The 70,885-nt window shown below is 39.0% G+C and overlaps 6 protein-coding genes across 22 annotated transcripts in view; 4 read left to right on the top strand and 2 right to left on the bottom strand.

Annotated features, from left to right (window-relative positions):
• higd1a (HIG1 hypoxia inducible domain family, member 1A) overlaps nt 1–2,158 on the bottom strand; it is a 2,365-nt gene extending 207 nt beyond the window's left edge. Inside the window, exons 1-4 of one of the 3 annotated variants that reach the window (XM_068341479.1) lie at nt 2,082–2,158; nt 1,447–1,516; nt 1,046–1,180; nt 1–847 (exon numbers count right to left, since the gene is read on the bottom strand). The exon at nt 1–847 is cut by the window's left edge and continues 207 nt beyond it. In XM_068341479.1, the coding sequence (XP_068197580.1) occupies nt 789–847; nt 1,046–1,180; nt 1,447–1,516 (264 nt within the window). In that variant the 5' untranslated portion in view covers nt 2,082–2,158 and the 3' untranslated portion in view covers nt 1–788. The other 2 variants (XM_068341478.1, XM_068341480.1) reach the window with 2 other exon arrangements.
• A 5,117-nt stretch (nt 2,159–7,275) lies between these two features.
• LOC137612211 (5-beta-cholestane-3-alpha,7-alpha-diol 12-alpha-hydroxylase-like) lies at nt 7,276–9,504 on the top strand. The gene has a single exon (XM_068340623.1). The coding sequence runs from the start codon at nt 7,291–7,293 to the stop codon at nt 8,833–8,835; it is 1,545 nt and encodes a 514-aa protein (XP_068196724.1). The 5' UTR covers nt 7,276–7,290; the 3' UTR covers nt 8,836–9,504.
• A 4,615-nt stretch (nt 9,505–14,119) lies between these two features.
• On the top strand, nt 14,120–25,010 carry gjc2 (gap junction protein gamma 2). 3 transcript variants are annotated; one of them, XM_068340388.1, is made up of 2 exons: nt 14,120–14,258; nt 22,715–25,010. In XM_068340388.1, exon 2 carries the CDS (start codon nt 22,744–22,746, stop codon nt 23,998–24,000), a length of 1,257 nt encoding a protein of 418 aa, XP_068196489.1. In that variant the 5' UTR covers nt 14,120–14,258; nt 22,715–22,743; the 3' UTR covers nt 24,001–25,010. The 3 variants fall into 3 exon arrangements, 2 of the variants coding, with proteins under 2 accessions (XP_068196489.1, XP_068196488.1); XR_011038819.1 differs by lacking the exon at nt 22,715–25,010 and adding an exon at nt 18,118–18,904 and having other exon boundaries at nt 14,132–14,258; XM_068340387.1 differs by lacking the exon at nt 14,120–14,258 and adding an exon at nt 20,376–20,732.
• A 6,823-nt stretch (nt 25,011–31,833) lies between these two features.
• iba57 (iron-sulfur cluster assembly factor IBA57) lies at nt 31,834–35,882 on the top strand. 6 transcript variants are annotated; one of them, XM_068340246.1, is made up of 4 exons: nt 31,834–31,909; nt 32,073–32,322; nt 34,770–35,116; nt 35,210–35,882. In XM_068340246.1, exons 2-4 carry the CDS (start codon nt 32,231–32,233, stop codon nt 35,599–35,601), a joined length of 831 nt encoding a protein of 276 aa, XP_068196347.1. In that variant the 5' UTR covers nt 31,834–31,909; nt 32,073–32,230; the 3' UTR covers nt 35,602–35,882. The 6 variants fall into 6 exon arrangements, with proteins under 6 accessions (XP_068196347.1, XP_068196342.1, XP_068196343.1 ...); XM_068340243.1 differs by lacking the exon at nt 31,834–31,909 and adding an exon at nt 32,732–33,488 and having other exon boundaries at nt 32,188–32,322; XM_068340245.1 differs by lacking the exons at nt 31,834–31,909; nt 32,073–32,322 and adding exons at nt 32,341–33,158; nt 33,359–33,488.
• A 21-nt stretch (nt 35,883–35,903) lies between these two features.
• Nucleotides 35,904–38,319, bottom strand: jmjd4 (jumonji domain containing 4). Its single transcript, XM_068340240.1, has 6 exons — nt 37,660–38,319; nt 37,394–37,559; nt 37,160–37,285; nt 36,759–37,026; nt 36,512–36,658; nt 35,904–36,414 (listed from the first exon to the last, which is right to left on the bottom strand). The coding sequence occupies exons 1-6, from the start codon at nt 37,910–37,912 to the stop codon at nt 36,079–36,081; spliced, it is 1,296 nt and encodes a 431-aa protein (XP_068196341.1). The 5' UTR covers nt 37,913–38,319; the 3' UTR covers nt 35,904–36,078.
• Nucleotides 37,898–48,577, top strand: snap47 (synaptosome associated protein 47). 8 transcript variants are annotated; one of them, XR_011038813.1, is made up of 6 exons: nt 38,382–38,580; nt 38,751–39,272; nt 41,216–41,724; nt 41,959–42,104; nt 45,009–45,201; nt 45,807–47,375. XR_011038813.1 is itself a non-coding variant. In XM_068340236.1 (5 exons), the coding sequence occupies exons 2-5, from the start codon at nt 38,776–38,778 to the stop codon at nt 47,378–47,380; spliced, it is 1,299 nt and encodes a 432-aa protein (XP_068196337.1). In that variant the 5' UTR covers nt 37,898–37,980; nt 38,751–38,775; the 3' UTR covers nt 47,381–48,577. The 8 variants fall into 8 exon arrangements, 5 of the variants coding, with proteins under 5 accessions (XP_068196337.1, XP_068196338.1, XP_068196336.1 ...); XR_011038812.1 differs by having other exon boundaries at nt 45,009–45,205; XR_011038814.1 differs by having other exon boundaries at nt 45,009–45,205; nt 47,234–47,359.
• The last annotated feature ends 22,308 nt before the right edge of the window (nt 48,578–70,885 follow it).

The raw sequence follows: 70,885 nt of genomic DNA, 5'->3' as shown, positions 1-70,885 counted from the left end.
GCTGCAATGAAACTTTGGACCTCTTTGTATCACAAAATAATGAGAAAAAAATACTGACTGCAGTCAGTTTGTATGCAGGCTGTTGAACAAGATTTCTCATTGTAGCCTTTAGAAGACACACTTAGATTTTGTTGTTTTTCCATTGTTGTGCTCTTCATTTCTTTTCGGAGGTTATCTCATAATCATAATCTAGATGGAAATCCATTCATGTCCTCATTGCTAAAATACTGTAAAAGCATAGGCATGTCTGTTGACCTCATCTCATACTTTCCATTCCTATGATGCTGTTTTCCCTTTGGCAAATTAGTTAGAAAAAATATTGAAATGAAAATAAAAGTCTATTCTTGGTACAAGAAATCAAAACTGACAATCAGGCAAAGTTTTTAATGATAACTCTAGATGTAACCTGGTTATGTTTTCAGCTAACTTGCTAGTCTTCCAAGTGTATGACATTTCATTCAGCTATCATAAATATATGTAAGAAAACTATCTGCGATGCCACCTATTCATATATGTCAAACCAGCTGTTTACAACTACACACGGTACAAACTGCTGCATTAAGCAATAAGAATAATCCTTCTCAATTCAGAAGGGAGCTGACTATTTGTTAAACTCTTTCAAGGATGCAATCAATAAGTTACTATTTACAGTGTATGTGGGCTGCTGAAGTAATATGTGCTAAAAATATGATATCTTTAAAAATAAATGTTCTCCAAACTTTACTATGAACTAATATTAAGGAATATAAAAAATATCAGTGTCAAAGGCCATGTTCACAGACGCTGTATTACTTCTTTTCTTCTGCGGATTTTGAGAAGTAGTCCTTGTACATCGAATATAGAACACCTAAAAAAAAAAGGAAACAGAAGAATAACCTTTATGACAGCTCTTATTTTTAGATTTACTTAAAAAGATTAACTGAAAAATAAAAGCCATTTACTTCTGTCATGTAAAAAATATTTTAAATGCAACTATCAAGATATCTTTTCTCACAAGAGAAGATTTTGTCAACTAAAATGTGACATTCCATGTTACAGCACGTACCCACAGTCATGGCTCCAACTACAAAGCCTTGGGCAGCTACACGCATGTGAATCAAGTGAACTGACATTTTGGTGTCACCCCGACTTTTCATTTTATATAGGCCATATCCCACAATGGCACAGAATCCAGCCATTCCTACAAGGAGCAAAAAGAGAACAAAAAAAGAATATGAGATGAATATAGCTGTAGTTGGCATAGCAGTGAGGTACACTTAAACAAGTATTATATAGCTGGACATGGTTAAAAAAAAAGGTAGCGCAGGACTAAATACAACCAAAGAAATGTTTTCTAAGTAAGAAGGAATGTTAAGTGTAAAATAAAAACCCCAACACACCATTTAATAAAAGTTAATTTAATAACTTTTTACATTATAAAAGCAGTCGCGCTCAAGATGTACTCACCCACTGGCACAAATGGATTCTCTTTAGCTTTTCGCAGGAACTTCGACTCATTCTCTTCGTACGTAGACATCTTCAATAAGGAGATAAGTAAACTTAGATGTTACGACGTTCATTCATTCACTCATTCATTCATTTATCTTCGTGAAGGTATTAGGGCGTTTGTCGTAATCCTAAAAACACACTCAGTTATGTCATCAATTATCCATGTTAATTTCACCTTGATAAGCTACATGTACAGTTTTTGCTAACTAAAACTTGATTGGGGAGGTTAACATTAACACCCAAGCTAATCTGAATCCTTTCTCACTATTAAAGCTAATGGGTCGTTCGAGGTTAAAGCTGAAGGACAGCAGGAAGACAAATCTTTACTGGACGGAATAACACTGACTAACTTACATATTGTGAGATATACAGTATTAACTATTATGTGACGCAGCAGTATTTTGACTTGTCTTTCATTTCGATCAAAGGCTGGATAACAAAGTACAGTACCGTAAACTAAATGTGGAAAAAAAACAATCGGGAGCGATCATTACGTTTTAAATACAGAAAAAAAAACACAATCAATTTTACCTGTCTTAAGGGTGTGTGACTTCCTCAATAACCTGCAACAAAATGATCACTTGAGGTTTTACCTTTATGGATTCCACCCTCACGCGCTGTATCAAGGAAGTGATGTAACGAGCCGGCTACGTGAGGTACTCAGTGTTCCATGGGTGGTGACGTAAGAGGAGCGTTGTGATTGTGTGCAGTTCATGAGCGTAGGAAAAATCCAATTACAGGGTGTGCCTTCAGATTGAACTGATAACGCTCTCAAGAAAATAGAAGTTAAGAAGGAGTCATTTGAATACAAAGATAGTAGTTCAATGGTAGACTGAATAAGCTTATTAACAATAAAACTAAGGAAGTGGGTTACATCAGTAAGATCCTTCGCCTCTTAAGAAGAATGTGTATGTCCTTGAACATAAAATCAATAACTTTTTGATGTTCTTAGTGACTATGCTTTATGCATGCTACCTAAAATAAAACATTTAAAGTTTGAACTTCACACTGTACCAATAAATATATAACGTATAAATCACTGCTGCATAATTTCTTTATGTGGTTTCAACTATTTACAGACATGTAACTTGCAAAAGATTTTAGAACGTCACCTTCTTTATGTATGTGCAATATTATGTTTGTTGGTTTTTTGCTTGTACAGCATGTTACCAACGCTTAGAGTCACTTTAAAAACTTTTTAAAAAAATATTCATGAAATAATATAATATTTGTAACAAAATATAAGTACCCAGAGGCTTGGATTCTTATCATGGTTTACGTAATAACTAGAAGTGATAGTTTTTAATATATAAACTGGATAACATAATCAATGAATACACATACTGTAATATTTTGATGGGGTATATCAGTGTTCTTTTTAATATTTACATACACCAATAATTTTATTCATTTATGTACACATGTAACTATTTTTTGTTTTACATACTTTCACATCTTAACGTTTAAACCCAAATTTGTCACTTTTTGTGATTGAAATGTGTAATCACGCAGTGGCACCACTTAATTCTTACACTGTACAATAAAGCTCTAAAACACATATGTAGTTTCCATCTCTGTACCATTATATTACGTCAACAGATACTGTATTTATATGCTAGAACATTTCCTTCTCAACCTAGGCGTACTTGTCCTTGTTTGCTTTGTCCTTATTGCATTAGTCTTTCATTGACACTGTAATAATTTGTTGGTGGCTGTGATAAATCCAACGTATTTGAATGCATCAGTTGTTGCGCAAACCTCTCGCACGATCAGATACTGTATAAGAAACGAGAAACGAGATGTGAAATTGTTTCCGGTACAACAGGCTCGTAATATGTTTTGCAAATAAAATAAAAAAAGCTATTTCCATGGTAGTAGTTTTAACAAATAGCCAATTATTCTTTAGAATTTCAAACGCATACAGGATGTTTATCCTCGAGCTGTGAATACTTCATTTACATTCCTGTTGGAGAAACAACAAAAACTAACACCACTCTAACTGCGCCTTTTTCATGGACGTCTGGGATACACGTTCTCTGATTCAACGTTATGAAATGGTTTACGTTTTTCTAACCTTCCCCCAACATTGCTCTTTGCCCTTATGTTTGCTTTTCATGTTATAGTACAATGCCACAGTATAAACGACCCTGACTGAAACGAACGTAGTAGACGGTAGAAGTGAATCATCTTGCTTCCGTGATCATATTTGGAATGACGTAACATTTCAGGCACGTCATTAAGGTGGCATGTTTTGGAAACGTGCAGCATCTGGCTGAGAACAATTTCAGTTCTTGGTTGTAAGTAGGCTCTCTGACCTTCCGAATGTATAAGTTTATGACCATTTTTAAAATCACTTAGAGCTATTACAAATAAGTGACGTCCTCGATTTTACTTACTTAGTTACATACAAAATGTAGGTCATATGGCACAGAAATATACGGCAGCATCAGTTTCAGTGACAATAAACTTACAAGCATTGCAAGTGAGGGAAAACTATGAAAATGATTCTTTCATGTAACTAATAAACCTGAAAATCTAATGAAATACACGTTTAGTTGGTTTATTCGTATTAAGAAATATTATATGTGGATAAAATATGCGTATGCTTTAAACATAGGATGTTTTGCAAATAAGATTAAGCTGCTGAGGGATCTGGTGCATTGCGTATCATCCCTCTGGAGAATGGAAATCAGAAACAGCTTTCAAACACTAATGTGCCTGTGTCTTTTTCCATTAAACAATTATGTCCATGATGATCACTCACCAGACCCTGAGGTGTGCTGCAGACTAAAGGACAGTGAGAGAGGAAAGAGTGTTGCAAACCATCTTACGTTCCAGACAATTCCGTAATTCAATGTAAACATTTTGATATTTAATCTTTTTTTTGTATTTCCTCAAGAAGTAAAATTTTAAAAAAACAACAACTAACATCGAAGAGAATAACCAAAAGTATTGAGGTGGTTTTTGTTTAATAGTTTGTTTGGGGTTTTTTTTTTAAACTAATATGAGACACTTTTCTTATTTAAAATTTGCTGTTTTTCTGAGCTGTTAGAAACATTATGTAGGAAACATATGAACAGAGTCAGGGAGCTCTACCTAACATTGGTTTGCCCATGTCAGAATTTCACTGTCTATTTTTTTTGTGTTCATTTGTGTGCAATGCATTTTACTGCTGTAGATATTTAAGGCTGAGCTGAACCTCTATAATTGACATTAAAAAATGTATTTGTCTCCACAAGTCAGCTATTATTACATAAATAGGATCAAAACTCAAATTATGCTGCATGAGCAGCAACAGTAAAAAATCCATTAGATGTATTACTTGGAAAAATGAAAAAAAATAAAATAACTGAATGTAACTATCATTAGCAAATGGAAATATTCTGTCAATTTATGGTTTCCCTGTAGTAAACTAACACCTACTTACTGTCCTGTTTGGTGTATGGCCTCCATCATCAAGTTGATTGATTGATAATGCCATACTGAGTGTAATAAACTGTTTTATGTACCACATTATTTATAATTTAATTATATGTTCCATATTTTTTATAATTTATGTTTTTCTTTACAGTCATTCGCTATTCTTTAATGAAGTTGAAAAGGGTATGTGATGTGGATGAAACAGGTTTTGTATTTCGAACCAACAATCAAAAAGAAATGTAAGAAATAAAATTTTATATGAATTGTGTGTATAAATTTTCAAATGAGATAGATCTTACAGTAAAGCTGGGATGGGAAGATTTGTTTTCATGTGGAAATCTCCCACCATCCACTGCAGGGTAGGGGTCATCAGAACACTTAACTACCAAGCACAAACATCCCTACTGCAACAGCAGGAAACGTTAAGGAACACAAACACCAGTTCGGAGAGCTGGGACTTTGTCAAGACCAACAAAACCAACAACAAATAGCCATTTTCCCACGCATTTCAAACAGGGTAACACACTGAGACAGAAGCTGGTCAACCCTAAGGACAAACACCAAAACAGAGCACTGTGGTGTTTGCTGTCCAGTGCAGTAAGTAGTTTAGTGACTTGTACATTAGAGATTTCAAACAATGGCTCCACTAGAGTATGGCTCAATACAGGAGTTCCAACTCCTCAGGACTAGACTCAGCAGTCCACTTGCATCTGAAAGACACAGGCAACTCCTCTGAGGTCAGTTGTGTCCAAGTTTTAGCCAGAGAAGACAGATGGCTTGAGAAAGGAGTTAAAGGAGCCATTTTTGTCAAATTAGAAAAAAACATCTTTGAGAGGAGGAGGATTAAGACACCATCTATCATCCCCAAACAATGCAGTACTGGCCTCCATCCCCAGGAACCACAACCATTGACACCTGGATGCACCTAAAAAAAAGTTCTCATGAGGGACAATTACTCCCTTATGAATGGTAACGGTCCTAACTAAACCTATTGTCTTGGTGGTTTCGGTCCTTCGGTTGTTTTCTACTCTGACAGTGAGTCTCTAGATTCTCTACCAGTCTGTTAGAACTGAAGAAGTCTCTTGGATGAGAGGACAAATGTCTTAAGTCAATCTAAAGAAAGTTCAGTTGACTTTTTACAGCCTGCTTCAAAGCAGTGATATATTGTGATTGTCAGTGTCCGTGTGTTCATTTGTTTGTTCGTCAGTCCGTACGTCTATGAAATATCTTCACAACAGTTGGGCAGCAAAGAGGATAAAAATGAGATGATAACCTTGACCTTGACAGACATAGGTCAAGGCCAGTGTAAGACCATAGATCAAAGCTAGTGCTTTGATCAATGATAGCAGGTCAGAGCACTAGCTTTGATCTTTGACCTATGCAAGTAGGCCAGGGTAAAATTTTGAATTCAGAGGTGTGTCAGGATGTTGCAGTCTGTGACTGAATTGTTTCTAATTTTTTGTTGTTGTTGCTTTTGATTTACTTCCCCCATAATTTTCCCAGTAAGATATAAAAACCAGTAGGTGGTGCTACATTCACACTAACAGTCAAGGGAGTGCCACAGATTTTACTGCATTGTGCATACTTCTGAATTCAAATTTCTTCTTTACATTTATCGGCACTTAAATACATTGTATATCTGTCTGGTTTCTGGCAGAAGTGAACACAGGATGATCTGTAGATTGGTGCTATTTCTGTGTTTGTATAGTTTTCAATCCTTCTGGCAATATTAGATATTAATAAGATATTAATACAAGGTTTTCTACTGTATAATATAGTGAACACAATTCAAGACTGCACTTTGTCTGAGCATAAACTGCAATGCTTCAGAAATAACAGGCAATGTCACATGGGCCATATGACTTTTCCTTTCAGAAATGTTCACATGATGCTAATCTTGACTCAGATAGCTATCTTCATGTTGTCTACTTAAACTAAGCCGTAAAAATTGGAGGTTTGTGAGTTATATACAAGATATATTGTTGATTCATGATCTAGTCTGTGTGTGTGTGTGTGTGTGTGTGTGTGTGTGTGTGTGTGTGTGTGTGTGTGTGTGTGTGCGTGCGTGCGTACGTGCGTGTGCAACAAAACAACCTCTCAAGGATTAAAGAGTCTCAAGTAAGCAAAATCTAAGGTATTACTAATTAAACCACATATGCAAAAATGTATGTTTTGTATTCTTTAGCTTATAGCATAAATAAGCTGAGAGAAAGATGCTTTTTCTGGTTCACTCCTCTCTGTTTACACGGAAACTACCAGCCATTGATTTCCTGGTATACGTAAACCCCTGCTTAAAAAAAAAAGGAGGAGCAAATGCTAGTTTATCTTTCAGGATGTAAACGTAGACTCCAAATCACCGTGTGACCATCAGAGGAATCTGTCATGGGACTGCTGATGCCGATCTTACTGGCTTTTTTAGCCGCTTTGATTGGAGGGCTATACCTACTTGGGTTGTTTCGACAGAGGCGACCAGGAGAACCCCCTTTAGATAAGGGACTCATTCCTTGGCTGGGTCATGTCTTAGAATTTCGCAGAAACACTTTAAAGTTCATTGAGAAGATGAAGCAAAAACATGGAGCTGTGTTCACTATTCAGTTGGGAGGATTTTATGTTACATTCCTTCAAGACCCCCTATCATTTGGGACTTTTGTTAAGGAGAGCAGAGATAAACTGGACTTTACTAAGTTTGCAGCCCAGCTGGTCCGCAGAGTATTTGGCTATGAACCCATTGAGAATGACCATAATATTCTTCAGACAGCCAACAACAAGAATCTGAAAGGGGATGGTCTAGAAGTAATGACGCAAGCCATGATGACAAATTTGCAGAACCTGATGTTGCACAACGTGGACTCAGCTGCAGAGCAAAGGACCTGGACAGAAGGCAATCTGTTTTCACACAGCTACAATGTTGTTTTTAGGGCTGGGTTCTTGTCTCTGTATGGCAATGAGCCAAACAACCCAAAAGCAAAAGAGGTAGACGCAAAAGAGAAAGACAGAGTTGACTCAGAAGCCTTATTTTATGAGTTTCGTAAGTATGACCAGCTATTCCCAAACCTGGCTTATGGGGTCCTGACGCCAAGGAAGCGGCTGGAAGCAGAAAGGCTGTTGGAACAGTTCTGGAGCACTCTTTCAGTGCAGAAGATAAGGTTCAGGGACAACATCAGCCGCTGGGTGTGGGATGTCCAGCAGGCCAAACAGGAGGCAGGTATGACAGAGTCAATGATAGACAGATATATGTTTGTTCTTCTTTGGGCTTCTCAGGGCAACACTGGGCCTTCTGCTTTTTGGTTGCTCCTCTTCCTCATGAAACACAAAGAAGCTTTAACAGCAGTGACAGAGGAAGTAGATAAAGTCCTGAAGGAATCTGGACAAGGAATCAAACGTGGTGGTCCTTTAATCAACCTGACCCGTGACATGCTGATGAAGACACCTATCCTAGATAGCACTATAGAAGAGACCCTGCGTCTCACTGCTGCACCCCTTCTCACTAGAGCAGTGCTCCAAGATATAACTCTCAAGATGGCTGATGGGCGTGAATACTTAATTCGCCAGGGTGACAGAGTGGCAATGTTTCCGTACAGTGCCGTTCAGATTGACCCAGAGATCCACCCTGACCCATATTCATTTAAATATGACCGCTTTCTGAATCCAGACGGGACTAAGAAAACTAACTTTTACAAAGGAGGGAAGAAGGTGAAGTATTACAACATGCCCTGGGGGGCTGGAGTCTCCATGTGTCCTGGACGTTTCTTTGCCACCAATGAGCTGAAACAATTTGTTTTTCTCATGTTGGTCTATTTTGAGTTTGAATTGAAGAATCCTGATGAGGAGATACCTGAGTTTGACTTCAATCGATGGGGCTTTGGAACTATGCAACCCCAAAAAGATGTACAGTTTCAATACAGATTCAGACATCAAAACAATTAATCACTGTATTTGTTTGGTAACCCATTACATTTTAATTTTGATTATCTCTGCATCCTTTCATTTGTATGTATTTCCCAGGAAACATGACATTTCACATAACTTTGTCCATTTAGAAAACATTTAGAAGAGCATACAAAATATATTTTATGTTGAGGAAATAAAGGGAGATACTCCAACAATGAAAAAAATCAACAATGTTGAAAGTTGCAAACAAAGCAGGGGAAAGATAATCTGAATGCTGACGTTGATGAATACATCAACATGTATTTTAAATTTAATCTACAAAGTTCACTCATGCCATAAGATATTATTCAAACAGATGCAGCTGATTTCTTTTTCTGTCATTTCCCAAATTACATACAGCATCTTGGGAAAATTATGTAATGAATTATTTTATTTGCGCCTATTCTGTTTAACACGTGGTGACACAGAAAACCTGTTTCAAATCACTGTAGATAAATATTTATGAAGAAAGTTCTGAACTTCATAAAAGTTGGAGATTAAACATAATGAAGTTGTAATGAAAGATTGAAGTGTGCCTGAAAGCAGGACGCTCACAGAAATTAAGCAGATATACATAGTCAAATTATGCATTTCTGATTGTATAATTAAAAATATTAGATAGCCTCTGTCCTGCTTTGAGAAATGTTTTAAAATAAAGCTCAAATGAAACTATGGGTTGGCTGTGATTTTGTGTTCTTTCTTGCTGCAGTTGATCACGTATGCCAGATTAAACTAAAACTATTAAACTAAAATCCGTCAGTGCGGATCAGATATGAATCAGATATGAATTTTATTTGAAAAAAGATTATTTTTGTTAAAACACACAAATATTTCAGTACAGTCCGCCCTCACCCGACACATCCGCGCATTCTATGACGGCATCCATGAGTCCATGAGACACAGAAGTGCTTTAAATAGTCGATAAGAGTGTGGGAAAAGGCAATACAGATAGAAGCTGGTTTAATATCAGTATGGAGAGGGTTCATAAACATTTAAATTACTGTAAATGATTAGTTTGTCGCTCTATCCCAGAATTTGTTAATCGTATGTGGTTCCTGGAACGCATTAACCACAAGGAACGAGGGCACAATGTATACCTATTTCCATATTTTAAAAAACAAATACATTGCTTGCTTGTACAATCCACCTTAATTCAAAAATGCTTAAGCTGTTGACTGAAATGGAGTCACTTGGGATAAAACAAACATCTGGCATTAATAAATGCTACATTTCCCTCCATGTAATCATCATTACCTTAAATAACTTAAGAGTAGACTTGAGAAAAACAGTTGGTTGTAGTATTTGGCTTTTATGTCTGATATTATACTTAAAACCATCATCAAGATTCTGACGTGTCTAATTTTTTTCATTTAAATTATGGCCAATAAAACTGTTACCTTGTGAACATACACACAATGCATCCTGCATTACGTCCTACCATTATTAAGATACAACCTCAGATAAATTTCTAATGTTCAATTGTTATGAGAATGTATAAGAGAAGTGAACTTTCAGTCCTACATTTATGTTTGTTTTATGCAAACATGTTTTTGTTTTTTTTAGGTTTTTGGGAAGGTCACAGGTTCAAACAGACAAGCAATTCTGGCAGACAAAATTTAACATGACCTTTAACATCCCAACCCACTCCACCCACGTATACACACACACAAACACACACAAACACACACACACACACACACACACACACACACACACACACACACACACACACACACACACACACACACACACACACACACACACACACACACACACACACACACACACACACACACACACACACACACACACACAAAATTAGAGGAGAGCAAAGTCTCTGCTAATAATTATACCAACCCACACTTCTTGATCATTTGAACCCATTTGAACCCATATAAAAGCTCAGACTTGTGCCACACTGATAAGATAAGCAGATATGGGTAACATTCCTGGTAAACTTCCTTAGACACCTTCAAGTTTCAAAGTACTTTCTCTTTGTCTAACCAACCTTTCTGTGGCACAATCATTTCTTTTTCAATCACAAGTGACATAACAAAATTATCGTTCTTTTGACAAATATCAGTCCTATTTTTTTTCTCATTCAGCTCATAATATTCATGCAGTAATAATAATTGTAATAGTGGCGGCATGGTGGCGCAATGGGTAGCGCTGTTGCTGCACAACAAGGCGGGTCCGGGTTCGACTCCCGCTCTGTGTAGAGTTTGCATGCTCTCCCCGTGTCTGCGTGGGTTCTCTCCAGGTTCTCCAGCTTCCTCCCACCTCCAAAAACATGCGCTTCAGGACATCTTATGTCAACTGAACTCCTCTTCTTGCTGTTTGGACATCCTGCTCACTAGTTTTCTCAAAAAGGTCTTGCCTTGCCTTGTCTATACTTAATAGTACACAGCTTCCTAGGTAGAAGTCTGAAGGTGATTTCAAAAGAAAGACCTTTTAAAATCTATTGAAGTACGATCTTTTGCATTATATTTTAATGTAGATACAACAGTACAGATAATAAGAGATCTTAATTTAAATTTGACAGCTACATACGTAGTTTACCATCACCAAGTATGAAGTAGGAGTGAAGTGAATGAGGAGGGAAGGAATAATGGATCCAATGTAAAAGCGACTTTGAACGTCCAGAAAAGCGCTAAATAAATCTAACCCATTATTATTAATAATATTATTAATAAGATGTAAGTGATATGTACTATATACAAACACACACACAAACACATGTAAGAAATACATTTCATATATACGTATATACATATAGGTGTGTGTTCCAGAACTGCCTATAAAATGCTAATGTACAGAATTATGTTCCAGACGCCTTGTGGCACATAGAGACAAGCACTCCCAAAAAATATAAAATCTTTCACAACAATGAAGACTTTGGCAGGAAAAATCAGTCCCCCTTATCCAATGAGGAAAATTAATTCACCCTCTTCCAACGTGGTGTCAAACAACGTAATATAAACTAAAACCAAGGCAGTCAGCTTTGAGCCCCGTCTTGTTCGCTATGGTGATGGACAGGCTGACAGACGAGGTTAGACAGGAATCTCCATGGAATAGGGAGATTCCTGTTTAACCAGGAACAGGTGGAGGAGAAGCTAGAGAGGTGGATGTTTGTCCTGGAGAGGAGAGGAATGAAGGTTAGCCGCAGTAAGACAGAGTACATGTGTGTGAATGAGAGGGACCCAAGTGAAGAGTGAGGTTACAGGGAGAAGAGATCCAAGAAGGTGGAGGATTTTAAGTACTTAGGGTCAACAGTCCAGAGCAATGGAGAATGTGGAAAAGAGGTGAAGAAGCGTGTACAGGCAGGATGGAACGGATGGAGAAAAGTGTCAGGTGTGATTTGTGATAGAAGAGTTTCAGCTAAAATGAAAGGAAGGATGTAAAAAACTGGTGAGACCAGCGATGTTGTTTGGTCTAGAGACAGTGTCACTGAGGAAAAGACAGGAGACAGAGCGGGAGGTAGCAGAGATGAAGATGCTGAGGTTCTCTTTCGGAGTGACCAGGATGGATAGGATCAGGAATGAGTACATCAGACGGACAGCACATGTTAGAGATTTTGGAGACAAAGTCAGAGAGGCCAGACTGAGAGGGTTTGAACATGTCCAGAGGAGATGCTAGGGCTGCCTGGAGACTGTTGTGGACCCAAATTGCAGGAGACAGGCGGGTAAAAGTACAGAGAGTTTATCATAAAAGAAATGTGAAAGAACACAAAATCAGTTGCAAATAGCCTGGTGGTGGCAGGAGGCTGGTGCTCCAGGAACAGGAGGCAATGAGGCACTGAACTGCAGTTAACAAGAAAATAAGAATTGGTTCAGCTGCTCACTGTGAACAAGGAAAGGTACTGACGAGCATTCAAATTCTCTGGATTGCACTACCAAACTAGACGGAATTATCTGGCACAGTAGTGAGAGTCAGGACCAGCTTTATAGTATGGTTGATGACGGTTGAGTGGAACCTGGTGTGCCTCAGTATCACGCCTCCTCCACTCACAAGCCCTGCAGGTCCTGGAAGGAAACGAAAAAGCAAAAAGGAAAACAAAAAAAGCCACACAGCATGCCTACACAAACCCAAACCACAACAGGAGAGAGTGACTATATTGGTAGAAAAATGCTGAGTTTTGAACTGCAATGCAGGAGGCCTAGAGGAAGACCAAAGAGGAGGTTTATGGATGTAGTGAAAGAGGACATGAAGGTAGTTCATGTGAGAGAAGAGGATGCAGAAGACAGGGTTAGATGGAGGAAACTGATTCTCTGTGGCGACCTCTGAAGGGAAAAGCTGAAAGGAGAAGAAGAAGAAGAACCGAGGCAGTCACAGACTGCAACATCCCGTGACAGCCCTGAAGTCAAAATTTTACCCTGACCTACTTGCATACAGGTAGTTCAAAGACCAAAGCTAGTGTTCTGAACTACTTTCATAGATCAAAGCAGCGGCTTTGATCTACAGTCTTACTCACACTGGCCTTCTCCCTCGTCTTCTTGTCTTATCCAGTTCCTGAGTGTACAAAAGTTGATATTTGACCTTTGCTTAGTTTCTCAAGGTCAAGGTCGTTATCACATTTTCATCCCCTTTGCTGCTCGAGTAATGCGCTTTTTGTTTCATCGTTCTATCTACAATGGTTGCGAAGATATTTGGTGGACATAAGAACGGACAGACGAATGAACACACAAACACTGACAATCACAATACATCACCACTTTGAAGCGGGATGTAATAAGATGGATGGATGGATGGATGGATGGATGGATGGATGGATGGGTGGGTGGGTAGGTAGGTAGGTAGGTAGGTAGGTAGGTAGGTAGGTAGGTAGGTAGATAGATAGATAGATAGATAGATAGATAGATAGATAGATAGATAGATAGATAGATAGATAGATAGATAGATAGATAGATAGATAGATAGATAGATAGATAGATAGATAGATAGATAGATAGATAGATAGATACTTTATTAATCCCGGAGGAATTTGTACTTGACTGTAATTGTACTCGATTGTACATGACTACAATATCTATTGTTGTATAATAATTGACTGTCCGTGGTAAAGTTAATAATAATATTAACCTCACATGTCATGAATAGACAAATATGCAAAATCCCAAAGTTCAAGGTTGTGTTGGTTTTGATCTTAGCTACTGTTCATGAGTGAGGAGTTAGAAAGAGTCATCCTGAATTTATCAAATAAACAATCCATGGTCATGGAAAATCCGGCAGAAGGGGGAACAATGGGGCCTTTGGCAGGATGCAGGTCCCCTGAGTGTCCTGCCTGGTGGTGAGGGGTTTCAAGAAAAATGGCCCATTGTCTTTCTCATCCTGCGTTGAGTCTGAGCAGTGAAACGATGCCTCTCGATGTTTGCCCGGATGACCAACCACAGAATAAACTTCTGTTTCAACCATATGGAAAGGTAGGTCTTTTCATTGTTGTGGTTTATGGTGAAAATTCTCATGGATGGAAGATGTTTCATTATTATCTAAAAATGAAGGCTGTATTTGATATATAAATATGGCAGAAATTAAATTAAATTAAAGAAACTATGAATGAGCCACGGTCTTGGTGTTTAGCAGTTAGAAATAGAACAGCACTTGTTTTATTATGACTTGTTTTAATCAAAACAAAAGACAAGCTACAACTCGACTTGAGGGACATGTGAGTCTTTGTTTTACAATCTACTACCAGTGGCCTAAAACAAGTTAAACAGTGGAGTTTATAGTGGCCTCTGAACATTGTGACACCAAAAAAATATCTTTGCTATCAGTGAGTTGTTAGAAAGATAATGTACTGTAATGAAAATTACGATTTGAAATTCATTCATTTTCTACCACGAGTTCGGATCTTGTTGCCATGGTATATTTTCACTTAAAAATGGAAATTATTTTATTTCTGTCTCTGTTATAAAGCATCATAAAACACAATGAAAAAATTATATTTTCTAAAATTGGCACAATACAGTTTCAGAAATATAGAGTGTCGGAATAGCAAAATAGTATGTAACCTGAAAAAATAATTCTGTAATCTGGTACCAGAACACTTCCTGTTTTACTGCAGTCATGTGAACTATTGTGATTTGTAGTTATTGTCATAAAAGTGTGCATCATTTAGCAGAACTATGATTTTTCAGGCGGAAATTGCACAGCGCTTTATCCTTTGTATGCAGCCCTAAATAATCATTAGATTAGATTAAATTAGATTAGTTTACCTGAGATTTATGTGTAAAAGGAAAATATCACACAAGAGTGAAAAAATAATTACTAAAAATGAAATATAGGCACAGTTAGAAAGAGACAAACTGAGATTACCACGTGCAGGTGCGCGTGGTATGAATGGACGTAGGGCAATAAGAGCATGTGTAATTATAGGTAGATGTATTACGTTTGTTAACCTTGAGAAGACTACACTCTGATGCGATGCTCTTCTTTAGGATAATACTCTAGTAGGTCAACTGTTATTTGGTCGCACTACCAGTAGAATTATCTTACATTTCAGTAATGTGAGAGCAAGGGGTTTGTGATTCTGATTCTGATTCTGGTTACATGGCTGCCATCTGGTGGATAAAAATAAATATCACCGATCACACAGAATATAAGATAATGCCAGCCATGCACAAACGTAATTATTCTCAATAAGATGAGTATAGGCAGGAGTGTTCTTGTATTTAAATTATTATTTAAACACTCAAATACATTTAATTTTGATGATTTCTTTTAATATTTTTTATCTTTTTTTTCTTCAGAAATTGCCTTTGATTAGTAGACTTAATCCTATTAGCATGTGCGCTTGTGCAGTTTATATCTGCACATTTATTGTGTAAGTGAGCACCTGGGGCATACAGCTCTTATCAGTGATCCTGAAGCGTAGCTAGAAGTGTCTGGAGTTCACTGAGTCGGACAAGGGCAACAGCAGAAAGGCATCTGGAAGAAAGGAGCTACATCAGACATATCTCCAGCAGTCTAAATGACCCTGACGAGGTCTGCTGCTGCTTTGGGCTTCCCCCGGATCAACTAATGACATAGCCAGTTAAGACAAGATAATGTCAACCATTAAGGTCCTGTGGAGCTGCAAGCAAAGCACTGCTATATTGTTTAATTTGGATGTGTAGTTGTTATGTTTTGCTGCCCTATCAGTAAAGAAAAATTGTCGGCCGATTGAATTTAGTGAACTGATTGCTATTATATTCATTCACTAATTCCTATATCTACTTCACAGAGCCAAACATGAAACAGGCGGGGAAACACACACAAAAAAGTCCAATAAATTCAATGTATCTGTGTGATCTATTTAGGGACTTTGTAAAAGAAAACACAAAAATGTAATGACAGAATCATATGTGTTTCTGAAAACAATCTACATAATATAAAATTTTTATTTATTATATCCTACGTCAAAGCGGTGTTGTATTGTAGGTGATGTATTGTAATTGTCAGCGTTTGTGTGTTAGTCCACACACTAACGTCTGTTAGTCCACCAAATACCTTCGCAACCGTTGCAGATAGAAAGGTGAAACAAGAAACACTTTATTCGGGCAGCAAAGGGGATAAAATGAGAAAATGACCTTGACCTTAAGAAAACCAGGTCTAGGTGAAATTTTAACTTTTGTACACTCAGGAAATGGACAAGATAAAAAGACGAGGGAGATGGCCAGTGTGAGTAAGACCGTAGATCAAAGATACTGCTTTGATCAATGGAAGTCGGTCAGAGCACTAACTCAGGGGTGTCGCCGGATGTTGCAGTCTCTGAGTGCATTGGTTCTTGTTCAGTTTATTTCTTTCTTTCCAGACATGTTATTACAGCAGACTTCACCTTCATCTCTTTTGCAACATCAACAACATCAGAAAAAGAAAAAAAAGGTTGACAGGTAGAAGCCATTTGGCTTGTAATATTACTGTCCCTAGAATCCACAACATCTTGTTATAATATTTATATTTTTCATCTGAGGTATTCTTTGTGATATTAGGGTTTAGGGGTCAACTTAAACAGATGTGGGTGTCTGGAGATTTTTTAGAACTGAATAAGGAATGCTAGTCTCTATTTTCTGTGAGAGCTAGAACAGGGTAATTTACACTAAGTACAGCTAGCTTTACTCATATGTGGGAGATGTAGAGCCACGGCTGAGGGAAGTTGTTGGCATCCACCTCAGGGCTTTTCAACTCAGTTGCTTCAGTGTCCAGAGTCCAGTCTTAGTCAAACTGGCAGTGATGCATTACCCTAAAGGGAGGATAGGCTTTGCCGAGGAACTGGGAGAAAAGTGAACAAATGAGTTGGGACTGCCACCACTCTCAGTCAGCCGATGGGATAGCCCCTCACAGCCTGCTGAGAACAGCTTAATGATAGCAGCGGAAGAGAGAGAGAGAGAGGAGTCAAGGCACTCAGTTGCATGTTTTTGCTCTGGTGTCTTGTGTCACTCCTTCCTCTGAGGGTGGGAGCGCATCCAACTCACATGGTGGAGCTTGATCTGTTACATAAACACAAACCTTCACAGCCCCCAGTTTGCTCGCATCAAGTTTTTTCAGGAAATGCATGTGGTTAAAACTCTTGTAATGACATTGGCGGCAGCCAAAGATAGTTGTGGAGATGTTTGCTCCTCTATGTTGCATCACTTCAGTGCTGCAAACGCTCAGAGCTCCCAGTGACCTCGAAAGGTGAAGCTGTCTGGGACTGCAGAAAAAGGAATGCTGTCAGGATACAATGCATAAAAAACCTCTCCCAATAAAAGAACAGTTCACTCATGGTTAAGCAAGTACATCACAACAATTCAGCTTATTGCTGTTGAATTATATTGAAGTATAATTTAATTACATTAATTAATGTTCACTGTGTTTATTTGTCAGCAGTCATTGTCTGTCAGATACCACCACCAAATTACATCCATTTTACATTTTACACTAAATATAACCTAAACCCTAATGAATATGAAACATCCATTTGGGTGTCACATGATGCCAGTCTTTGTGACAACAGCAATGTCAAACAGTGTCTTACAGGGGAACACTGGAACATGTTCCTGGCTCTGGGCAGTCCAATCAATATTTATCAACATAAACCACAGTTTCCCAAAGCTAGAATAGCCTGGATTGTTCGAGGACACAGGGACATCACATTCAGGACTGTAGTTGTAGTCACTCTATGAACTTGTGCTTTTGTTTGAGTAATTTAAATATTTTAATGCAGTTGTAATTTGTAGCAGGAACTTAATAGCTGAACAAATTGTATAAGAATTATATAAGAAAATCCATCCATCTTCTGAACCGCTTTATCTGCTGTCGCAGGTCACGGGGAGAACATGCAAGCTTCGCGCAGAGTGGGACACGAACCCGGAACTGCCTTGCTGTGCGGCGACAGCGCTACCCACTGCCCCTGTATATGAAAACAAATGCCAAAAATGTCTGGGAGTCATAAAGACCAACTGATTCCTGACTAAAAAATTTGAAAAAGAATTTCAGTAACAGAAGTAAAATACAAGACAATCAGTACTTGTCTTTTGTTCCAATAGAAATAAATATATTGTATATATTGTAATAGAAAAAAAATTACAAACACACATACACAGTTGCAGGAACAAAAGTGTGTAAAAGACATGATCTATAAATAACATGTGGATCATTCATGAAATTTCAGCGAGCATTAATTTTAGATCCTAACCACGGGCAGTGAGTTCTCACTGTCTAGGAACATAAAATCTCGTTGACTATTTTTTGAATGTTCACTTCTCAACTGTCTCTATAGACCATCTGTGTCTTTTGGATGAAGTGAAGATTTTGGATGGAGAGGAATGCATCTCAAAATGAAAGCACGTGCTCATTCATCCCTTAGGGACAGCACATGTCCAAAACCCCAAATGTTCTAGACACTCCAGCAGCATCCCCTGTCTCCTTTTCCTCTGTGCTGCACCAGGGGTGGTTGCTATGCCACAACTCCTCAGTCAAATGGAGAGGGGAACCTTGAAGGCGATGCCTCTGGAGGATGGGTCCAACAGGCCCAGATGGCTGGGCTCTGATAGGGCTTTTGCCTCCTGAGGACTGAAACAGAATCACTGAATAACTTAATAATAAATGCTAGGACTCTTTTATGCTTGTTTTTATGTCATGTCTCCTTTTCTGCCTTGGCTTTCCTGACAAATTAAAGTCATTCTAATATATTGTTTTTAAAAAACATCAAGATATCTAAAAAAATCTAGCTACAATCTGATTGATGGGAGGCTCTCTGGTGTCTCTGGTACTGCTGAACGTTATTCTTCCCTTAATAGCTGTTTACGGGTCATAACTAAGGGCTATTGAGGCCCTTGTGAAAGTAATATTATAATAATATGGTCACTGGGACAATGAGCAGACACATTTTACTGATGCAAGCCAGACCTTAACCCATTTGTCTGCCCTCCATTAAAAGTTTGTACTGTTTCCGAAACTTGACAGCAAGGTCTGGCACAAAGAAACGCAAATGCAGAAATTCCTTTCCAAGTTTAATCTTGAATGAATCACCTCTTGTACATATGGTGTGTTGTTTCAGACTGACAGTTATGGTCTAGGTTACAAATAAATATAGTGACGTGTGTGAGAGTTTGTGCGTGTGAAAGACACTCAGTGGATGAGAAAGACATTTCTGTCCACATATAGCCACTGTTGCTCTCATGTGGAAAAAAATCCATCATGTGCCTCAAGTAACATCTTGTGCTTCAGCACTCCGCTGGCCGGGGCGAGAGGTTGAAGAATAAACATCAAGTTGGAACAGGCAAGGAGTGGGAAAGCAGAGTATGACCCATCCAATTCTGCGTTTTCTGGCCATCTGCCTAAATGGGCAATCTAAATATTATGACATTGGATATGACTGAGCATACCTGCTGGTTACATTCTAGCGGATCTGCACCAAGGAAGGTGCTTTATGTCTTGATGTCCTCAAACTCCCCAAGTCTTTCTCACCAAAATGTGTTTCTTCATAATTGTCGCCTGCTATAAACTGTTATGTAATTGACGGATAATGTAGATTTCTATGTGCCTTTACCTCATTTAATCACTGATGGTGGTGTGTAATTACTTTGGGTTAGTGTTAGATGTGGATATTTGTGAATGTGTGTGTGTGTGTGTGTGTGTGTGTGTGTGTGTGTGTGTGTGTGTGTGTGTGTGTTTGAGAGAGAGAGAGAGAGAGAGAGAGAGAGAGAGAGAGAGAGAGAGAGAGAGAGAGATAGAGATAAAGTGGTGTGGGTTAGTTTGATGGCCTCTTGCATTTTTTTAAAAATGGGTAATACATGCTATCTGTATGTATGTCCAATTCTGCATAAATAGTTGTGATTAAAAGTTTACACATGTAGAGATAGAGAAGAGAGTGAGAAAGAGAGAGAGAGAGAGAGACAGAGAGAGAGAGAAAGAGAGAGAGATGAAAAGAGAGAGACAGAGAGGGGAGAGAGAGAAAGAGAGAGACCTTCATCATCTGTGTTACAAATGTTTCAAATGAATGTTGGGGGGAGTTTGACTGTGTTGCGATCAACACACTCCCTTAGCTGGGTGTTAGTTTAAATCTGCACTATGATATTCTGAAGTCTGAACCCTTGGATGAGGGTCACTTGCCAGAGGAGTTTTTTCAGCCTTTCTGTTTTTTATACTTCATTCTTGGGCAAAAGGCTGGTGTAGTAGAAACCAGACACAAGCCAGAATGGGAGGCATTCACGGCAGTGAGACCTCACTTCTTCACTGGGAGGAAAAACAGGATAAATAGGAAGACCACTTTTGCCGTTGTTTTTTGAATTTGCCATTCTAGACGCTGTCAATGATACAGAGAAGGCTGGAACATGGTAATGGAATTGGTAAATCATGGATCAGAGTGTGCAGGGGATAACTAATGAGAGCAGAGGACACCGTCAGGATGGGAAATGCATGTGCTACTTTTCCAGGTGGGTAGCTTCAGTTAATGGTTCTACCATAAAGAATCAATATGATAGAGGTATTATGTCAAACATGCTACATAAAGTTTGGGCTGATGGAATTCTGTGTTGTTTATGAGGTCCTGAGTCTTGATGGAATTTTCATTCCATTGCAGTAGTCCTTCAAACATGAATATTCTGCAATGTTGAAAGAAGATATTATATTTATATCTTATTTCCCCATATATTTCCCCATTGTGTGGACTATTAAAAGGTGGTGGATTCTATTTATATGTTATTATGTTATATTCATATTTACTAACAGTACAATGCATATTTTGTAAATAGAAGAGATCTCTGCCTTTGTTGACTATGAAATACTTGGTTTACAACTATTGAAAATCTCAGTCTTCCCTAAGTTCTTAAGCTCTTAAAACATAAATATTTCTCTATTGGTGCCAACTAAAATTACAGATGATCATTTAAAAAAAGGTCTGTATTTTGTAAAAAATTTAAAATAATTAAGTGTTCTTATAATTAAATTTTTGCTGTCATTGCAAAACCTCTGTAGCTGATATCATGATATGATTAGATGTGTTCTTGGAACATTTAAAGCCTAAGGGCTTTAAATGCCTAAGGGCCTAAATTTATGTCTTTATAAGAAAAAAACAGGATCCCATTTTTTTATTTTTATATTTTGTAAGCTAAACTTCATGTACTTTGCTTTTCCACATCTGAATGTATCATTCTTAATAATTAGTAAAATTTAATTATTATTTTTTAAACAAGATTAAAAATCTCTTTTTAAAGGACTCCAGTTTAAAATTTCAACGTGATTTCAAATGATCAATATATGAAGCTGTAACTCACACAGTTATTAGTCACTTCAGGGTGTGCTGACACATACAGTAGAATATTTAAAACGATAAACGATTTCGGTTTAATATATACAACTTTGGAGTAAATCCTCACTCTGACCGGCCGGTCATGCTGTCTCGGGGCAGACAGGAGATGCCCACCATAGTTGCCATCTGTCTCCATGTGGCTGTACCCCTCCCCAGTGTCAGCAGTGCTGGATCTAGAGGGAAGGCCTCCTGGCATTCCAACAAGCGGCTCCTGTTCACTCAGATGGCAGGAGAGATGGCACATCCTACACTAGGGAACACAGTGCCGCAGTCATGAGATCAACATAAGCTCTGCAACTACTTCCCATCAACAAAGGGACAGACGCGCTGTACTATCTCCTCATCGCATCGCAGCTTCATTTACCTCATAGTGATTCTGACTGTGAGGAGAGTATGACAGCATATCATCTCTTTATGTGTGTGTATGCGTGTGTGTGTGTGTGTGTGTGTGTGTGTGTGTGTGTGTGTGTGTGTGTGTGTGTGTGTGTGTTTGTGTGTGCAACGTTTTCACCGTTGTGATAATGGCATGGGGGGATTTTTGTAGCGACATTTTCCCCTGTTTTTGAAACCAATCTTTGCCAGTGTTACTGTTTTACGAAGTGTTTCAATCAGCTGAAACAATATATTAGAAATAGTGCGTGCTGTGTGCAATAGAATAACGTCACTCTGCTCATCAAGGACATGATTCAATAAAGGTCATTGTTCTGTGTTTGATATTGCAAACGAATGCCTCCTTTTGGATCAAGTACCCCTGCGCAGATAAATACAGTTGCTTGAGACATGTGTTAAATACATTTCATTGCTAATAAATTGTGTGACATGCAGTTGCAAATGATACAGCAGCATCTTCTCAAGATTACATGTGAGTCATTTCATTGATTCCAAACTGGCCATAACTATAATCAGTTTTAGTCTGGACCAGCTTTGTACTGACATAAAAACACAGACATTTATGTCATAAAACTAAAGAGAATATATCGTGTGGTTGAAATGAGAGGTTACGAAGGAATTAAATTCCTAGTGCTACTCATCTAAAATTAATCTGCATCTCACACCTTTAATTCAATGCCTTCCTGGATCTTAATTAATTTTTTATTCTTTCTACAGGTTCTAATTGAAACATTTGCTAGAGAAACATGAGCTGGAGCTTTCTTACTCGTCTTTTGGAAGAGATCCACAACCACTCCACATTTGTGGGGAAAGTGTGGCTGACCGTGCTCATCATCTTCCGCATTGTTCTCACGGCAGTCGGAGGCGAGTCCATCTACTCAGACGAGCAGTCCAAGTTCACCTGCAACACCAAGCAGCCAGGTTGTGACAATGTCTGCTATGATGCCTTTGCCCCTCTCTCGCATGTACGATTCTGGGTCTTCCAGATCATCATGATTTCTACCCCTTCCATAATGTACATGGGATATGCCATCCACAAGATAGCCCGAAGTTCAGACATGGAGAAAAATAAACTCAAGAGGCTCCACAAGAAGCCTCTTCCTCACTCCAGATGGAGAGAAGCTCACCAACTGGAAGATGTTTTAGAAGAGGATGAAGATGATGATGCAGAGCCCATGATCTATAGCAATACACTGGAGGTGGAGGAGGCAAAGCCTGAAGCTGTGAGCAGCACCAGTAAAGGCCAACCAAAGCATGATGGTCGCCGTAAAATTATGCAGGAAGGCCTGATGAGAATCTATGTTTTTCAGCTGATGTCTCGAGCTATTTTTGAAATTGCTTTCCTTGTAGGACAGTATCTCCTTTATGGTTTTCGAGTTAGCCCATCATATGTATGCAACAGGGTCCCTTGTCCACACAGAGTGGACTGCTTCATCTCCAGGCCCACGGAAAAAACAATCTTCCTCCTTATCATGTATGTGGTAAGCTGTCTTTGTCTTGTGCTAAATGTTTGTGAGATGCTTCACTTGGGAATTGGCACTTTTCGAGATACCCTTCGCTTAAAGAGGAAGAGGGGCCATCGTACACCTTATGGCTATCCATTCTCTCGCAACATCCCAGCCTCCCCTCAAGGGTACAACCTCGTAATGAAAACAGAAAAACCTGCCAGGATCCCCAACAGCCTCGTCACCCACGAACAGAACGTAGCTAATAAGGATCACGAGCAGCAGTGCACCAGCCCAGATGAGAACATACCATCTGATCTGGCCAGCCTACATCGGCACCTACGGGTTGCCCAGGAACAGCTCGATATGGCCTTTCAAACATATCAAACCAAAAACAACCAGCAAACCTCCAGAGCCAGTAGTCCTGTGTCTGGAGCTTCCATGGCAGAGCAAAATCGAGTTAATACAGTACAGGAGAAACAAGGCGCACGGCCAAAATCTTCCACAGAGAAGAGTGCAACCATTGTGAAAAATGGAAAGACCTCTGTCTGGATCTAGGGATGAATCTAATTAAGTATATTAATAATAACAGCTGGGACAGGCTCCAGCTCCTGCAAGCCGCGACAGCGGATAAAGCGGTTTGAACTTGAATAATAAAAACAAAGTTGTAGGACTCTTGGAATGCACTGTGACAGAGCTGGACGATGTGTAATAGCAACTTAAAAAATCTGTGCCACCACTTGAAGGACAACAATAAAGTTTTTGGGAGTAAAAAAAAAAAGCACTTCACAAAATTATCAATTCTACTATTATGAGGGGGGTTTTTTCTTCCTTTTTTTGTTGCTGTAATGTTTCACTTTGTGCTTGCCATAGCTTTTGGACATGATTAACATAGATCGTTAAACATCTCTAATTCCAATTTAAATACAGACTGCTTGGAGCTATTCATCTGATCTACCCTTGACTGCAGCTGAACTTATTTATTTGAAGAATTTCAACTATGCAAGAGTGATTTAATTTTGAATCTAAATCTACAAAGTCAGTGAAAATACTGAGAAAGATGAATGGTGATCAGTTTCTGAAGAATGCTGTTTTTCTTTGAATGCTGTTTGTCTTTGGAAAACTGGGTGTTCTGTTTTTGGCATTTCAGATTATGTGTGGATGATTACTGCTGGAAGCAGATTCAAAGTAAAATAAGTCAATGAAGATAATGAAGAAGAGCTGTGTCACTGAAGGCTAAACATCTGCTCAGTGTGGTGTTCTTCATTGCATGAAATGCCTTTATCAATTCTAGAATCTGATTTTCCCTGGTAAATACTGATTTTCTCCACTGTGAAGGAGTTGCATGCTTACCAACTGGTGACATACAGTATGCACAGGCTTCAGTAGAAACCCCATCCTTGGCTACACAATTAGTTCTACATGTATCTTATGTTAGGTTTTTCTGTCATTGAAGCAGTATGTAATATTTAATCCTGCCTTCACTTTTGCCATACAACAAAGTGCCTCAAACTTTTTAAGACTGTTTTAGTATTTTATTCATGAAAAATTAAAAATAAAAAAAATTGAACCACTGAGTTTATGTTTTATAAGTGATACTTGTTGCTCTGTTTTATAATGCTGATAGCATATGAGTGTTTCTGGAACTATGAAACGTTCTCTCAATTTTGAGAGAAAGTTTAAAGAGATGAGTGTTTTTACAATATAAATGTTTCATTTTTTGTGACAATAAAAAAAAATCGCACCAAAGCCTGAGCAAAATACAGATATGTAGAATACTTCACTGGACCCTCATTACTTAAACTGATTAACCATTTGATGCTGGGTAGGAGACACATTGCTCCCCTAGACCCTAAAGTATGTGGAATTCTTCTTCAAAGAAGAATGGAGCCGTAAATTCATAAAAAGATGCTTAAAGCAGGAAAAAAAAAAGTATTGATGCAGGATATATACTGTAGTTTTGATAACCTGAAGAAGCACAATTTTGCAAAAATTTGGGAAAATTTCATGAAACAGGAAAAGCGGCACATTTCTTGAACAGCTGAGCATGTGTGTATTTTAAACATTTTGACATTATTCATGGAGCCAAAGCCTGCTTTCATGGTTATTAATTACTGAAAGGGTAAAACCAGTTGTCACTAAGAATAACCTACAGCACAAGGGAATGGATCTGCAACAGGAAAACACAACACTAATCCACAAATCATGACATGAAAAATTATCACGAAATTCAAAGTAATAAAAACATAAAATGGGTATGAAATGAAAGACATCATGTCAATTTGTAATGAACTAAAAAAGAAATTTAAGAAGTGCTGGATCAGGAGAACTCTTTATACTATTTTTTGCCAATCATTCCAATCCCAAAATGTCATCAGTGAGCTTTCATAAAACTCTAGCATTTTATTGTCCAAGTTCTTGCAGTTTTGTTATAAACAGGCTTGCATCTTTTAAATAATATACCTGGTAATGAGTTACACGTTTTGATTTTTAACACATTAAATGTGTGTTTCCCCATCTGCTGAGGAGTTTTACTGAGCAGTTAATGTTTATAGACCTTGCATACAATGCTTGTTCAGCACTTTAACATTTTAATTAGTTGAAAAACAAATTTTACTGTTGAGTGAAGTCAGTCTTATTGCTAATAATAATACAGCAGTTACAGAGATTTATAATTTTCAGTACAAAAAAAAGCTAGCAATATACATTATATAGGATCTGTTTTGTTGCGATAGGCCTGACTCTGAAAATAGAAATAATGCTACCTCCAAGGAGGGAAAATGGTTCTTCATTTCATTGCATATACACAAAACACAATATAACATGCTATGTCAAATTAAACCTAGTCTAAATAGCCCTATGTTAAGTTTTAACATGGCATTGCAGAGTCTAATTCAACAATCAAGTAATTATTTATAGTCACAAAAGCATATTGTTGTTGTTGTAGTTACCAGGATGACATCACGTTACTATAAACTGCCTCATGTCACTTTAAATAATACCTTCTAATTCCTTTGAAGTGAAAACCCACACCTGACATTCATGCGTTTGTCTTCATCAGAGTTAGAATATATGATTTTGCATTATATGGATCTATTTTTGTTTACAAATGACGTTTTGCCTTTCACGTCAAACCCACTTGAATCTGAATATGCACTGCGCCACTATTTTCCTATTTAAACTTCAAATTTGAACTGTCTATGCTGTAACCTCAGGAATATAACAACAAGTTAGAATTCTGTTATTACTAGCAGTTTTTTTTTTTGTTTCCAGCATTTTTTTGAGTTTATTCCACTGATTGTAATGAGGTAAAGTTTTGGCGCTAACTGAGACACAGCTCCAGGTCATGTGACTGACAGTGACATGGAGAAGTTAAAGGGTAATACAGGCATGTGTTATTTTGTCTGTTTAGAAGCAGAGGCGCAGAAAAGAGACATGGGGAGATTAATTAACTTTTGTCTTCCACAGGACATCAAAATAAAAGGAAAAAATAAATAAATTGTGATTTATCTTTTTTGCCTCCCCATCCCCATCCACATCCACATTACATTGGTGCTGTGACCTTCTGGATCGTCAGATCAGCTTGATGCTCATCGCCGTGGATACTGTGCTGTTACTCTGACCTATATTTCAAGTTTACTGTATGGTTATTTTTATGGAAGACTGTGGTTGGGCATGAGGGCTTTGATTGTTATTAGCAGTGATTTGGTTGTTTCATGTTTATTTTTTTACTATAACATTCCCGTTCTGTTATATATGTTCATTCATTCATCTTCCAACCCGCTTAATCCGCTAACGCAGGTCGCGGGGTAGCCAGCGCCTGTCCTGGCAGTCTCAGGGCGTGAGGCGGGGGACACTCCGGGCACGACGCGAGTGTACCGCGGAGCCACATACAAACAAACAATCATTCACACACACCCCTATGGTCAATTTGGGACCGGCCAATCAACCTGAAGCGCATGCTTTTGGAGGTGGGAGGAAGCCGGAGAACCCAGAGAGAACCCATGCAGACACGGGGAGAGCATGCGAACTCCGCACAGAGCGGGACTCGAACCCGGGTCCGCCGTGTTGTGAGGCAGCAGCGCTAACCACTGCGCCACCGTGCCGCCCGGTATATGTTTTATTTGTTTTTACGAATACACAATGCAGGTATTTTTGAGGGCTATCAACTATGATAATTAAGGATAACTTTGCTAGCCCTAAGTTGCCAAAAGGTAGAGGTGCTTGGCTCAACAGTTTGGTCAATAGTGGAGCTGTGGGATACTCAAGGCCTTATCTGATGACTGTCATGAAGACTCAGGTTTAGGTCAGAGCCCGGGTCATACTCCCGCTAGTGGGTTTGTGTGGGTGGATCCGTCCACATCTGGGTGCGGCTTAGAAGCCATTCACTAACTCACAGATATGGTGGGTCAGTTAAATGCCCAGGTTGGTGAATCCATTGTTGCAAAGCTGATGTCAATTGGTGTTGTTAACAGTAATAGTGACCCCCAGAATGCTTCTATCACCCTACACATGCGCAGTGGCTCTGAAAGATATGACTTACCTTGTGTGACAGTCTTGTTAAATCTGATAAGGGACTGCTGACATTCAGGGGTGACAAGAAGGATAATAATAATAATAATAATAATAATAATAATAATAATAAAATAATAATAATAATAATAATAATAATAATAATAATAATAATAATAATAATAATAATAATAATAATAATAATAATAACAATCACAATCATAATCATAATCATAATCATAAAGGATTATATTTATATAGCGCTTTTCTGGACACTCAAAGACGCTTTACATTGGATCCATTATTCATTCATTCCTCATTCATACTTGGTGATGGTAGACTACGTATGTAGCCACAGGTGCCCAGGGGGCAGACTGACAGAGGCGTGGCTGCCAATCTTAGCCTACGGCCCCTTCGACCACCACAGGAATAATCATGCACATTCACACACCAGCGAGTGCCCCACTGGAGGCAAGGAGGGTAAAGTGTCTTGCCCAAGGAAACAACGACAAATGACTCGGCGGGAGCGGGAATCGAACCGGCAATCTTGAATCACTGGACAACCCGCTCTACCACTGAGCCACGACCGCCCCTATAAATAAATAAATACTCAGTCCAGGAATGGATTGACATGGCTAAGACTCACCTCTGAAAAAAGAGGTTCCTGTGTATTACCATGCATACACATAACCCTAACCCCTAACCCTAACCTCTTACCCTAGCCCTAACCCTACCCTGACCCTATTTCTACACCCTAACCCCTAAACTTAATCCTAACCCTTAACCCCCTCACCCTAACCGTAACACCGAACCCTTACCCCTAACCGCTAACCCCAATACTAACCCTAACCCCTTATCCTAACCCTAACCCCTCCTAAGCCTAACCCTACACCCTTACCCCCAACCCCTCACCCTAATCCCTAACCTTAAACCCTAACCCCTAACCCTACCCTAACCCCTAACCCTAACCTCGCCCTAACTCTAACCCTAACCTCTAACCCTAACCCCTAAACCTAACCCTATCCTCTAACCCTAACTGTATCCCCTAACCCTAACCCCTAACCATAAGCCTAACCCCTAACCTTAACCTGAAACCCTAACCCTAAGCCATAACCCAAACCCTAACCACTAACCCTAACCCCCTAACACCTAACCCTAACCCCTAACCGTAACCCTAACCCCTTAACCCTGAACAAACCCTAACCCTAACCCCTAAACCTTGCCCTTACCTCTAACCTGAACCCCTAACCCTTACCCTAACCCCTAACCCTAAGCCTAACCCTTAAACCTAACCCCTAACCCTAACCCTCACCTTACCCTAACTGTCAGGTTCAAGCAACCTAGAACATTTAAAACACACTCACAAAAAGGAGAAGACAACAGCTATATTTTTACTCGCGAGGAGAACGGACAGAGATGTGCTCAATTACAGATCTCCAACCCGTTCTCAACATGTCTCTGCCGAATCCTCTTCTTTATTGTCTTGGGGCGTTCCCTGTTTACATTATTTTTATAAGGGATGGGGGGCAGAAAAACAACAGTAATACAACACTTGTGGCATGATGCCATAAAAGAGTTAATAATTCTTCTTTTTACGGCATCCTGCCCTTAAAAGACAACAACCAGGCACATTCCTGACTAGCAGTTCAGAGGTCATGCCCTGCTCAAGGGACCTCTACTATCACTCCGGTGATCCCCCTGCTGATGTTGTCTCCCTAAAAAATAACTCAATACATAGCAAGACACTTACACACAGATATAAACATTTATATGGTAATGCTATGTAGTACAAAGAATAAAGGAATATAAAAGTAAATATGAGATAACTTATATACATTATTCTAGCACTAACCTTAACCCTAACCCCTAACCCTAACACTAAACCCTAACCCTGACCCTAACCCCTAGCCCTTTCCCCAAAATCCTAACCCTACCCCTAACCCTAACCCTGAGTATTTACAATCATTCCTGAGATTGATAGAAAATGTTCAGCCTTCACCACTCCCATGGGCCTGTTTGAGTACAATCGTTTGCCGCAGGGCCTGCAACAGTCTTGGGAGTTTCATGGGCATGATGACCAGCATTTTTGGGGACCAGAAGTACATGAGTTTGGTATGCGATTTGGATGATCTGTTGGTGTTTTCACCCAAGGAGGAGACTGCTTTACAGTGGTTGTAGGTGGTCTGGACAGACTGTGTGCTCATAACCTGAAATTGGCCCCCAAGAAAATTTTTTTCTTCTGTCAGTCTGTTAGATTTCTTGGCCATATTGTGACTGAACGTAGTGTTTTGACAGACCCCAGTAAGGTTGAGAGTATAACAAGCATGAGAAGTACTGACCTCATGGAATTTGATGGTGTAACCCTATCCCAGAGATGGGTTAGGTCGTTTTTAGGGATGGTAAATTATTATCAACACTTTGTTTCTAGGTACTCTGGCATTGCAAAACCTCTGTTTGATCTGCTAAAAGTGGGTCAGAAGGTGGCAAGAAGAAAAAAAGAAGCTGTTGAGCAGGAAGTTGTGTGCGGCTGATTGGACTCCGAATCAGGAACAGGCTTTTGAAGATCTTAAGTCTTCTTTGGTTCATAGTGTTGTCCTTGTCCTTGTTGTCTCGACTTCTCATGTGCTTTCTTACTATGGACTGATACGTTTTTAGATGGCATAGCTGCGTTTTTGTCTCAGGTGTGGTTTTGTCTCAGGTCCTTGTGTCAGTCACAAAGGAACTACCCAGCGCACCTTGAGTTTCTGGCTCTGAAATGGTCAGTTTGTCACAAGTTCAGTCACTGGCTTAAAGGTCATAAATTCACAGTCAGGACTGCCAATCCATTGACTCACATCCTCACGAAACCACGGTTGGACTGTTGTGAAAAACGTTGGGTGGCCAGATTGGCAAGTTATGACTTTGATATCAGGTATATACCAGGCCCACAGAATGTGGTCACTGATGCCTTGAGTTGTGTATTTAACAGGGTTAAAAACGTTGTTTATTTTTGAGTATTTCATTTTTCATTTATGTTGGGATTGTGTGAAGTTTATCTTATTATTGTTCTTATTCGCTCATGTTTACCGTGGAGATTGGCTTGTGCACACTTTGTGGCTCCTGTACTTTTCGTGTTTCCGTAGCCCCTCCCGTCTATCCCCCAGAATGATGTGCTGTATTGCTGGGGGTAGGTTGCATGTGGGAGCCCTGCTCTGCTATTTTCCTATTTAAACTTCAAATTTGAACTGTCTACGTCACATGTCAAACTCAAGGCCCGGGGGCCAAATATGGCCCACCCCATCATTTTATGTGGCCCGCGAGAGCATAAACGGTTAGAGTGTCGAAAAATAAACAGGTCAAAAGCGTGCTTTTACCTGAAACAGAGGTGCAGAAAGGAGACATGGGGAGATTAAAAATCAAAATAAAAGGAAAAAAACTAATTTGTGATTCATCTCTTTGCCAAAGTGAATTATATACACCGTAAGTGGTAAGTTTACGTGTAATGACAGATGGAAAATTAACAAGATATTGGGAAATCACAGCAAAACAACTGAAAACACGGGAAAAAAGAAAAGAGAAAGCTAAAATAATCAGCAAATTAGCTTAGTTACTCGATACAACTTCAACTACAAAACTGATGCACTTTCATTTCATAATGATGAGAAATATTAACTATGAATTTAATGATGTATTCTAACCATTGGAAAAGAGCATGCAATCATTTGTCTGCTTACGTTCATTTTTTCCTATCAAAATATTTTACGTTGATCAAGGGATACTTAACATAATTAAATAATTTAAGGAAAGTACATTACTGTACTGAAAAAGTTTGAGAACCTTTGGTTCAGTAAACTGCGGTCGGCGGTCCCGAGCGGCGCCGTGAGAGTCGCGCAAGGCATTGTGGGAATTAAAGATGGAGAACTCGTAGGGGGTTCGCCCAGCCTTGCGTATCCGACCTCCGCTGATAACAGGCAGAGTAAGCGCTAAACATACAAACTTTGATTCTCCTTTGACAACATACAAAATGGGACTATTTGTTGTCGCTAGAGGTGCGTTCACGACCTCAAGCTGTCTTCGTGTTCACGCCAGAAGTTTCGTCGCTCGATATTTAGGCGTAACGTTTCTTTCCGGTGCCTCAGCTCCAGCCTGGATCCGTGTCAGGAGCTACAGCCGTGACACGACTGACGACGGAGACGTCAACAGACAGTTCGTCTGTTATCACCTGACTCACAGAACCTTGCTGAAGATCCAAGGACAAGACACCGGCCCGTTTCTTCAGGGGATTATAACCAACGACATGGAGCTGCTGCAGGAGTCAGGGCAGACAGCCATGTACTCACACATGCTAAATGTACAAGGAAGAACCCTGTATGACATCATATTATACAGGTACAGCACTTAATTATATTGAGTGTGATGCCCATGGTTGTGTAAGGGCGTGACTCCTTATCTTGACGAGCACTTACCACTCAGATGGCTCAGACACTGGACTATGAACGACCGGTGCCGGTCATATAAAGATAATATGAAAATGTTTATTTCAGTAATTCCATTCAAAAGGTGAAACTTGTTATATTCATTATACACAGACTGATATATTTCAAAAGATAATTTCTCTTAATTTTGATGATTTTACCTGAATACTAATGAAAATCCCAAAATAAGTATCTCAGGAAATTAGAATATTGTGGAAAGGTTTAATATCAAAAAAAACAAACACTTGTTGCCACACTCTAATCAACTAATGAACCCAAAACATCTGCAACGGCCTTTAAATTTTAGACTGCTACATCTGTAGGTGAGACAATCATGGGGAAGACTGCTGACCTGACAGTTGGCCAAGAAACAACCACTGACACCTGGTACAAGGAGGGCAAGACACGATTGTGCTTAAGAGGCTGGCTGTTCACAGAACTCTGTGTCCGAGCACATTAGTAGAGAAGCAAGGGACGGAAAAGATGTAGTAGAAAAAAAGTGTTCAAGCAACAGGGATAACCGCACCCTAGAGAGGATTGTGAAAAGAAATCCATTCAAAAATGTGAAGATGCACAAAGAGTGGACTGCAGCTGGAGTCACTGCTTCAAGAACCACCTCACACAGATGTATGCGAGACATGGGTTTTAGCTGTCACATTCCTTGTTTCCAAGCCACTCTTGAACAAGAAACAGCGTCGGAAGCATCTCGTCTGGGCTAAAGACAAAAAAGACTCATGTTCTCTGATGAAAGTAAGTTTTGCATATCCTTTGGAAATCAAGGACCCAGAGTCTGGGGAAGAGAGGAGAGGCACAGAATCCATGTTGCTTAAGGTCGAGTGTAACGTTTTCACAATCAGTGACGGTTTGGGGTGCCATGTCATCTGCTGGTTTTGGTCTACTGTCTTTTCCTAGGGTCATGATCAACTCAGCCATCTTCCAAAATGTTTCAGAGTACTTCATGCTGCCTGCTGCTGACCAACTTCATGGAGACTTCATGAAGTCTCAACTTCAACGCCTGTGCACAGGCGGCGAGTCCTTTTGGAAAAGCTACCAGTACCTGGCTTAAGGAAAATATACGGGGTAATTGAAGATGCAATATGCCAGACTGAACAAAGTAGAAGAGCCACTAACAGACACCTCCGCTGTCATAACACCTGAGCCGGGCAACAGACTGACTCCGTGCCACGCCACATTGCTGCAGTGATTCAGGCAAAAGGAGTCCCAATGAAGCACTGAGTGCCATACGTGCTCATACTTTTCATGTTCATACTTTTCAGTTGGCCAACATTTCAAGAAATCCGTTTTTGTGTATTATAATTTTCTGAGATACTGAATTTGGGATTTTCAATAGCATTCTGGTTTGATCAAAATTAAGAGAAATACACATTTGTTATTAGAGAAAAATTACATTTCATTAGTGGTAGTTTTCTTCTGAAAACAAGTCCAAAATTTGATTCTATAACACCATGCTTTCACTTTCCAGTTCCACAATGATCAATCCTGTTGTTTTTGTGGGACTGAAAAAACATGTTTTTGAAATTATCTGTAATTAGATTTTTTTTTAAAAAGGGATAAAAAATCTTCTTTAATTCAATGAAACCTCTTGATGGCCTGTTGACAATACACCAAGTGTGAAATACTGTATTGTATTGCACACTTTCAGAAAATGTCGGAAACACATCTGAATGACATGTTTACCCATTTGAATTACATACAACTGATGTCAGTGTTTGGTGTGACGCTGCGCATCTAATCCAGCCACAATCATTTTTTGAAGTAGTTATCAAGATAGATTCTTAATCCCGGAGGAATTCTCACAAATTGTAGCATATCAGATTGTAGCATATTATTATAATTTATAATAGATTTTATTTTTCTTCAATTTTATTTTATTAATTTCAAAGTTTGTCTTTTTTTTGTGAACTTGTGATAAAAATAGGATCAGGGTACTCATAATAAACTGGAAAAATATTTGTAGTTCGTGGTAACTCTGTGTTATCTTTGACATTTAATTCTATCGTTGGTTTTTGCTGCAGCTGTTAAAATGGGATAATTTTATTCCTTGTTTATGTTTATGGCCTTCGGTGACATGTCTTTTATCATAGCTCTGCTCAAGGTCACCTAATCAGCCAATAAAAGTAGGAAAACTTGTGTCGGTGCTGTGATTAAAAACTTGGATCATGAGTAAGACCATTAACCTAGATAAACCCTAGAGTTACTGGAAAACTGATTCTGCATCATAAAAATTTCTTGTCACACAATCTATAAATTATGCTTGTAATGAAATCATCGTGAACTTTTTAATGTGGATTTTCTCTTTTCTGGGATGCTAACATTCTATTTTAAAAAAATTTTTTTTAGTCTGAAAACCATTGATTCGGGACATGGAGTTCTCCTGGAGTGTGACCACACGATGAAGGACTCAGTTTTGAAACATTTAAAGATGTACAAGATTCGGAGAAAGGTCACCATCAGCCCATGTCCAGAGCTCTCTGTATGGGCGGTGCATCCCAAAAACAGTCCAGATCAAGAGGCCAGAAAACTGGAGATCTCATCACCTAACAAAGTTCTGGTGTGGGAGAATGATCCTCGGATTCAGGAGATGGGCTGGAGATTGGTGTTGGATAGTCAGATGAACCCCTTGGATGTCATTACATCATGTCAGAAAGGTGACATAGAGGAGTATCACAGACATCGCTATGCAATAGGTAAGGTGAGAATTCATGAGGTTTTTAAAACCGAGATGCACATGTATTGTTGACATTGATAAGTCTGTTTCCTCTACTGTCACTGTTATCTAGGACTTCCAGAGGGTGTGAAGGACCTTCCTCCCGGAGTGGCACTACCTCTAGAGTCAAATCTTGTCTACTTGCAGGGTATCAGCTTCAGCAAGGGCTGCTACATTGGCCAGGAGCTCACAGCCAGGACTCATCACACTGGGGTGGTTCGCAAACGCCTAATGCCAGTACGCTTGTCAGTTCCAGTTGAAGATGTAGAGGAAGGAGCTGCACTTCAAACCCATTCAGGCCAGCCAGCTGGGAAGTACCGAGCAGGAGTTGGAGAACTGGGTTTGAGCCTAGTCCGCATGACTTATGCCAAAGAATTGTTGACAGTCAAATCTTCCGACAATTCCATAGTGACACTTGAGGCCTCTGTGCCAGACTGGTGGCCTGAAGACATGAAAGTCGACTGAAGAGGACGTTGAACAGTTCTCCTCAAATGTCATGTACGTCTTAGCCGACAGACTTCTCATTGACAGAACCCTGAAGTACAATATGTTATTGCTTTACAGCTGTGTGTCACTAATCCATTTTTGAAGGCATTTCTTTTATTCAAAAGTCAGATGTTTTTTCCTGTAAAATCTCAGGCACTATTCACCACCATTATTCTTCCAACAGATCTTTCGCAGAACTATTCAAGAGGGTATTTACACTGTGTTGTGGTATTTGAATTCTTTAAATAAAAATGCAATATAGAAACTCAACTTTGGTGACTTTTTTATTTATCCATTCAAAGCTTCAGTGCATATTTGAAACATAAACTAAAGACAACAATTCATTTTGAATCAACAGGGCATAGCACTGCCCTCTCGTTTTACTCCATATAAATTGGCACTTCGAATTCAAGCTATTTCCAGGTTAGTACTAAATTACTGGGATGAGACTACATCCTATTCCTGGTAAAGGAGATGCTGCCCTCTAGTGGATTGTATGGTATCACGTATTTGCTGTAATATAGTTTCTGGCTGCAGAGTCAAAGTTGAGTGATCAAGCCGCTTAAAGTCTTCATTGCAAAGTAGACACTCAATTATGTGTGCCACCCTTTGCAGGTCAAAGGCAGCATGGTAAGGTCCAAGTGTAGTGAGGGTCTCCGAGAGTTGTCGTGGGTAATCGGAGGAATCCCCAGATGAACAAGAATTGAGGAAAGCCATTCGGTTGCTGGCAACAATCTTCAGGAATGCAGCAAATTCCCCAAAGTTGATACCAGAGCAAGCCTTCATGATAACCTAAAAAGTAACAATTACAACTCGACATGTAGTACCACAAAAGTTCCTGAATGTTTCTTGAAAATATGCATGCTGAACAAAGTTATCCCTAAAGTACCTGGCAGTGTTGATGCCACGAATCCATTGTGTTCCTCCATTCGTTTATCTCTTTTTGGACAGATGACAGCTCATTCTGAAGGAACTGCCACATGATGTCTATATTACAACCATTCAACCAGTTATGATTAATGGAGATGGTGTCTTCCTGTGAAATATTAAAGACAGGGAATCCATATGTTACAAATAACAGATCAGAATATATGTTGTTTTGTAAATTATTTAACACGGATTTTTAAAGTTCTTACCAAATTATAAACTTGATGATGCCAGCCGCTGGGAACAAATATAATTTCACCTGCCTCTTGAATGATTTCAAGTGGTTGACAGGCTTCTTCAGAATGTGGAAATAGCCCTCTGTCTCTAAGTTCGGTTGACGTTACATCATAAGGAAGGTTTCCATGAGTGTCTCGTAAAAACTCCTCTTGACCTGGAGGATACAGAAGCCATTTTTTCCTTCCACAGATGTTTGCAGACCAACTGTAGGAACGGAACACATCTGCATGGAATGGGGTCCTAGTGACAGAGAAGTGCCTCGTGTTTTATGAAAAATCATAGAGAAAATTGAACAAAAATATTATGACTTTCTCAGTTGCAGATAATCAAAAACTTTAAAGTAAGAAAAAAATGGGCAACATTATCTTCACACCATGATCCTTTAGGTCCCATGTAGACAAAGCGGTAGTCATCCACTTCAAGTGTATCCCAATATTCATTAAGCCAGTCAGAGGAGAAGAAGACTGGTGTGGTGTAAAAGCTGTGGGCAGGAAAGTCCCTACAGAACAATACATACATTGTGTCATGATTTCTTACATGGTGATAATTGTGCACCATGAAAAGAACTAGTAGTAGTAGTACTAGTACTACTAGTATAAAGCCATACCTTGCCATGTGCCAGTCTTTTAGATAGAGACACCCTTTAGGTGATGAGTGTCCATTTTGGATGTGTTCCTTCCAGTAGTTAACGAATTCTTTGAAAGGCATAACTTGCTTGGGGTTCGCGTTGTACTCTTTTGCATTGCAGTTCGCAACAGGAACAGGAGTCTCATCTGCAAGAGAAAAAAATACAGAAAATGAAACAGATGATTTAATTAGCTGTATAACAATGTATGATTGTTGCTTTTCAATAGTGAGGATGTGATAAATTACCAAACTCTTGCAGCAATTTCTGAAAGATGGGCTTCCCTTCCTCAGATACCCACTGTTTTCTACACTTCCAATCCTCCGTGAATCGTTTTGAAAACATGCATGGGTGGTTGGGTAGCAAGTACTTCTTAAAAAACTTAGAATAGCTCAGATCTTTATCGATGTAATCCACAAAGTGTGACGACCAAACCTGTTCATACGGCTCTCTTGGTATTTTGACTAAACTGCAGCAGTTACGATACGCCTCCCTGTCCATGATGATCAACAATACCGCACCTCGATTAGCCAGTTAGCACGCTTAGCTGTCTGGGTGAGGAATTCACGGTGAGGAATTAGCGAGTGGATTGATTTCACATTTTGTAGTTCTAATTTACTCAGTAATGTTGGCAAACGGGAAATACACAAGGCTACAAATATTTTTAATCTAAAATATATGTTGACAAAGGTTGTTGCCCTATTCCATCCCGAAGAAGACAGGTTACGGTCCTCGAACAGCGCAATAAATACTGCAGCTGTTTATTTATGATAAATGCTACATATATTAGGATCTAGTTGTTTTAGTAATATTGCTTGATATCTGTTTATTAGAATGTAAGAAACGAACTACCCTGCTAATAATTCATATTTTCCAAAACCGTGTCGTGGAGCCTTCGCTGACAGCAACATTTTCGAGTCGGACAGTAAATACGAATATTGTCCTTCTGACGTCACTTCCGAAATAAACTGCGGTACTGGCAGCTGTGTGATACCACGATTCTGTTGACGTTTGATGTGGTTTAGTGTGGATATCATTCTACTCCGAAGAGGTGCTACATATTGAAAATAGTTTGAGTTTGATTAAGATGACGCAGTTAAGATGACGTCGTTGGATATAAAGGTCTCTGCTCCACAAGAGAAGCTTCCTGTGTGAACGCCTCGGATGAGGTCATTTGATGCATGGATCTCTTATTACAGTCTGACGGTTATGTTTACAGTATGGATAGAGAGATTGTTGAGTGCAATGCAGTATACTTAAAATGTAACTATGTTACCACGCTGTTCTGCTCACATTTGTATTCTACGCAGGTAATATCAAAGTTGTTTTGTCCTTCTAGATAAATCCGTCTGTCACCTTCCAAAATGAGCCGGGACGTCCCGATCTACAGCTGGCCAGGCTCCTATTATATCAACAGCGAAAAGCGGTGGGAAAATGGCACCCTGTCCATCACCAAGGTCGTGGTGCGTTTTGTCTCTAACCAGAGCAAGGAGAGCCTTGTCAGCTTCTGCCTCTCAAGAATCATGGAGATCAAGATGGAGTCATCCAGTTTCATTTTCAGCACACTTACAGTTCTTGAAGAGGGCAACGTGAAACATTGGTTTGGCTCCCTTAAGCCCAACAGGGTGGTGGTCTATAATGTATTAGAACATTTTTGGAGAGAACGCCTTCTGTGCCTTGGCCCAGAGGCCCAGGGAGCTGAATCTCAACCTTCGAAAGGAAGACAACTGATAAACTTGGTGGCGGGGGCCCAGAGAAGACTGGAAGACACCGGCAGAGTCCTCAACCACCAAGGAGAGCAGTTTGATGAAATGTTGCAGGGACTGGAGAAAATTGACTCTGATCTGGGTGTGGCTGATAAGTATGTAATAATCCAGAGTCTTGATAATATTATATATTACACATATATACACACACATACTGTACGTATCCATTGCAGTCTTGCTACAGGAGGAGTCCCCTTTTAAAGAAGAAGTTGTGGAACCCCTGATAAAATTGACATTTTGGTTTTAATCAAAATATAGACCTTTTTCAAAACTTCTATTCATGTGGAAAATTTTAGAAAAAAACATAATTTTACAATTACAGTGTGTTTTCTTGATACATGTTATTTTTGAGAAAGAGCATTTAGTGGGAACCAATTCCATTTTAAACCTTATTTAAAATAGTAAAATATTTGAGAAGTAGTTCTCATTAACAAATATCACCTGACATATGTATGCATACACATACATGTGAATTAAGTGTGTATGTGCATGGATGTACAGTATATGCGCAAGTCTGATCTGGCATAAGCAGCAATAGCAACAGTCAATAATTTGTTGGATTTTAAGTATGAAAGTGGTAAGAGATGTCAAGGATGCAAGCTTCAGGGTGTTTTGGAGAAAAGATACCACATAATGTGTCTTGCCCAGGATTTTTGTATTGATGAAATATGGATGTGATATAGCCACCTGGTATGGAGAGAAGGCCAGCCCACTGTTTTCAAGAGATTGTAGTGATGAGTGTGGTCTGGTGTGTTAGTGGCAAATCAGATGGCTGAAAGATGGCCAGTCTGGCCTTTTAGGTAACTTTTTTGGGTTTTTTGGCGCAAATTTTAACGCCATTTCATGGATTATGTCAGTAAAGTTTAGAATTGGGAGTATTGTCATTTTGATGAGGGTATGCATGGTAGCATGAATGAAGTAAGCTTTTTTGCGGAGGAGGAAAACTAGTCTGGTTAGCATACCATTCATAGTATTCATAGGAATTGACTTGATCAAAAGATGAGCCTTCAGTCCAGGTGGTGTTGAAGGGACTGGAGGCCCGATTTTTCATATCATTATCAAGATGTTGCTTTTGCTCTTATCAGTGTTACAGAGTTCTACAGTGGTAAGGCTGAGTTGAAGAAAAGACGCTGCTGGTTTTGACAGAATTGACCACACAGTTCCCATTGCTTGACTGGCGGTCGATGTCAGTATCAGTCACACTGGTACTGACACAGGTCACTGATATTAGGACACTGAAATCAGGACAGTGACTTGGATGGGTTCAGGTTGTATTGTATAGAGATTAATTATGTGTTAACATGCATTTCTTGTCATTTGAGGCTTAAAAATTAAATCTGTTCAACCTTTTAACAAATGTGAATGAAGGATTCATGCTTTAATCTTAACCTGTTTGGACAATTGTAATACACTTTACACTGGCTTTACCTGGCACACTCACTGTTTGTCCAAAACAAGGCTTCTCATCTTTTAACAGGAACGAATAAGCATGAACACATCAGCCCCATTCTGGCTTCCTTTCATTGGCTGCCCGTCTACTTTAGAGTTCAATTTAACATTCTAATGATTATTTACAAGTCACTGAGTGGATTAACTTTGCAGACCTCTTGCATGTTTACATCCCTTTTGGTTCTCTGAGGGCCAGTGATAAGCCAGTGATGAGCTCATTGTTCTTTAGCTTTTAAACCAGCATGAGAATTGTGTGAACGCTGCTTATTTATAATTGCGTTTCTTTATTCTTTCTGAATCAGTTTTTTTTAAATTTGTGTCATGTGTTTTATGATTAATGTTTCTTCTCTATTTTAAAGTGTTCATTTCGTTGTTTGTTTGTTTTTTGCTGTTCTTTATTTAGAGTGGATTGGATATATTTCATTATAAAAAGTTTTCATGTTTTATTTCCTGGTGTTGACTCCAAAAACAGACTACAATAATAATAATGATAATTATTATTATTATAATTCTGTTAGATTTACTATCATAGTAAATATCATATCTTTTCCTCTTTTCCTCCTTACCATGCTGCCTTTGCTCTTTGCAGGATTTTGTCAGAGCTGGATTCTCCTTCCTGGTGGCCCTTTGGTAAACTTCCCTGGAAGACTCATCAGGAAGTTAAGGCTGAGGATGCTGCAAGAGCTGCAGCTACAGCTGCTGCTGTAGCTAGCAAAGGTTCCACTAGAAATAAGGTGATAACCAGCATTCCAGCTGTAGTGACCAAGGGAAGGGACTCAGACTTAAAACCTGGATGCTTGTTGGTGCTGGTGTCCTCACTGGAGTTGCGAGACACAAACTGCCAACTGCTTCACCGCTTTGAGAGAAATGAAATTGATGAAGTCAGGGTTCTGAGTCCTTATGAGATCACTGTCAAACAGCGATTTATTGGGAAGCCAGATATATGTTATAGAGTCCTTTCAGCCAAGATGCCAGAGGTTTTGTTAGTGTTAGAGATGCAATACAAAAAGAAGGTGGAGTTCACCACTGAGTACATGGCTTTCATGGCAACTCCAGCTTCTTCTCCATGTGACAAAGAAAGACAAAACTGGAATGAAGGTAAGATATAAATTAGATCAGAAAGTCCTCCTTTTTCTTGCACGAAAAGTGACCACTAAGTGGCAGTAAAGGTCTTGCTTTAACCTTAGTATATTTGGGCAGCAGACCTGTAGCCATATGTAAAAACATTTCTTCCACACAGATGAGTCACTTTATCCTGATTGCCTCCGTTGCCATACTCAGAGTTCACTGTGTGGTTTCTGGATATACAACATATGTACTGCACTTTTTCAGCATCTCCACCCATGGGGTCAGGTTTGCAGCAGAGGTGCCAAGACATAGAACTCCCACTGGAGGTCCCGGCAGGAGATTTGTCCCAGTTGCAGGTGCATGCCCTCCAGCCATCTGTTAGCCAGGCTGAAGCACATGAACTTAAACAGGTGAGACCAGTGTGAATGTATAACTTACATTGTGGCATTTGTGTATATCATAATAGTGTTTTATTCTGTGATTGTGAAATAAGCATTTGGTTTTAATAATATGTATTTAGATGGTTCCATGCAAACCGCAATTCACATAGTTTATGTTTTTCATCATGTGTGCTATTTAATGAGACCACAAAGCAAAGCCCATCCTGGTATTAAGAGAGGGAAAGAAACCTGTGCAGTAATTTGGGCAGAGTTAACAACATCTTTCCATTCAGAAGCTTGTAGCACTGACATGGTCTGTGGTGGCAAGACCTACACAGTGACGCAAATCCAAACCTATGATTCAAACATTTTTTGGTGTGTGACACACTGTTCAAGGTAGCTTGCAGTAAGACATTTCATGTAAAACATTTTTAGTAAAATACTGGTTCTATTTTAAGCTCTTTAATATAATGAGTAGGTAAAATAAAATTTACATTGTAATGCAATAAACTTGCTAGTTGTTTGGCAAGTTGTCTGATAATTTCAGAGCACTGGCAAGTGAATTATAGCAAACACGTCCTACCTTAATAGTAATGGATTAGATTTATACATTGGATTGGCAGACCGGGGCGGTGGTCCCCCTTTTCAAAAAGGGGCACCGGAGGGTGTGTTCCAACTATAGGGGGATGACACTCCTCAGCCTCCCAGGGAAAGTCTATGCCAGGGTACTGTAAAGGACAATTAGACCTATAGTCGAACCACGGATTCAGGAGGAACAATACAGTTTCCGTCCCAGTCGCGGAACACAGGACCAGCTCTACACTATCCATCGAGTGCTCGAGGGTTTGTGGGAGTTTGACCAACAATTCCACATGTGTTTTGTGGATGTGGAGAAGGCATTTGATCGTGTCCCTTGTGGTATCTTGTGGGACACAGGAGTATGGGGTTCGGGGCCTTTGCTGAGGGCTGTCCGGGCCGTGTATGACCGTGTATGATTTTTGAATACTTTGGGTGTGCTTGGTTTATAATACCAATACATTTGTTTTCATATGTTTGGTATGAAGTCTGATATTATTGTTTTATCGTGGAATTTCCACGGGTACCTGATAGTAAATATATAATAATTTACATTTAGTGTGTCTGACAGAGTTGACAAAAATCAATACTTTGTTGTTGTTTTTTTTACAAATCTACGATAGCAGTAAGAGCATTGGGGCAGACATATAGGTTAGCAGTTAATTGTGTTTATGAATGGCAAATTGTCTACAGCTGATAACGGTTCAAACTTCTAAGGCTATCAGTTGGGAGTTAATGTGCTTCTGCACACACCCTATTCTTAATGTAACTCGTGTCCAGATTACAATCTACAGCCAGGTAACTTACTCATAGGATCACTTACTTTCATGTCCTGGCCTAAGTGCTTCAGCAAATATTCCCCTTTGTCACACTAGTTTAATACAAGTATTATTGTTTGAGGTTCCAACCATTTTATGAATGATTCAGCATTTTCTTTAGGTTTTATGGAAAGTATTTCACAAATTACTCAATCATGTGAAGGCATTTTAGCATTTTTTTTGCCATTTCCTGAATTTTCTATTAGTTCTAGCCTAAATTTTTAATTTGGGTTTCTGCATGACTTAAGTCCTCTAACCCCTGTGTAAGAAGTAGATGAAAATATTCCCATGTTTTCTATGGAACGCCGAATCGACTATGTATGTTCAGTACAAATTGTGATTCAATCATATTTGTAAAAACACGGAACTGAGTGAGTGAATGTAGTTTTTCAACAGTGTTTTTTGACGTGCTGTTTCTGTAACTGCTTGTTGAAACTATTTTCTGTGTTCTGTTGTTTATAGGCCAATGAAAACTGATATGATTTTCATGTGTGAGTGTGGAGTAAGAAATACATTATTTAAGAAACCATGGTGGTGGGGTTTGGAAGCATTTTTCATCTATTTAAAGGGGTCCTATTATGAAAAACACATTTTTTCAAGTCTCTACATATACATAGTGGTCCTCCCTAACCCTACCAAATCCTAGAATCGGGAAAACAAATGCCTCCTGGATCAATAGACATTTGGAATCGTTAGGAATTATGGCTGGACAGAATCAAAAACGATCAAATTGACCCCAGAGATGACCTTAAGTCATCTCCGGAATGGTTGGTATGCGTAATCATCCCCAAGGGGGGGTTCTTTGTCTCAGAGCAGAGGTGGCAGTCTTGAAATGGCATCTGTCAGAGGTAGACATGAAGGTAGTTGGTGTGAGAGGAGAGGATGCAGAAGACAGGGTTAGATGGAGGAAATTAATTTGCTGTGGAGACTCCTAAAGGGAAACACAGAAAGGAAAAGAAGAAGTAGCAAGTACCAGGATGTATTTTTAACACAATTTTCCTTAACAAAGAAATCAAACAACATTAATGAAAGTAAAGATGTAACTTAGTGTTTTATTAAACAGGTTCTGTAGCTGACGTGATGGACCTCATATTTGACAAAGTTTTGGTGGACCTCATGCCATACACAAATGAGATGTTGGCCATTCCTATCCTAGAGAATCTGTCTTCCCAGTATGAGCGTCCAGACAAGGAGGAGATCATTGCCAGCTATGTGACCAGGTTCAACCGAGGCTCACTCTAAATCCAGCGTAGTAGCTTTTGTCATCAGGAAACTCCCGACGAATGCTAAGGCTGGAATGACGACCCGTATTGTGCATCCTAAGTAGCCCCAGCATCAGCCAACAAAGTAGCGATAGGCCAGATGTCTGTATTGTCGACAGAGAAGGGACACAAAATTATTTATTTCACAAAGTTTTGAATCCTGAGTATTATAATTGTTGATTTCCTGATAGGATGACCCTGTGTTTTCATTACTGTTATTGTCTTATTATTGTTTTTGGGTTTATTGTTTTATCTAAATAAATGCTTGTATATATCAGCGGAAATGGCCCCAATTGGAAGATTCACCATGACGACGGACGAGATGGGCACCGCAGCTCTTTACAGCAGTCAAAGTACCAATTTTAATTTATGCAAATGAAGACTTTGAGGACATTTTCCGAAGAAAGAGGAAAAGCATTGCAGCTGCAAAGAAGAGGGAGATGCCGAGGGACGAAATCGCTGCTTGAGTCAGTGCGTAAGTTTAAATGTAGTCCGTTGCAATCATGGTAAATTACGTAGGTAAACTGCTTGGATAATAGTTGACATTTGAAGTGGACGTTTGAGTTTTCAGTTGTTTTATTGTCAACATAATGTTCTTTACACGCACATAAATGTGCTCCCATCTATATCAAGTTCGGTTAAATAATGAAACCTGTTTAAACATTTGAATGTTATCTAAATAAAACAGTAAGTGAGCATATGCACTTTACATAAACAGTAGAGAAAAAGAATATTCATACCATATTATCTAAGAACTGAAATCAAGGGGTGGCATCTAGTTCCTTTGCATGGTTACCTTGATACAGTAATAGCCAAAACTACTTTAGTTTTTACATCAGTATCTGACGTCGTACTGCTTGTAACTGCTTTAAGACATTCCAAGTTTTATTTCCTGTCTGTTTTAGTCACATTATACACACAGGAGTTACTAATTGATAAAAAGAAAAATAAATAATAAGTTGAAGAAAACAAAGCTGGTCTGTTACTGATTGATCCGTATTACACATTCTGGTGCAATACAGTGTGACATTTCGCATCCGCAGAAGTATTAACACCTTCTCATCCTTTTTGAACAGACCATGGCTGGAAAGTACAGAGGGATCCCGACTGCACAGATTATCACAGTGAAATAGTTGCTCAGTAAACACCAGCGGTTCATTCTGTGGAATTCATTGCAACTGTCTTTAATATCCTCCTCATGTATTCCCAGCTATCTGTTAAAGAAATTTATAGGATTCACTTCTGAAAAAAATACAGAAAATAGAAATGGTTTACTTGGACATCCAGATTGGGAGGGCAGATCTGGACATATAAATACTGGTGCACAAGTTAGAGGTGGGTGATGGTAACAGGTGAATCATGTTAACCATTCAAACATTTACTATTGTAATGACACAAAAACCAACTTTGTATTTGTAAGAAATAAAGATGACCAAAGGAAGTGTGTATTGTATGTTTTTACTGCCCACTGTGGTAGTGGTAGTGACTCTGAAATGATTCTGGCAGATGGTGTCTGTCACTGCTCTGCCATCCTGCATAGTAGGAATTATCCTGAGGTGACGTAGGAAGTGGAAACAGACTTTCGGCAGGCCTGTGGTCACCTTCGACCGGAATCTCGTCCTGCAGTGAACCCAGTTGAAATTCTTTTGAGTGTTTGGGTCAGAATAAAGGGTCAGCAGCCTCAGTTGGCATGGGTAGCCCATGTCCCCCAACAAAAAAACCATCTCTTCTGTAACTCCTGAATTGTATAGTGGATTCATTAGAGTGGATTAATTGATGGAGACAAGTGAATTATTGTGTAACTTTTTAGGTTACTGACCACATTAACAGTCTGCTGCACAGGTAAGACTGATCATACATCCGTGTGTCAGGAACAGATCTAGACAGACCTAGACCTCCACAACAGAAATCTGTAGTATCACATACGATCTGGACAGATGTAAGTTTATCTGTGATACAGTCTTTAACATGTTGAAACAGTAGTTAGTCTATATGTACCTTGATGGGTATGATGGGAATGTGGGTACCATCTATGCAGCCAATTTCATTAATCTTCACAGGAGATGAAAGACTTCATATTATGCAAAATATGAACTATTATAATGTCTGTCACGGGAGTAGCTGAGTTTTTTTTAAACTGTGGTTGGTGTCCAATTGTAAAGAATTTGTTCTCATCTCCACTCCAGATGCTGAGCAGCAGGCAATTGCTTTTGTTAGCAAAGGGAGAAGGAAAAAGGCTCAATGAAAATTCAACTCTCTTCTCCTCTTTGCTTCAATAAGACATCCTTTTCAACCTCCCTGACTCCATCTGTACACTCGTCTTCACACACACTATGCTCCCCAATGCAGCACTGATCAACAATTTTATCTACATTTCAGTATTTAATCCTGACTTATTAACATCTGGCTTGTCAGTTGTCTACTGTTATTGGGAGATTGCTTGTAATAACTTAAACTAATTTGCGTGTGTAAGTGTTTCATCCGTGTCTTTGTGCATTCACAGATGCTCTTGCAACTGAAGAATCTCGCCCTGGAGGCGGAGACCGAGCTAGAACGACAGGATGAAGTTCTGGATGTCCTCACCAGCTCCACTGAACGAGCCACCATGCACGTAGAGAAGCACACCTGCCGTATGAAGAGACTGCTGTAGCTGTTGACAGTCAGGCGGACAGTCTGGATACTGCGTCCTTCTTGAGAAATGCACTGTAAGCTTCCTTATTGTCCTTGAGGGACCAGTGCGATGTGAGAACATTAGGAAACAGTAGGTGGGACTTGGATGTACTCTAGTGGTTCATGTTTTTGGCTGGGTTTTTATGTTAATGAATGTCTGATTTCTGGAAAAGTGCAACAATCTGCTTAAGATGTTTTTGTGATCATGGCTGTGAATTGTAACATATTTATTAATATACCCTCATAAGTGTTGTTGATTTTTCCAGTCATTCAATGGCCCATTTTCAAAATGAAATTACATGTAACCTCATTTTTGTTCATGTAGTTGAGTTTGAATTCATGCTCTGCAGAACTTACACGCTGTGGTTAGCATTGTTGGTAAAACATTTAGCTGTGATGTGAATGATTTATATTTTTCAAACATGATTTTTAATGTTCTTAGTGCAGATTGAGTAGAAAGAATTGTGACCAGTAATTGTTGACAAGAACTGGGAACCATAATTGGAATCTAATTGATAAGAAATAGAAGGAATAAGCCAGAACTGGGTGTTCGCTGAATAGTTATGATTATGGCTAATTTCAGCCAATGTGCATCCTGCAACTCCCACAGTTTGACGCTTTTGATGAATCATGCCCTTGTATCGTAGCAGCATGAGTGTTCATTGCATGTGATGCCTTCTTTCTTAAACAGAATACTCAGAGGAGACACACAACAGTTTACATCTTCAATGGACAATGGTATAGTATGTATTCATACAAACAAAAAAGAAACAACAAACTCTAGGTGTTGTCTGTGATACAGTTGTTAGGAAATGTTGTGATTTGAAAATGATTTCTAGCACTTGACTTACAGGTTTTCTGGTAATATCTGTGTTTCTAATGAAATATTTCCGTCTTTTTGATGGACATTTCTGTGTGTGTGCGATTTAATGTTGCATGTCTTAGTGTAACTATTGTGTATTGCATCATATGGTACAAATAAAACAGAACCAAAGAAAAAAATGTATAGAAATATATGTATACTAGCGGGAACCTGTGGAAATTCCACAATAAAACAATAATATCAGACTTCATAACAAACATATGAAAGCAAATGTATTGGGATTATAAATCAATCACACTCAACGTAGTCAAAAATCAACATGGTGACGTAACGACTTTGTGTTGACAAATCATGGATTGCGCTGGGCGGGCATTGTGAAGCTGTAGATGAATGAAAGTCCATGTATAGGGAGTGATGGGCTGATGAGGCCCCATGAAGCATTGAAGCTTTTAATCCCAATCGGTTCACTGCTGTTCGAAGCTTCATGAGGAATAATTTGCTCTAGTACGACATCTACTGAATGCTAAAATGTCAGCTGACATGATTTTGAAGTTTGTGACATTTTGCTAAAAGCCTGTGAATAAATATGTCATCAAATTAAGGAAGTACGCAAAAAAATTATATTTTAGTAATGTTAAAGTTAAAAGTAATTTCCCAACGGGAATTATTAATAGTTTTATTTATTGGATTTTTTATTTTATAGACACACTCGCAGTATGGAAAATTATCATTTGGATATGACGAAAATGAAAATACAGTAAACGTACAGTGCGGGGAGGGTGGTTGGAGTTAGGGTATGGACAATGATTGTGCTTTTGTAATGTTGAGGCAGTGGTGGGCTGTCAGGGCCAGCAAAGCCTTCTCTGCTAGCCTAACATAACCAGAAATCATAGTATTTATGATAAAAGTTAATTATAATGTAATTAGATAGATAGATAGATAGATAGATAGATAGATAGATAGATAGATAGATAGATAGATAGATAGATAGATAGATAGATAGATAGATAGATAGATAGATAGATAGATAGATAGATAGATAGATAGATAGATAGATAGATAGATAGATAGATACTTTAATAATCCCGGAGGAAATTGTACATATCCACTGCTCAGGCATTATATGGCAAATAAATACTGGAAAAAAACCCAGGAGAAAAACAAACACATCACAGGACATACCACAAGACATACACTACACTAACAGAAGCATTCAGCATTAACAGGACTTATATACTAAACTATAACTAAAATATAAACAGTATAAAATTAAATTAAAATATAAACAGTATAAAATTAAATTAAAATATAAACAGTATAAAATTAAATTAAAATATAAACAGTATAAAATTAAATTAAATCTGTTCAACCATGTGCTGTGAGTACAAGCACTTTATTTATGTAATCTTTCATATTTTAAAGAGATGTTTCATTTTAACGCTGTGACTGCTGGAAAATAGCTCGTTTTATATACACTCAACAAAAATATAAACGCAACACTTTTGTTTTTGCTCCCATTTTTCATGAGATGGACTTAAAGATCTATAATTCATTCCAGATACACAATATTACCATTTCTCTCAAACTTTGTTCACAAATCTGTCTAAATGTGTGATAGTGAGCACTTCTGCTTTGCTGAGATAATCCATCCCACCTCACAGGTGTGCCACATCAAGATGCTAATCTGACATCATAATTAGTGCACAGGTATACCTTATACTGCCCACAATAAAAGGACACCCTGAAATGTGCAGTTTGTTTGTTTTTTTGCTTTATTGGGGGTCTCGGGACTCAGAACCAGTCAGTATCTGGTGTGACCACCATTAACCTCATGCAGTGCAACACATCTTCTTCGCATAGAGTTTATCAGATTGTCAATTGTGGCCTGTGGAATGTTGGTCCACTCCTCTTCAATGGCTGTGTGAAGTTGCTGGATATTAGTGGGAACTGGTACATGCTGTTGTATACGCCGGTCAAGTACATCCCAAACATGCTCAATGGGTGACATGTCCGGTGAGTATGCTGGCCATGGAAGAACTGGGACATTTTCAGCTTCCAAGAATTATGTACAGATCCTCGCAACATGGGGCCGTGCATTATCTTGCTGAAACATGATGTGATGTTCATGGATGTATGGCACAACAATGGGCCTCAGGATCTCATCACCGTATCTCTGTGCATTCAAAATACTATCAATATATTGCACCTGTGTTCTTCGTCCATAACAGATGCCTGCCCATACCATAACCCCACCACCCTCGTGGGCCATTCGATCCACAACATTGACATCAGCAAAGCGCTTACCCACACAACACCACACACCCTGTCTGCCATCTGCCCTGAACAGTGTAAACCAAGATTCATCCGTGAAGAGAACACCTCTCCCCATGGCCAGACGCCATCGAATGTGAGCATTTGCCCACTCAAGTCTGTCATGGCGACGATTTGGAGTCAGGTTAAGACCCCGATGAGGACGACGAGCATGTAGTTGAGCTTCCCTGAGACGGTTGCTGACAGTTTGTGCAGAAATTGTTTGGTTATGCAAACCAATTGTTTCAGCAGCTGTCTGAGTGGCTGGTCTCACACGATCTTGGAGTTGAATCTGCTAGATGTGGAGGTCCTGGGCTCTTGTGGTTATACGTGGTCTGCGGTTGTGAGGATGGTTGGCTGTACTGCCATATTCTCTGAAACGCCTTTGGAGATGGCTTATGGTGGAGAAATGAACATTCAATGCACGAGCAACAGATCTGGTTGACATTCCTGCTGTCAGCATGCCAATTGCACACTCTCTCAATGCTTGTGGCATCCGTGGCATTTTCTGTGAGACAAAATTGCACATTTCCGGGTGGCCTTTTATTGTGGGCAGTATAAGGTTCACCTGTGCACTAATCATGGTGTCAGATCAGCATTTTGATGTGGCACACCTGTGAGGTGGGGTGGATTATCTCAGCAAAGTAGTATCGTAATTGTGTGTTTTGTTGGGGTTTTATCATGATGTACTTACACTTGCGTATTTTATTTCATTTTTTCCCGAAATAATGATAACCAAATGAATAATTGAAGAAACACACTTGCTCAAGTAGAATGGATTCTTTCTATTCAGTTTTGAGATTCTTGCTGGTGAAAGTCTTTGAGTCTTTGTATTGATTCCCTCAGGATTCTCCTCAGCATTTCTATCTGCAAATGCTATTATCAAAAACATTCTGTTGCCTTCACTGGTCACTACCTTCTCAGCTACACACTGCAAATTCAAAGTTAATGACTTACCAGTAAACTAAGTTAGGCTTTTCTACAATACAGCATCTTGATAGTTCCCTCAGGAGCCCAAAATTAACTGTGCACAATGAAGGGTTGCAGCAACATTTCTAAAAAATGTCCAGTTAGTAACAATTTTAAATAAAACAATAAAAATTTATTGTAAAGGGGGTATTTATTGCCTGAGTCTCAGGGCTGGCCCTGAGTGTCGGCAACATAATATTTCAATTTGAAATTATTTCCATAATTCAAATTAAAGCAAAACCTCTATACCAAGAGATCTACTTAAGAAATGTTTCCACTTCCAAGTTCTTAATGTTTACCAACTTGTGTCATCGATTATTTGTCTATAAGCTTTCATACTGAAAACAATAGTTAATTATAATCCTGAATTTAAAATGTCTCATCTAATGTCCACTACTTTTTGCCAATAACCTAGCATCAAACGACAAAATCAAATAAACAACATAGCTTATTGGCTAAAAATCAAATTATTTGGAAGCTGAAGAGCTCGCCCTAAAGTCAGTCACTTGTAACAACAACAATAGCAACCAAAAAGAACACCTGTAAAATACAAGCCGATGTTAAATACTGTTTCAGCTGCTGTGCTGCGTGGAAGTGGCATACTTTTATATGTTCTACTATTATAACATCCTCTTGGCTCTTAGACTGTTGGCAACAGCTGACCACCCCTGTAGGGGCACTACTTCAATGTCAACAGTGAACCAGATGCAAGAGGTTGAGCATTCAATTACGATTCAGTTGGATTCCTTACCTAGAGGGGCTTGAATGGAGATTGACAGCCTCACTCAACAGTCTGTTCCTAGTTAGCATGAACTTGTGACTTCATTTAAACAAAACCTACTATGAAAGATATAAGACTGAAAGCACATGATTAAGCAGTAGATGGATGCCTAGTTATGAGAAGTCCTTCTGACACATTTCAAATTGTTTTCACTGTGGATTGTTTATTTTTCATGATTTGAGTGATAAATAGTGAGCGTTTGAGAGTCTCACGCTCCAGCAGCACACCACATGAGTTTGTGAATTCCAGCCCTTAAAAAGGTTAAGGAAATAGAGCACGCACTGATGTGGTTTTGAAGCAGCCTTGCAATACGAGGAAGTGGTAATGGTCTTGTCTGACCACAGATACATGTGATCCGGCTTTGCCTTCCTGACGGATGGTATGGAGACACGAGGGATTTTGCTGGCCTTGACTTCCAAGTCTGTTTAGTTGATAGTCCTGCGGTGACCGCTCTCATACACGGAGCGTGTCTCCGTTTATGGCCAATCAATCAACTCCTGCTGGGAAAAAGCACCCAATGTTTGTGTGCTACAAGGGCAAATGTGGGCAGCATCATGGTCCAAAATATGTATCCATGTGACTGCTGCACAAACAGACAGGAATCATTGTCCACAGGAATATGTTTTTCAATCTATACTGGTTTGATATTTATTAAAGCAAAGCTGTAACACTTTTTACTTACTCAGTTTAAATAATGCGGCGATTTTCTTTAGTCATATGCTTTTAGTAAGACGTTAGATGTATTTTTAGCTGCTGCAGTATCTGTCATCAATTAAACTACTGAGTAATTGTTGATGTTGAGCAGACCAGGAGTATATTTACAAAATATTATGGACATTTCACTTGCAGGGAACCATTAGTCTACGTCTCAGTCTAATGGCCTCATTTTTGACTCATGTTCTGGCTGCTTTCTTAATCGTGCAGGTGTTGCTGGGTTTCCTTTTGCTGAGGGAGTTTCTGGTTTCAGGAAATCAGGCCTGTTGGTTAATGTTAGAACTGGGAGAAAACGTTCTTGGAAAGAAGGTGCTTGAGTCCAACCAGGGGGTGTTTATAAAGCCTGCAGAAAGTGATATAGCACACAACATTAACATCATTATCTTGTCTCTGGCTATCATTTTGGTCACAACATTTTTTCTTCTGCTTTGAAGGGGAATTATTTTAAAGGCTAAGTCAACCTGTGGATTTAAATCTGACTACTTTACATGCACGTTGTTTGGATTCAGTCCGTAACCTTCTTTGGTTCACTCAAACCATAAATGTGTTCTGAATGGCCGCTAATATGGTACTTTCCCAGATGCTGAGCTGCATGATGATATCATGTGCTCCTTCTCTTATTGTTATGTTTTCCTTGGTCTTTGAGGCGTGCTTTGGTTTTTGGCTTGTGTTTCACAAACTTTTCTCCTCTCTGTACGAGTTAACAACTGGGCAGCCAAACCAAACTTGGCTGGGTTTCTTACAGTACTATCAGTCTCAAATCAACTCCAGGTGAACATTACAACCCACCTGAACTCTGCTGATGTGTTTGCCTTTCTAGCACACCCTCTGTTTTGCTTGTTTTGCTGGCTAGCTAGCGTTAGGGTTAGGGATAATGTAATCGCTTAATGAATTGTAATTAAAAAATGTGCAATGATAAAAAAGAAACCCTCATTGCTCACCATCATTATCAACCACCAAAACAAGGGTTAACAAATTTAATTTAACAATATTTAACAATACAATGTGTATATGTTGGGTCCAGGAGAGGGCGGCAGAGAGTTGTTGATACTGAGAATCCACAAAAATTAATTAATATGACAAGTTGGATACTGTGACGCACAACTCAATACATGTTTTCTACAAATATTTTATCTCACACATTTCATTTGATGTATTTAAATCTGATAAGGCAATAGTTTTTTTCTCTAAATAGGATTATGCAAAAATAAAAAGTGAATTGGGCTCCAATTAAAAAAAAAAAACGTGTGTAGAACATTTTAAAATGTATTTTTTTACTCATTTCTCTGAAATAATCACACACCACTTAAATTTTTTATGTTGTGGTGCCAACCCATTATTGCCTGGATCAAGAGTTTTCTGCCTTTTTCACTGTAATCAACAGATGTTGACCTATTCAATTAAAACTTAAATTGCTTCATTGTCTTTCTTGTCTACTGCAGGACTTACATTTTACTTTGTTTTATGGAAAATGACAAATTTGACAACATGACAAATTATCAGACCACTTCCCTCATTATTTTACTGAATCATTATTATAACAGACTTGGTTGGCCTTTTCAGAGTTATATATTTTCCTGCACAACATGCTAAATGATGATAAATTTGATTTAGCTGATTAAAGCTAATGGATGCATTGCATTCCTTTTGTAGTCTTTGCATGTGCATGTGCACAGTAACAGTAACTAACAACAGAAAGTTATTTGTGGTTCTTTTTTTTTGGTAACCTTTGGAAACCCTTTTCTAAAAGGTGAATAAAAACGCAACGGTCCAGAATCCTTTCTGTAATGACCAGATCATGCATTCATTAAAACACTATCTATTCAGCTCCACAAACAGGTTGTCAGGCCTTGAGCCAGCTCAGACTGCATTGGTACTTTTACAAGTGGACCCCCCAGAAACTTTCGGCAAGTCTGTTTTTAGTGGCTCTCACTGCAAATGGAAACACTTAGCTCGCACAATAAATTATCCACCAGACTGATGCCACGCTACAGAGACCCCCAGGTTGTCACAGACAGACTAAGGATTTATATTTTGACTTTAAATTCTCCGAGAATTTGCTGTGTTATAGTAACTGCTGGTTGCATGAGTGGACAAAATGACAGGAAAAAATTAATCACTAGAAGGCTTTTGCCTTAGAATACAACATGAAGGGATGGCGGTTTGATTAAGGTTGAGGATGTGTCCTACACCCCCTCATCTCATTGGGGTCGACACCGGGGTCACGTCTGGATAAAAATACCCTATCTGAGTTAGTTTTTTTTCCCTGGAAAATAAATAGTCATTAGTGCAGCAGGTCAGTGATCTAAGGATCAACACTAATGTTCAGTCTGAACTGTTGTTTATGCTGTTGTTGGATGATTAAAAAGAAACAACAGGGTACAGCAGGCCCTGATGCTGAATAGAAAATCCCAGCACAAACAGTGATGATGGTATTCCTGTGAACACAGTCCACTGGGCTCAAGTTCAGCCACTGCAAAAGCATACTTGAAAGCAAGTGACTTAAACTTCTGTATTTCATGTCAAGGTGTGTTAGGAGGCAACAATAGGGTTAAGGACCCTTGCTAAGATTGCACATGAAATAATCCTAATTATCATTCCAGCAAACTAATGTGTTTGATCACATAGTGATGTAATTGCAGCTGACCAAACAGATTGTTGTTGAAGCATTGCCCTGCTGTTATAACTACGTTGTGACGGTGTTGTGCATTCACCAAGGGCCAGCTCAACCATAACAAACACAGCTGAATCCGGGGTTTACATTTCAGCGGGATGACGGCGCTTGCAGCGTCTGGGTGGAACTTGTGAAAAGAAGCCTGGCCCAGCAGCTTCATCTGGCCCTCTGCCATCATGGTACTGCCTTGACATTGGGACCAGTGAAGTCATGATCCAGATGTACCAGTCTATGAATATAAATGAATGAATGGACAGAATTTCCTATACGTTTGAATCTATGCAAAGCCAAAAACGTTTTTGATGAAGTAGGTAAAGTCATGCCTGGACGCTAAATCAGGACTGTGATGAGAGTTTGGACTGTTAAATCTATGTTATTTCAATGTGTTCTTTGTAGAGCTCATTTCCAAATCGAGGCCACTGGTCTGATACAATGGGCTGTGACTATTCAAGTCAATGCAACCACAAAAAGGAAGAATAATTGTAACCATCTTAATAAAGTGAAACTTCTGTAATGCTCTTGGCCAACAATTCATGCATATCCTCTCTTCTCTAATTGTCTGTTTTTACTTGAAATGAAATATTTTTCCCCTTCAATTCTTCCACTTCATCGCAGATGGAGAATGAAAGTTAGCAACAAAAGAGAAAAAGTTAAATGTAACCAGAGGCATGCCCATAAGCCCATTCTCTCCACTTTTCTCAGTCTCTATACACTTTCTCCTTTTGTGGGTTTATTTGCATAACTGCAAGGAATTTTTGGACAACACCTATATTGTGGAAACTCCTTCCGCAATCCCAAATGGTTGTCCACGTAACCTCAGGGGAGTAGCCAGCAACTATGTAATTGGAGAAGATTGAGTACACACAGAGACCATAGACTGGTGAGGTATTGAAAATCTGAAACAAAGATTACCAGATGTTTACCCAGGCTTGCCATATGTGTGGTGGTTACTGAACTTGTGTGCAAAATGTGTGAGTGGCAGACAGGAGTGTGAACCTTTGACCCAGTGTGCATTACAGAGACAGAAAAAACTGTGCTGCTGATTGACTATGAAGCCAATGCAAAATAATGACGTGTTACCCTCTTTGGTTTTCCTCTACAAGGAAATCTAGTGTTCCTCAGGATATCACTCAGGAATCCCCTTTTACTGATGGAAACCATGGAGCCATCAAAACACAGCTTTGTAATTCCACTGCCTGGTTTCAATTTAAGCATTGAATATCAAAGACAATCATTCCTATTTTAATGTGCATTTTTTATGTGTACCCAGTTTATTTTGATGGAAAATTTGTGGGTGGAGCATTTGCTAATTGGTATGGAAAACTTGCACCTGTGGTAGACCAATGTTTGGAGAGTGAGAAACATTGAATATTTGGGTTCTTTTCTTCTGAGAAGGAGCCTGACTTTATCCCAAAAACAATTCCAGACTGGATCTGATGTGTAAGATTGTCTGGAACAATGAAATTACACAGCCTTTGTCAGTTGCCTGAGCTTTGACTTCATAGTGTGCTATATTTTGTTGTTCATCGCTAACCATTTAAACATTTTCACTTAACCATGAGGGACTTAAATCAAAACCAAACCTAATATCTCTGCTTTGTCAATGTTGCTTTTTCCTGAAAGGGATGACAAGGTCAAAGTCTAAATACAAATATTAGCTATGCAATTCTGTTCTTAACAGAATTAAAATTAAACATCTTTAATTCAAAATTAAAAACATTTAATTTTGCATTTACATTTATCTACTTATTAGTATGTAATCACCTAAAATAAGAGCTAAAAAAATGCACGTTTATACCTACAGAGAAAGCAGGTCATTTTCCATGGATTTGGCCAAAGTTTCATCAAAACAAAACAAAACAAACATGGGTTGAAAAGGGTCTTTGGTGTTCTTAATGTTATTACCTGCCACCACAGTAAAGGGGGGTGTCAGGTGAGGGGAACATGTTTTGTTGCAATTTACATCCTTACATCTAGATGGCACTAAATCTCACAATATGGAAATTTAATTACTTCACAGTGACTGTAAATCCAAATTTGATGAGCAAATTCTTATTTAGTGTTATTCGTTTGTCTGTGTGAGTATCTGTCAAGACATTCCATCACTTCTGGTAAGACATAATTTTAATCAAATGTGCATATACTGTATATAGTGTGTCACAATCAACCCTCCACCCGTGTTCTGTGGGTTTGGAGACTTGGGAGGGATCTATTACTTATAGTAGTTTTGTGATAGGTGGTGAGCTTTAATCGTAAATTAGAAGAATAAATCATTGAATATTGTTTACATTTATAAACATGAACACTTTTAACAATAGTTTTCCTTATGATAAAACAGTTCACTGACATATAGTTTATTCAAAAAAAGAAAAGTCAGGTGGTAATCCCATCAATCCTGGTTACTGTATTTTCTGTGCCAATAAACCTATTTATTCAGCTCTTTTATTACACATATCTAGTAAGCCTGTCCATCACTGTGTCAGTAGCAGTTTTGCAGCATGTTTTTTTTCCACTGTAAGCCAGTTGTGTGATGCACATTATGTTTGTTGACTCAAAAAACACAAAGAAGACTTGATAATTTCTACTGAAGGGTATTATAATAAAATTGTAATTATATACACTTGCGGTAACAAGAATAAACAATTTAAGCAATTAAGAAATACCATCAAAACTGATTTGACTTTAAGTAGTTTTTTTATAAATAAGTAGACAACTATTTGGTTGATTTCTTTTACTAGTAAATCCGAGTCAGAGACTAATAGTATCCATGAAAAAAAGAATAAAATATGTTATAAAGTGCAACTTGTGGACTAGTGAGGAAATATTATATAAACTAACCTTAATTCATTCTAAAACCCCAGTGAGTGGAAAAGTGGAGTTTTGGTCAGAGACATATTCACACCGATTGCTCATCGAGTTCCATAACCTGATTTATGGTGGTCTAACATTTCACAGTGTATTATACCTAGAATTTATTAGTTTTGTGCTCAAAAATTGTTTTCCGGTACAACTCAAAGGACCCCTGGGAGAGGCTTGGAAGTACATTTTACGTTAGTTAGATTATTTGCAGTTATGATATAGTGAGGACCAACAGGGATCCACAATCCTCAGAGCGAAGAAACACATCACTAATGACGACATGAGAACACTATACTACGGTGATAACAAAACCAACTACCTAATCGCAATTACATCATGTCTCATTATGAGAGAGTCAAAACGTCTGTCACAGCTTTGCTTAAGCAACAAATTGAACCATGACATCCTCAAGAAAACAACTCACTTTGTAGTGGATTTCCTTGATACATGAACTGTTTAGGTCTGCTTTATGAAAATATTTCCCGTCATGGTTATAGACCCCATTAACCTCCTTAGATTATTGTTCTAGTTTTATAAGCCCGCTGCGCAGTATTATTTAAAAAGCTTCCTGGTGTCGAATGAAGTTATTTAGGCTCTTCATTTTGCAAAGTTATACGCCATGATTTTGTTATGGTTTTTATTTGAGCACACCTGTTCTCGATATGCTCTCCATCAGGTCTTCAGGGAGGTAATAACCTGCATCAATAATGTGAATTCATGGGATACATCCTGCATTTTTACAGTTCATTGAAAAGGTACTGAGAACCAGAGAAACAGTAAATGAGTGTGTGACACTATGTCTGGTTTTGTTATTATCCTCCTATGTCACTTCACACTTTACTCCTCCATAATACGTTCAGTAGTCTGCGCTTACTGTCTTGCATGCAATTTATGCATTAGATTTTCTTGGTTAAATGAGAGCCAGCTTCTCTCACCTTGTCCATGATGAAGGATTCATACAGTGTCTCCTCTCTGGTTCACCCATGAAACTGAGGATTTGATTTATCAGTGAATAATTCTCTATAAGGAGCAAGTCGTGAGTCAAGACTCACAACTGACTAATGGAGATGATGACCTCTTATGATTTGGGCTAAAGCTACAGCTTACTGTGTGTTGCCACAGCGCGCAAGTGCGCGCGTGCGTGTGTGTGTGTGTGTGTTTTGGGGGGCTTGAGAATGCAAGTATTTCCTCTCCATTAATCAAAATGGACACACTCTGTCAGGGGCTTTAAATAGGAGTAAAGCATATTTTCATTTTTAAAATGGATTTTTTTTTTGTACTGAGTTTGACCTCACAGATGCATATTGTTATTTGCTGACTTCTTTTGGAACTTTTTTTTTATTTTTTATTTTCATTATGAGAAAGAATGCACTAGAGAAAAGACAAGAGATTCCTTACAAGCTAACTTTAAGAGAAAAAGTATTCAATCAAAATAATAAGCTTAAAGATGCTAAAAACATCTAATATGTTTTTGGTCACAGCAGTCTTTGTGGTTATGTTGTCACACTACTTCTGCACATTGTGATTCATCCTGCCATCAACAAAAAAACCCCACTTACCACCATTTTCTCTGTAATAAGATTCCCTACCGGGACCAGGGGTTATGGAACACACATACAGACAAGTCCTGACATGACTCACTCCACCAAACAGTGTCTACAAAAATGTGCCTGATGTCAATGACACTATGTCTCGGATACAAAAGCATCCTGAGAAAATAACAGGGAATAATTACACATTTCCTTTGAGATATGAAAATGATTCAAATTTGTTTTAGACTTCCTGTGTTCCTAAATGCCCTTTACTGATTATAAAATGAAAAACATCAAATGAGTAAAGATAAAATGCAAATTTATATCTTTCAGCCCTTTGCCACGACTGAGATATACAAAATCCATCCCTTGTGTCCTCTCTGTGTTCGCCTGCTGATGAAAAAATATCAGTTGATGGAAGCCCGTACTTTCAATGTAAACCCACAAGAGGATGTTCTGGAACAATTCAGCTAAAGCGTCTGCCTGAGACTCTGCAGACCTGCATGCAGGGATAATTGGTTGAGGAGCAGAGGAATGACCTGAAGTTTAGATTCAGGCAGTTAGGAGACCTTGGAAACAGCCTTGATCCCCAGGCTGTCCCTTATATGCTTAGACTCTGAGAGACTACTCAGACTTTGCCACTGTAGAATCACACACTTTTTAAAAAATATACACAATTATAGCGCAAGGCCTTGTGATATGAGCGCTGCAATTATTTTGTTCTAATGAATTCTGACCTCTTATTCAATAACAGTGGAAAAATATGTTTCATTTCTCACTCTAAGGAGCATTCAGTCACTTTACTCACATGTCTGGTGTCCATATGAGCACATTTTCAACAAAACACAGGATAATAAAGAAACATCCATCAAAAAAGAAGTTCAACCATTGAATAAATGCTGCAAGTTGTGGAAACTCTTTCTCCTGGCTGACCATGTGAGGCCCTTATGGATGCATGACAGTCAGCTTTACACAGTGAAAACTGACTCCCACTCAGCTCAGAGTTTGATGGAAGAGCATACCCCCCCCACCCCCATTAGTTTCAGTCAATATTAAGCACCAGTGGTGGCTGTAAGTGCAGGGAGCTCCCCATTGATCAGTAGTGGAACAGGATCCAGATCCAGCCAGCCAGAGCTGTTAGCTGGGGAAGCCGTGTTCTTTACAGTGAGGTAATACTTCAGACATCTGCAGCAGGTTGTAATTATGCCAGAACAACTCTGTGTCTAGCTGTGTTTGGCTAGAAGAATAGCCAACACAAGCTGTTCTACTCTTCTCTGTGCGTAAGATACAAAGGCCAAGGGGATACCCTCATACCACCCAGCTTCGTCATCGGCTGTATGATAAATTCTGCCACATACCATGTATTTTTTTTTTGTATGTGTCTCACAATAGGGGTCATTATGAAATTATGATTGTGAATGATTGATAGAAATATAAATGTATAAATAGTTAATGTGAGAATCATTCATTTATTTTTTGGAGACCTTTGACCTTTGACTTTGCCACAACACAAGGTGGTGCTACTGTATCTTCCTATTCTGTTGCTATGCTGTAGCACATCTATAATACAGCCAAACAGGACAAAGGTAAGGTAATGTTTAAGGTCAGGACCATCTTGTAATCCCAACATCCAACCTGACCCCCATACAAATTAGACTTTATTCTTATTCCTTAAACTTAGTAGTGGAGTAATGCATTCACAGCAGCTAAATGAACATCATTTCATGATTACTTCATTCATTCATCGTCAACACTTCAACCGCTGTGGTGGGTTGCGGGGGGCTGGAGCCCATCCCAGCTGACTGAGAGTGTGAGGCGGAAAAAACTGGTCAAGACACTAGTGCACTGCAGATTTTACGATTCAATGTTTTTTATCTTTACCAATCTTGAGCGTTTTTGAGATTAAAATGTAGCATGAGAAATGCTCCTACTGTAATTGACATTTTCCTCCATAAAAAAAATTAACGGTTAGTCCGTCATGCCAATCTTTGGTAATAAAACCAAAATTGCACTGTATAGTGAACATACACACAATATATTTAATCTATTTGATATGTTTCCATAACAATCTATAATTTTTCCGTACAATCAATCCATTGAGGGGTTGAGTCTCTGTTATGTTCGTGCTCTCATTGATCTCATTTTGCACATATACAAAAGTGCATTTACAGTACAACAAAGTGATTGCAATATCTACACAGGCACACATTCACTGTGGTTCAGTAGCTGCAAATGCAATCTTTTGACTTTTAATCATACTGTGTAATGTGACTGACTACCCTCAAATCTCTTCATTATCAATATTAGAGGTGACTAGAGAAACCTTCTGTAGTTCCAGCACAGAAATAGAGTGGTGACAGTTTAATGGTCTCCAAGCACAGAGCACCACACCCTTGCCACTCGATATTAAAGGCCCTACTCCCACCCGAGCAAGTGATGTTAGGTGCCTGAACCTGTTTTGCAAATCTTTCTGGCATTGTTAATCTACAGGGGGGTAAAATTCCCTCTAAGTGATGACATAACTGTGCGTGACTACAAATGGAAATTTTGCAGCCCTCCATTACTGTCAAGACGTCTAATACTAACATTTACTTCTCATTTATTTATGCTAATCAGTAACAAATGGGTCTTTTCTCTTTTTATTAGTGATTTGCAATTTGATATGTCAAAGTGATTAAAAGTTGGAACGACACTTGTAAATTTATTATGCTTTGGAATTCTCTCTGTGATGAGATGGTCATTCCATTGAAACAAACTCTGTCGCCGATATCCATTCTGAATATTCATTACCCATCAAGGTTTTTCCAAATAATATGACCACTTTTTCCTGTGTTCTCAGTGAGCCATCTGTATGGAGAATTACAACCCACAGACTTTCTGTCTCTCTACGGTGCGTATTCCGCAACAGAGGGACCTAGTTGAGAAAACTGTTGAAAGTTTGCTGGAGCCTCGGCAACCTCTGTGGCCTGACAGCCTTCTGTATGAGACATTCCAGATAGGATCCCACACTGTGAGCTGTCCTAATGACCAGCACCAGAACCATAAGTGAAAACCTCTGATGTGACAGGGAGAGAAAAACATCATTAATATAGATAATGAAGCAGATAGTTCACTAATGGGTGACTGGAGTACTTGGAAGTCGCTCAAGGGTAAAGGGAAAACACACGGAAAAAGTAATAATCAAGTTTATTCTTTTAACTGGACATTAACCTCTGTCTGCTACAAATACTGGAACAGTAAAATCACCAGACTACCAAAAACACACTTCAAGGAACTCTTAATCAATATTTTAAGCTCATCCAACAACACCCAGAGTCAGCCTTTGATGTTGAAGATCCATAGCAATCTACGTCCACAAAATAAATCACCAAATTTAATGTACTTATTGCTAAATTGAAAATAAATTACTTTTTTTTACTATTACAGACCAATAATAATTCCTGCAGTTGTTTTATAACCTTAAAAAATACTTTTATTTTATCATTCATTCATAAGTTAAGCATCTGCAACATATGGTAAACATTGCTTTATGGTATTACTAAATTTAGATTTTTTATTCCAAAGTATATTAAAAAGAAAAATTTATTTGTTTGTGAGCATAAAATATATTCATATTAACCATCTATTGTTGAAAATAAATTCATGATTAAAGTATAGAACTGGTAGCATTTATTTTCAGTTTAGCACGGACATAAGTTCATCCTGTAAACGTTGTTTTTCAGCTTACATTGTGTCTCCTCATACAAATTTAAAAAGACATGAAACATTTAATTTTCTGTGCCAGCCACAATGTGGAAGATTGGCTAATTAAGCATCAGGACCATAGATAAGAACTGATCATGTAAACATGGGTTTAGTATAATGCGCACGGTCTGTCAAACATAACATTTACACCCTATTGATTAAGATGTCGCATCACGTCAAAATAAGTGAAAATGTTGGCCAGTTAGGTTTTTACCTAATCGGCCAACTTAGCATTAATAGTTTTTTGACTGCTGAGTGCTGAACATTGAACGCTGAACTCTAAATGTTTTGCTAATTGATATTAACTGTTGATCAAGTCAACTGAGAAAATTAATGAAAATTAAAAAAAGTAATCAACCGTAAAGTGTGCGTCGGACTTTTGAATAAAAAGGAAGTGCATCAGAGCGTCATTCACGTAAGCGGAGTGGATAAGGTTTGTGTGAGTGTGTCTATATATATCTATATCTATATCCATATCTATATATCTATATATCTATATCTATATCTATATCTATATCTATATCTATATCTATATCTATATCTATATCTATATCTATATCTACATCTATATCTATCTATATATCTATATATCTATATATATATATATATATATATATATATATATATATATATATATATATATATATATAATTAGTGCTGTCAGGCAATTTAAAAAAAATAATTAATCTAATTAATCGCATTTTAATCTCATGCCTGCCAAAGGCCCCCAAATAAAGAATTTGAATTCTATGACATTACAAAATTGTAGTGCATGACTAATCAATAGAATAAACTGTGCTAGTCACAGTTTGTCCATAACGAACACCTTGTTCAACCACAGGGATGTTTATACGTGCACACGGCACCAGGACACCCGAGGCCGGAGGTCAATGATCAACTTCAATCTCGTATCGTCAGACCTCTGCCGTGTGTGTTGGACACTCAGGTGAAGAGAGGGACGGAACTGTCAAACGATCACCACCTGGTGGTGAGCTGGATCTGCTGGCAAAGCAGGGGGCCAGACAGACTTAGCAGGCCCAAATGTGTTTTGAAAGTCTGCTGGGAACGTCTGGCATAACCCTCTGTCAGTGAGGTTTTCGACTCCCACCTCCAAGAGAGCTTCTCTCAGATCCTGCAGGAGGCTGGGAACATTGAGTCAGAGTGGACCATGTTCTCCACCACCATTGTCAAAGTGACTGCTCGGAGCTGTGTTTACAAGGTCTCTGGTGCCTGTCACGACAGTCACCCCTGAACCCGGTGGTGGACACCGGAAGTAAGGAATGCCATTAAGCTGAAGGAGTACTATCAAATCTTGTTGAATTGTGTGACTCCGGAGGCACCTGACAGGCATACTGCAGCTTGAGTTGTCGCGGAGGCAAAAATTCGGGTCTGGGAGGAGTTCGGGGAGGCCATGGAGGAGGACTATCGGTTAGCCTTGAAGAAATTCTGGCAAATCATCCGTAAGTGTGCTACATTCCATGAATCTCAGAACTTCTGTGAGACACAATAGACCCCGAGACTCACGAAATGCAGGGCACTTCCGTATATTAAAGAAACACTTAAAAGCGCTTTTAACAATCTATCAGAGTGTGGGAAAAGGTAATACAGATAGAAGGTAGTTTAATATCACTATGGGTAGGGTTCATAAACATTTAAATTACAGTGAATAATAAAATAGTTTGTTGCAATATTGCGGAATTTCGTTATTTGCGGGTGGTCCTGGAACGCATTAACCGTGAGTAACAAGGGATCACTGTATACACTCACACAAACCTTCTCATTTGTACAGTATATACTATATGTGTATATGGTATATGTGTGTGCGTGTATAATTTACATTTTTTTATCAGATTATCAAAACAAGAATTTCATGAACAAATCCACCAAAATAAGACCTCTCTGATTTGCTGCTTAACTTCTTGCATCTATTGTATAGAGTGTTCCTTCAAATTTGCAGGTCTGAGGTTGGGAGATACGGCTCCTCTGAGAAGGGAAACAGCCTGTTGATACGCCCAGGGGCAGTGGAAAAAAGGCCTGTGTGAACTGTCAGCACCAGATAGACACAGGAGTAGCTAATCTGCTTCCAGGCCACCATTCTCAACCATGTGCCACTTGCACTTTCATTGACCGGCTTCCTTCATATACACACAGAAGGAGACAACGAAGGTCTGGGTGTACCCACAGCTGGAAATCCTGAGCATTGATATACCGCACATACATGAGGACACAATTACCAAATATCATATGTGATTGAATTTTGGGAAAAACACTTCCTGGCGAAAGAACCAGTTTTGGAAAGCCACATTAAAAGCAGACTCAATGTGGTTGGCCTGCAGACTGAAGACATAATGACATGTGATCACTGTATTATCTCATTTTGTACACCAGGGGAGTGTTGACAGTTTTGATTTAATTAAATGTACCTCTTTCTATACAATGGATAATTAGTCACTACTAACTGTATGAAAAAAACAAATAAAGAATTTATCTATTCAGTATGTAACATTTGGAGATGAACCGTGGATGGATCACAACAAAGAAGACCAATCCAATGATATCATATCCTTTTCTTTATTATCTCCTGTAATTTCTTTCATAGACCTTGCATCACTTTTCATGAATGCTTACAGATTTTGTCTTTTAAAAGACACTTAAATTATTCGATTGCCATGGGTGATCAACAAATAAGACTTGATTTAGATTTTAAAAAAGATATTTTCATTGGAAATAGACAACACTTGTAAATTATTAAAAGCATGATGAAGGTCAAGTCTCAAAGGTTTCAGAGGCCGTTTTTTCTGTACCTGTTGCCATTCCACTGGATGCACAAGAGTGTGCTGTCCAAGCATCATAGACCCTTTGTAACCCTACAGCCTCTACAACCAACAGGGCAGTCCAGGAGCTGGTCTGCAGACAGATCAAAGGGGGAATCAAGCCCCACCAACAGAGATAAATAGACATTTCCTCTCTCTACTTTCACACCGGCTTTTCCCACACTACTCAAACCCCCATGCTGAAGCAAGGCCAGCTCAAAGGAAATGACAGACCACATCAAGAGGCTTGGTGTAGCTTTGACAGGAGTGCATGTGCCAGCCTTCAGAGAAGCAGGAGACACTCACATTCATCAGGGGGTTATTTGTGTGTTTTGCAAATGTTGGCAGTTGTATCACAGCAGATCTAAATAAAATGGTTTCATGTGCATTTTTAACCACACATGACCTACAGTATATTCATCATATTCACACTAGAGGGTGTAAGGAAATACCTTTAAATATTTTCACATTTGACATTATTGTAATGATGGCCCTGCTCATCATGCTGAGTTCTAAGTTGCAAGTTGATTTAGCTGTATTATGTTTGAAAGTACAGTGGTTACCTGTCATTAATGTTATGTAATATGTCTGTTCAGACTATAACAACATGGCAGTTTATGCAAGTAGTTACCATTTTTGTGTTGATGACTACTTTTAATCAATCACGAGGAGATTATTTGGTTCAGTACTATTCTGTCACTGAACTTGAAGTTTTGGTTACCAATCAATGAAAGATTAGCACAATGGAGAACTGTTAATGATCTATTTTTTCTGTAGTATTTGCCTCATGAGTTTTATGTAAACAGGACCTATATAATTAACATGGGAACAAAGAGAGATTGGAGACTTTTCCAACGCCCATTGGGCTATCGAGTCACGAGAAAATGCCAAATGGGAGGCAAAAATTCCAGGGATTATTGCAGATAGCTCAAGCATTACACTGTGTCTTCACCGAGGTCCGTTTGCGGGAGAGGATGCTTATCTTCATTGAACTGGAGAATTACTCAATTAGGTAGCAAACTTTCTCTTACTGTGAAGTCAGTGAGGGGCCCCAATTCAGAGCTTTGAGTCAATGAGCAGTGTGCAGAGAAACACCATTAGCTATACTGCAATCTGCTGCAATGTTTTTGCTGCTATATGTCCACCAAGGACTTCATGCTCCAACAGTACATAGTTAAAATCCTACTGTTCCTTTATCCTTGGGTTCCAACAGAAAATTAATAAAATGAGCTCCCTGTCAAAATGCTCTGTTTGTCTGGGCTGGCCATTAAATGTCAACGAGCCCTCTCTGTTAGCGCTTGCTACACACCACCGTGGATGTGTGTGCGCACTTATGCGCTAGTTTTAGTGATTCTAAACTTTTATCAACTTTGTTATTACACATTTCTCTCTTATTTTTCATGGAGCTAATTCCTCCGTTCCCACAACCCTCGTCTGTGGAAGAAGCTGGTTTGAAGATGAATGAATGAATAATTTCTCAGTCAGATGAACATGACTCTATGACCACATTGTGTAGATTAGCTGATCAAACTGAGACCGATCAGAGAACATCACAGAGGATTTCTGGAGAAAAATATATTGTTTGCAAATGGGAAAGAAATCAGTAAAGGATAGAGCAGATGAGTATGAACATGAGAAAAAAAAAAGATGTGTTTCCCAACAGTCGTTACAACAATGAGAGACGGCTGGCTGATAAGACGGGAGGGGGGGGTATCTAAGCTAACGCAGTCTGATGTGCTTCAGTGATACGTGGTTACGATCCCAGATAACTACGTTTCCATTGAGGGCTTCCAGATGTCTTGCCCACACGGATTGCAGTAAGACGAAACATGGAGGTCTTGTCTTGTTCTCGTGAACTACATTGAACTGTTGGCTATTGGGCGCTGTCCCTATAGTACTTCCGTCTGCTAACCCTACGTCACAGTGAGGAGGAGGAGGACGAATGGAAACTACGACACTAAAAACTGTACATGTCTGTGTACACATTTTTATTCTGTTGTCTATTCTATATTTATTACAATTTCTTTTCTTTTTATTCTGACATTCTCTGTTTTTTTTTCTGTAGCAGTACAACTGTAATAAAAAGCAATTCCCCCCTCAGGGATCAATAAAGTATGTATCAATACAGCATTTAACTCATACTCATAAGCAACAGTAAATAAGATAAAAATGTGCTGTGTGTGTTCACTATGATGCTGAGGATACGCCGTATGCAGACACCCACACACAGGCAAGCTACAAAAACACGGTCCAAAGCAGAGCTTATTCCTTAGCCAAATACAAGCTGACTTATGGTGAAAATTAACTTTAAATAATATGATAACATATTGTATGTAATGTATGTGTGTATGTGTGTTTGTTATGACGCTGAGGATACACGTATGTGGACACACAAACACATACGCCGGCTACACAATCACAAACCAAAGCAGAGCTAACTAGATGGACAAATACTATCTGACTTACACAGTTTGCGAGGAATTTTCAGTGTCTAGCTCTCAAACAGGACATTGCTACACACTACTAACTTAGACTGAACACAAACTTGACCTCAGGGATGCCCCCTCTCCCCTTATCAGGGCAGAGGGGGCATTCTCGCAGACGGGCTCGGGATATGTCAATTACTCTTGTCAGTTATTCCCCACGTTATATCATGACTGGCGCTGATCTGAAACGAATCGTTTGTTTGGATTCTTGCACAAATGTTTTACAATTGATACAAGAAGTGTTTGTTTTCCAGATTCTAGGAGTTGGTAGGGTGAGGGAGGACTACTATACATATGTAGAGACCTGAAAAAATGTGCTTTTCAACATAGGATCTCTTTAAGTTTACTTACCAGACTCTTTGCATGTTTACACATCAAAGCACAGATATTATTGTGCCATATAGAGGAACAGACACATCAAGAATGTGCTACAAGTGCAGTGTGTCATAAGTCATCATGTTACAATAAAAACTGGTTGGCAGTAAGAAATTGTTGGCAAGCAAGTTTAATGCAAGCATAGTTTAACATTTGGCAGCTAATACTTTCTGAACAGTGTTTCAACTGCGTTTCTGCCTTTTCATGTATACAGAGAATGTTTTCATACCCATCGTGTGGGCACTTTTTTTTTTGTTAAAACAGAGGAGGAAAAAACTAAATTTATAAAAATACTTGTGTTTTTGTAGGGGAAGGAAGTGTGACCTCCTGTGGTGTGAAGTCAAGTATAAGGTATATGATGTGGGCTGAGGACGTCACCATCAGTTCTTGCTAGGTGGGTAATTAACCCTTGGATGCACAAGTTACAAATAAATCTACTCTTCCACAGGGGAGTTCAAACATGACCCCATGGATTGTTTTTCTTCAACAGCTTCAAAATGAAAGTTGTAATACATTAATAATGCAGGTATTCGCAATAAAACATGTATGTGACACAAAACCATTTGAATCATTTATTTATTTTTTCATTTACTGGAAGAATTTGCATTATTTCTGCACATGTCGCATAAAAAACAGAGCTCTCACAATGTGCATCTGGCACAAACTACTTGGTTCTGGCTGTGACCATTGCACAAAGGGGTACTGCATTTGACACAGCAATCAGCAGTTTTGCGGTCTTTCTTTCTTGGACACAATCTGCACCTCTTCCGCTAGCGATGTGTGTCTGTTCCCTGTGGACGGGACAATGCAGTCTTTGTCACTCCAACCCTTTCCATTGCTGCTGTGATGTAGGCTGGTATTTTCGGGGTATCTTCCAGTTGACTTTTCATGTGAGAAGTCACAAGCTCTGTTGAGACCTCTGTGAGGAGATGTTGTCGTCCATGGGTGATGCCTGTGTAAACTTCAGGATGCTGAGCCCTGAAAAGTGTATAGGTATTCAAAGTGGCGATGTCATTCATGTTATACCAGAGCACCACGGGCCATCTCTGTGTCTGGCGTTTGCAAGTGTAGTTGTCAACCATCTGGTCCATTATATCCACTCCTCCTTTCATCTGATTGTAGAAGAGGATCATATCTGGTTTTTTCTTTGGGCTGTTATCGTCCACCATCCTGCTGTGGTGCATTGTGTTAAGCAACAAAGCAGCCTTTCCCTTCTTTCTTACATTGCTGATCATGGTCATGTTGCCATTGAACCCAAATTCGGTGCTGTGGACCTCTCTGGACCCGGAAGCCTTCACGACTGGAGGAATGTCTGCCTTGTGCCGCTGTGGACCCCTACCTCGTGAGCTGGATCATGGACTATTTAACACACAGACCCAAGTATGTCTGTATGGGGGACTGTTTG

This window comes from Antennarius striatus, chromosome 18, assembly GCF_040054535.1.
Source record: "Antennarius striatus isolate MH-2024 chromosome 18, ASM4005453v1, whole genome shotgun sequence".
NCBI lineage: Eukaryota > Metazoa > Chordata > Actinopteri > Lophiiformes > Antennariidae > Antennarius > Antennarius striatus.
Note: the sequence above shows the minus strand (reverse complement) of the source record. Positions and strands in the feature narration are given on the sequence as shown.

Excerpts from the sequence above, each read along its gene's own strand:
- jmjd4 (XM_068340240.1), bottom strand. The coding sequence starts at position 37,912 with ATGGACAGGGAGGCGTATCGTAACTGCTGCAGTTTAGTCAAAATACCA. Across the intron at positions 37,560-37,659 it reads GAAATTGCTGCAAGAGTTTG|ATGAGACTCCTGTTCCTGTT; the intron begins GTAATTTATCAC and ends TTTCTCTTGCAG. Across the intron at positions 36,415-36,511 it reads CGTGGCATCAACACTGCCAG|GTTATCATGAAGGCTTGCTC; the intron begins GTACTTTAGGGA and ends GTTACTTTTTAG.
- iba57 (XM_068340241.1), top strand. The coding sequence starts at position 31,958 with ATGGGACTATTTGTTGTCGCTAGAGGTGCGTTCACGACCTCAAGCTGT. Across the intron at positions 32,323-34,769 it reads TATGACATCATATTATACAG|TCTGAAAACCATTGATTCGG; the intron begins GTACAGCACTTA and ends AATTTTTTTTAG. Across the intron at positions 35,117-35,209 it reads CAGACATCGCTATGCAATAG|GACTTCCAGAGGGTGTGAAG; the intron begins GTAAGGTGAGAA and ends ACTGTTATCTAG.
- snap47 (XM_068340236.1), top strand. The coding sequence starts at position 38,776 with ATGAGCCGGGACGTCCCGATCTACAGCTGGCCAGGCTCCTATTATATC. Across the intron at positions 39,273-41,215 it reads GATCTGGGTGTGGCTGATAA|GATTTTGTCAGAGCTGGATT; the intron begins GTATGTAATAAT and ends TGCTCTTTGCAG. Across the intron at positions 41,725-41,958 it reads AAGACAAAACTGGAATGAAG|CATCTCCACCCATGGGGTCA; the intron begins GTAAGATATAAA and ends GCACTTTTTCAG.
- gjc2 (XM_068340388.1), top strand. The coding sequence starts at position 22,744 with ATGAGCTGGAGCTTTCTTACTCGTCTTTTGGAAGAGATCCACAACCAC.
- LOC137612211 (XM_068340623.1), top strand. The coding sequence starts at position 7,291 with ATGGGACTGCTGATGCCGATCTTACTGGCTTTTTTAGCCGCTTTGATT.